Source organism: Eubalaena glacialis, chromosome 19, assembly GCF_028564815.1.
Source record: "Eubalaena glacialis isolate mEubGla1 chromosome 19, mEubGla1.1.hap2.+ XY, whole genome shotgun sequence".
In the NCBI taxonomy this organism is placed as follows: Eukaryota; Metazoa; Chordata; class Mammalia; order Artiodactyla; family Balaenidae; genus Eubalaena; species Eubalaena glacialis.
Genome location: NC_083734.1, coordinates 32,482,811 through 32,554,899, shown reverse-complemented (window position 1 = coordinate 32,554,899; position 72,089 = coordinate 32,482,811).

The following is a 72,089-nucleotide window of genomic DNA, read 5'->3' as shown; positions in this document are numbered from 1 at the left end:
ATAAAGATACACTTGTCTAAGTAAAATAAAAATTAAAAGTTGGAAAATGAACTATATAGAATTTATATGCAACAACTTTTGTTGTATAACAAATCCAAGAGCTTAGTAACTTAAAACAACAACCATTTATGTAGCACAAGATTTTACTGGTCAACAATTAGGGTTGGGCTTAGTTTGGCATTTCTTTTGGTCTGGCTTGGCCTGGCTGATCTCGGTCGGGCTTGTTTGTGCATCTGTTGTCAACTGGTGATCAGGGTGCCTGGTTTATGATGATCTTAATCATTGCAGCTTGAATGGCTGGGATCTTTCTTTGTGCAGTCTGTCAACCTCCAGCAGGTTGTCAACCCTGATTCGATTCATTTGATGGCTCCTGAACTCCAAGATCAGCAAGAGTAGAAACTGCAAAGGTTCTTTGTATAATGAAATATGCCTTTTATAATTGTCAGCTACTCTATCATGTTTATCTGAAATTGCAAAATAAGTAGAAATGTGAAACTTTACCTTCACCAACTGACCAAAAAGAATATATTAATATAGAGTATTTGAAATATAGAGCAATACATCAGGTTAAGTCAACGACAGGAGACATTTAAGGTATAGCTGTGTGTTTATTTTAAATTCCTTATGATATTCTTTTTAAGAATGTATAGTCTGAAAGAATATGAAAAACAGTATTTATTACTTAGCTTGCAAGATCAACTAATACTGTCTCATGGTTCAAATAGTATTAATTACCTGAGCAATACTTATATATATTTTATCTGCATTTATACATAAAATTATGTATATAGAAAACAAAGTTTGTATATTAATATAGTGTGTATTTCCATATTAGAAAGACAAAATCAACCAGAAAACTTTTCTCATCAGTAAAATAAAAAGTAATTAAATGTGTACATTTTCTTTGAATTCCAGATTATTGGTAATGAAGACTGAATTGTGTAGAGTATTTTAGTTGCTTTTGACCAAATATTCAATGTGTATCAAATAGTATAAGTAATAAATGATGCATACAGATATTAAAATATATAAGCAAAAATATAAAAAGATCATGAGTAATGTTAATTTCTATAAATTGTTAGAATATAAAGCAGAGAGCATCACTGCACACAGATTAAAACAAATATAAGCCAAAGTGTTTCAAGTTGAACCATAAGAGAATTCTCCTAGTGGAAACTGGAAAGTTTTTTGATTGTGTAATGATGGAAGGATGCCTCATTTTTCATCTCTCCCATCTCCAAAGAAAAAAAGACTTAAAATTCATTAATTGACACTTGCAGCTGTGTAAACCTCTTTTGCTCTGAATTGAAGTCTCTGGGCTATCTTTTAAAAATAATTTTTAGGTTTGGTATATAATTTGCATTTTTGAAGTGTACTTTGTGGAAAGGGGGAAAGTGAATGTCTACATGCTGCAGAGGAGAAAAAAAGCCCCACACCCACTGCTGTAGCTCAAACAATGGGACATAAGTTGAGTTAAAATCTGAGATTTGGTTGAAACCAGGTAATTATTTAATTTCATCTTTTAACCCCCAAAGGTAGAAATTAACTGCTCTTATTTTGCTGGGTCTTATAATTTCTGAATTCAGCCCCATCTTAGAGCACAACTAAAAGATACAATAGATTAAACAGTTTCATAAAATTCTTTAGGATAAAATATCTAAGTATATTAGTTAGAAGAAGAACAAGAGAAGGAAGAGAATAACTAGCTATTTCAGCCATCTTTCTTTGTGCTGCCCTCTACCAGCTTTCATTCAGAGCAGATTTTCTTGAAAACTCTTCTCTTTGCTCTGTGACACTTTCTTTAATCACCTATTCCAAGCCCTCCCCTACTCCAATATCACTTTGTACAAATCTTTAGTTTTTTCACAATGACATAGAATCTTGTTTTGTTCTTGTTGCTTATTCTTTCCCCCAATATGACGAGATTTTGGAGGCAGTAATTGTGCTTTGATCATGACTATATGAATAGCATGTAGTACAGTGTCTGTCATATACCAGGTGCTGGGTAACTGTGTAAAATGAATTGAACATCAGAGTGCATGCCACAAGCCATCAGGCTCAGAAGCATTCCCTATTGCAAAGGAGCTCCCTTTCATTCCTGTGGGATCTTCTATCTCCTCTTACATTTGGATATTGGGGATTGCTGTAACATTTTGGGAAACACAGGTTCCCAAAATGAAAGGAGTCACAAAACACAATCTAAACTCTAGATTCCCTTCTTTCTCTCTAGGAAGTCAAAGTATCATTGGGAGGCTTCCATCCACTTCTCATGCTTTCATTCTTGGGTGTCCATTGCCAACTATGACCCCAAAGAGCCACAGAATATATTTACACTTTGTTGATAAGAAGTTCTAAGTGTAAGGAAGTACATTGGACTGAGAATCAGGAAGCATCTGGATTGTGCTGTAGCTTTTGTATATATCATTTCATGAGATCTTCACAACAACTTTCCACACACATGTGGAATTGTAATCCCACATATTCACCTTTCTCTTATTTTCTCATTTGTGAAATTTTATTCTGTGACTGGTCAGGTTGTTTGCTTTCAGTATGCTATCTAAAATTCTTCTCACTTCAGAATTAGTAAGTTGATCCTGGTGAGATCACAGTACATGAATTATAAGGCATATATGTGGCAGATGATTTGAGTTGGTCCTGTTTGTTTACAAAGCCAATGCTTATGTTACTAACTCAGAGTTCTAGTCTGCATTCTGCTGTCAATCACTCAATTATCTAAGTCTGAACATGTGAAAGAACTTCTCGTCCTGTTTTTCTATAAAAAGAAGGAAGATGATTAGATAATTTTGAAGGCACTGCTTCTCAAATTTTACAGAAATAGAGATCACCTTGGGATCTTGTTAAAATGTAATTCTTATTCACTAGGTCTGGGGTAGGACCTGAGGTTCTGTGTTTCTTGAAGGTTCCTAGGTGATACCAAAACACCTGGTCTATAGACCAGACCATAGTTCCAGTATGAAGGTGGCTTTTTCTAAGAATTCTTCATTCTACAGACAAAACTATTTTCTACCAGTGATCCTCCAGGTCATATTAGATATACTCTAATCCTAAAAAAAAAAACAAAACAAAAACAAATAACAAAAAGAAAAATACTGAAGAAGAGAGAAGTCAATCAGAAACACCCCAGTGTGATTGTTGTATTGAAGAACAGTTTTGCATCCGTAAGAGCAACTGCTAACCATGCAATGCGCTTTCACGTTTCACAGCTCCCTGAATAAAATTCCAAAGACCATCTGTTTGAGCCACCACTGGGGATGGCTTTCCATCTGTACTTAGTATTTCCCTGCTTTGCAATAATCACCTGGCTACCAAGAAGCTCCAGAATCTTTAAAGAAAGAAACACAAAACTTCTCTTCCAAGGATTGATGATAACAGGCAATTGAGCTAATGCTACACAACACAACACAGTATGAATATATCTTTCTAATTCAGATCTGGATTCATTTGGTTTTGGAGTAATTGCTGACACCTTTAGCACATAATGACAGCCACTTTTGCACATTTGCTGGAAAAAGTAAGTTTCATACACTTTTCACCATTAAAATAATCATATCAGCAATACTTATAAATAACATTGCAAGGGAGAAAGGGAAAAGTGGTGTATAAAAGGGGGTTGAAAAGGAAGAAAATGTTGGTATCACAAACTGCTGTGCTAAGTTCTCTGTTACAACTAAATCAGAGTGGCCATTGAGGTCAAGTTTGTAATTAAACACAAACCACTTTGAAAACTATGATTTGAAGTTAAATTAGCTTATGTTATTAAGATGTTTGCTTTAATTTAATATTTTAAATTTTGCATTAGACATTAATATATCAATGTTTCACGGAAATAACAACATATGAGAAAATGTTGATGCTGAAGCTACAAGATGTCTTATCAGAATTTTTTCTTTCCTGCATATATTCTTGGTATACATTTGATAAATCATGGAATTGCTTCTTCCTTCATTATTACCAGTGACCTCACTGGTCTTGAAAGTCATCATGTTTGTAAAGGTGGTATTTTTCAAAGGATCAGCAATTTTAAAATGTTGCTATCCAAATTCATCTTTCTATTTTGATCATGTTTTTCTTACACAAGATAAAATACTAATGGATGTGTTTTTGTTTCTTTCTCATATGAAAGACCAAGTAAGTTATTATAGTTTGCATGGAAATTGTGGGCTAAAGGAACTTTTCTTAGCTGCTGGTTTTTCAGTGTTGGAACATAAGAGAGAAGGAAAGGACTCAGTGGACATTCTTTCCTCTCCTACATCTTTAGTCATCCAAGGTAGTACCTAAATCAGATGGAAGTCAGTGTCAGTATGTTATGTGCAAAGTGGAAGGCTGGCAGTTGAGTAATAATGTGTGCCAATTGCTAACATATCACTGACATGCATTAAAAAAATTCCAACAGAGTTGAAAACCCACTAATATTAAACTTTTGATGAGCTCTTTCTACTATTCTTTCATGAGTTGCCTCCCTGGCTTTGACTTGTTTGTTTAGAGCTCTTTCTTTTCCTCTGCTGTAAGAAAGTATTATAACCAAGAGAAAGTTGTGTGGGATACACAACTTTTCTTTTCAAATGTACTATATGAAAGACATATCCCCCTTGACTGACCCTTCAAGTGGATCTTTTGAAATGTAATAAGGAGATAAAGACCTCCTTGAGTACTGTATTTTTCCCCTGTTTTATTGAGAGAGCCATCACTTTTCTTAGGGAACAACAAAGGATATAATGGATACAGAGAATCATTTGATAAAATGTCTCAAGTTAGAAGACAAATGTGCCAGAAGCTGAGAATTTCAGGATGTTTTAAGAAATAGCCTTTTCTTTTCCAACTTGGATGAATAAAACAATAAATGGATAGGTTAAAAAAAAAAAAAAAACTAAAAACAATGAGGAGCAAAATTTTCTTTTTCTCCTGGATTTATAAATCTTAAATTTAACAAAATGCAGACTCACAGCAATGCCTTTCAATATTTCACTTAAAAGAAATTGTAATATAAGTACAAAGATAGTTGAAGAACTCACATTCAAAGCTCTATTCTAAAGTGTTTTGGCATCATGCTTAATATTTTACTATTCTTGTATGTGTTAAAAAATGTCAACCATATGAGTATACATGCTAGATTTTACTACAATAGTTAATCACAGTGTATAAAATATTAAACACATACCAGTTAAATGAAATCTGTACCAAAAGTTCAAGAAACTCCTGAAGCATGGTACTAGAATTTAAGAGATCCATGGAAACAGCCACCTATAGAAGGCTTAGCTGTAGTTTTTACATTATTCCAAAGGTTTCTGTCCCTTGCTCCAACAAATGGGAGCAACAAAGAATTTGTGTTGTACAGATTGGGCATAAAGACATATAGATCAGGGTTCATGACTTCAGGAACATCAGGTTCTGCTTCCACCTTCCATTTTGCTAACCGTATCCATTAACCATTTGTTAAGGCTTCACTTTCCTATTACAAGAGAAAGATCCTTTGAAACCACACTGAGAGAAAGAAATGTTTGGCATGCTATTATCACTGGAAGAGGAATGTACTGAATTAAATTCATTCTAAAATGTGAATTATTGGAATAAATCTACCTAAGGAGGCAAAAGACCTGTTCTCCAAAAATTATAAGATGTTGATGAAAGCTATACCTTGTTCTTGAATTGGAAGAAGCAATATTGTGAAAATGACTATACTACCCAAGGCAATCTACAGATTCAATGAGATCCCTATCAAATCATCAATGACGTTTTTCACAGAACTAGAACAAAAAATTTTTTAATTTGTATGGAAACACAAAAAACCCCAAATATCAGGGCAATTTTGAGAAAGAAAACCAGACTGGGAGGAATCAGACTCCCTGACTTCAGACTATACTACAGAGCTACAGTAATCAAAACAGTATGATATTGGCACAAAAAATAGACAGATAAATCAATGGAATAGGATAGAAAATCCAGAAATAAACCCACACACCTATGGTCAATTAATCCATGACAAAAGAGGCAAGAATATATAATGGAGAAAAGACAGTCTCTTCAATAAGTGGTGCTTGGAAAACTGGATACTACATGTAAAAGAATGAAACTAGAAAATTCTCTAACCTACTATACAAAAATAAACTCAAACTGGATCAAAGATATAAATGTAAGACTGGCTATTATAAAATTCTTAGAGGAAAACATAGGCAGAACACTCTTTGACATAAATCACAGCAATATCTTTTTGGATTCGTCTCTTAAAGTAATGGAAATAAAAATAAAAATAAACAAATGGGCTCTAATTAAACTTAAAAGCTTTTGCACAGCTAAGGAAGCCATAAACAAAATGAAAAGACAACCTACAGAATGGAAGAAAACATTTGTAAATGATGCAACCAACAAGGGAATAATCTCCAAAATATACAAACAGACCATACAAATCAATATCAAAAAACCGACTCAACCCAATCAAAAAATCGGCAGAAGATCTAAATAGACATTTCTCCAAAGAAGACATATAGATGGCCAAGAGGCACATGAAAAGATGCTCAACATCGTTAATTATTACAGAAATGCAAATCAAACTACAGTGCAGTATCACCTCACTCCAATCAGAATGGCCATCATCAAAAAGTCTACAAACAATAAATGCTGCAGAGGGTGTGGAGAAAAGGGAACCCTCCTATACTGTAGGTGGGAATGTGAATTGGTGCAGCCACTATGGAAAAAAGTCTGGAGGTTCCTTAAAGAACTAAAAAGAGTTCCCTTGTGATCCAGCAATCCCAGTTCTGGGCATATATCCAGAGAAAACTATATTTTGAAAATATATATGCAACCCAATATTCATTGCAACACTATTTACAATTGCCAAGATATGGAAGCAACCTAAAGGTCCATGTATGAATAGATAAAGAAGAAGTTTTATATTTATATATATATATATATATATGCCATGTAATATATAATATTACCAATAATATATAATATTACTCAGCCATAAAATAGAATGAAACAATGCCATTTGCAACAACATGGATAGACCTAGAGATTATCATACTAAGTGAGGTAAGTCAGACAGAGAAAGATAAATATCATATGATGTATATTGGAATCTAAAAAACAAATACAAATCAACTTATTTACAAAACAAAAACAGACTCACAGACAGAAAACAAACTTGTGGTTCCTAAAGGGGGGAGAGGGACGAGGAATAAATTAATAAATTGGGATTGACATATACACAGTACTATATATAAAATAGATAACCAACAAGGACCTACTGTATAGCACAGGGAAATATACTCGATATTCTGTAATAACCTATATGGGAAAATAATCTGAAAAAGAATGGATATATGTATATGTGTAACTGAATCACTTTGCTGTACGCCTAAAACTAACATAACATTGTAAATCAACTATATTTCAATAAAATAAAAATATAACATGTGAATTATCTATATAGAGCCTTTGTAAATAATCAGGTTTGACTAAGTTAAAAAAAGGTGAGATGACAATAATTATATAATAAACATGTTGAAGCTTAATACATTTCTAATTGGATTATTTATTTTAGGAACAGGTAAACAGGAAACACTAAAGAGAAATTTAGTTAATTCAAGGAAGTAATTCATAAATGAGTCTCAAACTCCATGAATATTTTTCAACATTATTTTGTGTGATGCATTTGAATTCTTCAAAGGTGCTTTAGGAGCAACCACAGGCCTGCTTGGGCTATATTCTGTGTCTGGCCTTTAGTTCAGTGAAAGCAGTTTTGCTTCCAGCTGTTCAAAACATTGGGTTTCAAAATTATATTTAATTAAAAAAATATTTGGGGCCATTCTAGTCTAGTTGATGTTGTGTTCACATTTTTAAAGGATATCTTTTATGTAAAACAAAAAAAAGCACACAACAATTAATAGCTTTTCTATCTGTTTAATCTCTATGTATGGATTTAACATATTTAGATTGAACTGTGCCTAGCAAACCCATTTTTTTATTCTACCAGTGCTTTCCATTGGATGGTATTTCCCAGCCTCCATTGCAATTACATGTGGTCATGTGGCTGAGTTCTGCCAAATGTACTCCACTTCCAGGTCCAGTCCATAAAATCCTTGCACTCTTGATTCACTCTCTTTCTTCACCTCTCACCTCGATATCACTGCCCAGAGTGACCTTGGAAACTAATGATTAAAACTGACACATCCTCCATTGACTTAGGTCACCATATAACTCCATGAGACAGACAGAGCCTTATTCCTGTTCACTTTCTGTGAACTATAAATAAACCTTATACTGTGCTATCAATGATATTTTAGAGCTTATCTGTTACAGCAACAAGCATCACCTTAAATAATACATATGACTTGGAACAATATTTCTGCAAAAACTCTATAGTAAACATTTACCTAATTGTAAAACTTTACAAGAATTCTGATTAAAGTCAGGAAGAAGACAAGAATGCTTGCTACCCCTGATATTTAATACTGTATTGAAAGTCCTAACCAATGAAATAAAACAAGTAAAAAATAAAAATTATAAAGATTGCAAGAGAAAAAATGCTGTGTGCATATAACATTATTCTCAATATAAAAATTGTACAAATTAACAGAGCTAATGATAGAGCTTAGTACATTTTATGGATAGAATATCCACAACATAAAAATTGGTAGGTCTAAATTCCAACACTGTGAAAGAATACATTTCTGTTATTTTTAAGCCACCCATTTGTAGAATTTTGTTAAGAAAACTTTAGGAAAAGAATACACCTACCTTGTCATTTTACCAACTTCCTGAGAACCTAGGAAAGTTTCTCTGTTAACTTACAAAAAGATTTTGGTTAACACAAAATTACATTGAGAGAATTCTTCTGCCATGCTAATCGTTTAGACCCTCAATGCTATAAGATAGTCAGAAACCCACAAATACTTCAATGGAAGAGATGCAAACTCATGTCTTTGATTAAATTCTGCTATTTTGAAAAGAAAAAGTGAAGGCAAGGTGTGAAAGTAGAGGAAGGAAAGAGGAATTGAAGTGAATCTTTCATTCTCTTCAACTACTAAATATGTCTACTTGAGACATATTTCATTGCAAGACTTGGAAAACCTTAGTACTGTTTTACTCTGGTTTTCATTGCTTTATCGCACAACAGCAAAGGAGCTACATAAATGGAAATTGTCAATCCACTAGAAAGAAACAGCAGTTATGGTCTCCATAATAACCTTCACTGCCCCAAAAAGTGAGGAATTAGTGGAAGGAGTAATAAGAATCTGTGTGTCTCAAGGAATTTTGGTTTCCCAACAATGACAGATAGGTGGGAGGAGAGTTAACCACTGAATTGGGCTCCAAGACATCAAGGAACAAGATGAGTTAATATGAGTTTTATGATGATTCACACTGATTCTCAAAGCCTAGCATGTGCATAATAGGTTCAAAATATTCCTTGGGTCATTTCTAAATCCAACAGTGATGCTAATTTAATTTATTCTCTAAAGTTTGATCAGTATGAGCTATATTAATACAGCAAACACATCAGTGTGAAAAGATTGCTACTTTTATCATTGAAGACCATGGTTCTCAAGCTGGTTTCCTATAAGAATTGCTTTGAGCACCTGTTAGAAACTCATATTACTGGGCTCTACCCAAGATTTAAAGTGTCAGAACCCCCAACTGGAACATATCTGTGTTTTAAATAAAATCCCCATGTTTATCTGGTGCAACCAGCATTGCATGGATTTCCACATGGTAGTCATGTATCTAAAGAGTCACCCGAGTAAAGCTGGAAAAAGACTCTACAGATACTCACCCTTTATTATGTACATAGTCAATGCTATGTGTTTTGCTAGGTTATCTCGTTAATCCTCATAGAAATTCTATGAAAGAGGAAGTAGTGTTAATCTCCTTATAGAACCAATGGAAATGAGACACAGATTACATAAATAAATTGCAGCAGTAAAGTGCAAAACAAGAGTTGGAGCTGACATACAAATCCAAGTTTGTCAAACTGCAAGCTCATAATCTTTTTATAATGGCCTCCAATTTCATGGCCAAAATAGTTCTTACGAATGAAATGGATCAAGGAAAAAAACAAAACAAAACAGTTCACTTCTATTCAAGATGATCTGTGGAAGATGGTAGAGAGCACCGTTCCCCCTCCCACCAGGGGGTATTAACATATAATAATGTCTAATTTTAATAATAACAGCAGTATTACATAAGGTTGTATGCTTTTCAGAGAGTTTTCACATAAAACATCTTATTAGATCCTATCAACAATCTTCTGTGGTAAGTAGGACAGAGATTATTAACTACATTTATAGATGAGGACAGGGTGGCTCAGGAAAGAAGAAAAGGAGACATTTCAAGATTGCACTGACAATGAAAAGTTATTAATTCTTTCTGCTTCCACTCTCCCATAATATATCTTTATCTTTTTTGAGGAAGTCATACTTGTCTTCACTGTTTACTCCAACCTCATCAAGTGTGAAATCTGATTTTTAGAAGCCAAAATGATAGTGGAAATGACTGAAAATGACAGTGTAATAAGAAAGTAAACGTGGGTTTCAGATTGAGATTTAAGTCTACAATTTACTAAATATATGAAAAGGAAAACTAAACTCTAAGGCTCAGCTTTACTCCCCTGTAAAATGTACATGAAACTAATATTCCATATATTAGAGAACTTGGAAGAATATAAGTTACCTATCCCAGTGCCCTGAAATCACGCACAATAAATGCTGGCACTATCACCACTATTGCAAAGGCATCCACAGATATGCAGATAGTACAGATAGCAGAAGGAAGATATCAGGAATCCAGGGGGTGCTATTACACAGAACCTTTGGCAGAGAGTGAGGCATATATAGTTATCTTTTCTTTGGGGAGATAGAGGTAGTCTCCATCCCAAGAATAAAATGGAGGCCCTTTGTGGGGAACACTGAGAATTTTTATAATAGCTTGAAGAGAAATCCTTTGAATACCTTACATTTGGGGAGATTTGAGTAATTGTTTTCTGGGTCTGGCAATGCCTTTTGTGTAGCTTTTCACTTTTGAGCTGAAGGGACCAGGGGAAAGCTTGTGTGAGCTGGCTGCTTAGGGATACTCCCAGCTTCTCATCTTAAGAAAAAATTGATAAATGAGACCTTCAGCTTGCCTTCAAAATTGTCATAGTTTGATTTACCACATTGGATAGAAGACAGGACTTCAGCTCCAACTAGGAAAACAAATTATGCATTTGTCTCAAACAACTTGATCTCCTTAGGACTAGGGCCTAGCAGGCAGAGGATAGAGAGAAAACAAAACAAAACCAACCAACCAAACAATCAAACAAAAAGTAACCATGGTTCAGTACTTACTATGGGCCAGAGATATGCTTTGGGTAGTTTACTTTTTAAAACCCATAATAAGCCTTTAAGAGAGGTGTTTTGGTTCTGCTTTACAGAAGACTAAACTGACATTAAAAGAGTTTAAGTGACTCTCTCAGGGATTTCCAAAACATAATTATTGAGCTGGTATTAAAATTCATGTCTGCTTGTCTGAAGAAACTATTTTCACTCTGCCATGCTCCCTACTATTTTGTACATTATGTACCTGTGGTTTTAAATTTTCATTCAGTTTAAAATTGAAATACAGTATACAGAGATAGAAAGATTTCTATATTTTCTTTAACATCTTTATTGGAGTATAATTGCTTTGCATTGCTGTGTTAGTTTCTGCTGTATAACAAAGTGAATCAGCTATATGTATACATATATCCCCATATCCCCTCCGTCTTGTGTCTCCCTCCCACCCTCCCTATCCCACCCCTCTAGGTGGTCACAAAACACCAAGCTGGTCTCCCTGTGCTATGCGGCTGCTTCCTACTAGCTATTTTACATTTGGTAGTGTATACGTGTCCATGCCACTCTCTCACTTAGTCCCAGCTTACCCTTCCCCCTCCCCGTGTCCTCAAGTCCATTCTCAACGTCTGCGTCTTTATTCCTGTCCTGTCCCTAGGTTCTTCAGAACCATTTTTTTCTTTTTTTAGATTCTGTATATGTGTTAGCATATGGTATTTGTTATTCTTTTTTTGACTTACGATATTTTAAGCATTGTGTCTAACCCCCAAATGAAGGATTGGTTATAGTTATTCTTCAAAGATTAAAGTATTTTTCTTCCTTCCCATTTTGAATTCAAGAACTGAGGTGTTACATCAATTACCCTCTGAAGACTTGCACAGGGGCTGTGAATAAGACTCCTCCTACCTTCACACTCTCACTTTTCCTTGGGATTCAAAAACAATGTGCAACAACACAACAAGAACAGTGATGGGCAAACAAAGGTCCCTGTCTTGATTGATCTGTTCTTCATTCCCACTGCCAACTCCTTCTCCATACAATGCTTTACAATGCACTGCATCTATAATACCCTGCCATATAAAAATTGGTATGAACATAGTAAACTTCAAGCACAAAAGCCTCTAATCCTCACATCATTCCAGAGCCATTATGGTGACAATGACATAATTTATAAAAAGGAAAATTAGCAAAGCTCTGTGCCAGTTATCAGAAACAAAGCACATGTCCGAGGCACACATCAGAGACCTCATTTTCAAATTTTAAATTGCTTGTAGCTCTTCACCTTATGATTTCAAAGTGGTGTCATCTGGAGCTTTGAATTTAAGCATAACTCCAACAAATCAGATTTATTGGGGAATAACTGAAAATTCTGTGCATGAGAATAAACAATTTTTCCTTTTATGAGTTTATATACTTCCTAATTGTGCTCTGGCTTTCTCTTCAAGTCACAGGGTCGTCCATGTCAGCTTTGCTTACCACTTTTCCTTCTCTCGATTCTGAATGTGCTTGATACCCAAAGGAAAAAAAGTCTGGTTTTATTTAAAATTGGCTTTAGTGTTTGCATGCGTTGTATTTAAGACATTAAAATCAGGAAATTAGATAGATTCCTGACAGCCATGGGAATTAATTACTTCTACCCATTACACATCAAGACCAAATTATTTTACTTCTTCAAACAGTTTTTCTTAATTGTTTCATGCTTTGCAGAGTCATATTAAACCCAAATAGTCACTTCTTTGGTTTTATTGACAATGTATGGTTTGAATTATGTTGTTGATGGTCTTTTTGGAAACTGTACTTTTTACTATTTCTTTTCTTTCCTGCTTCCATTTGTAATTTGATGGTGGCAGGGTCTTACCTAAATTAAAGTTTGTTTTATTCTTTAGAGTTACTTCAATTGATATATATTTTCAATATTTACAAACTACATCTAATGGAATCAAGAATAAGAAGTTTTTGCTCTTAATTTTTCCTTTGGCTGTATTTTTTTCAATATGGTAGCCACTGCCCACATGTAGTTATTTAAATAATTTAATGTAATTAAAATTAAGCAAAATTAAAATGTAGGTTTGTCGGTAATATTGACCATGTATCAAGTTCTCTATGGTAACCTGTGGCTAGTGGCTACTATTCTGAACAGCAGAGGTAAAGAACATTTCTATCATCATTGCAGAAAGGTCTATTAGACAGAACTGCTTCAAGGGCTCCTTCCAAATGATGAAGCAACTGTTTCTTCACAGAGTTGTAATGAAGAGTTACCAAAAGAAACATCCAAACCCTCCCCCCAAAACCCTAAGTGTCTTTATGATGACACAGGTTCATTAAATACTCATTTATTGGACTACTGGTTATGGTCTATAACAGGGTTCTGGTTTGAGTGTAAGAATGTTCATCACTGGAAATCCAACGGCTTTCCATGTGGTTATTTGCATGAGGGATCAAGGATTCCAATACAAAAGGGCCAGTAAGAAAGGCTTATTATTGAGAGTGTGTTTAGCATGTATAGAAGAGGGTAGAGGGGAGGAGAAAAATTGGTATACCCTGTTATAAGTGAAATTTAAATTCATTGGTTGAGATCTCCAGATGCAAGCTCCTAGGGGAGATAATTATTCATTATAAATGGAAGACATGTTTAGCTAGAGTTTATAAAACACTGAGGCACAAGGTACATACCTCTGGGATACTTAGAAGAAAATAAAACTAAAGGAAGCAGATATTCCTTCCCAATGTCCTTTTGGCACCTGGGCAGATGGAGACTATATCTACAAGAGACCATTGGAAACAATGACATCTAGTGAGGTAATACAGTGTCTCTTGGAACAATAGGTGACCTGAGAGGACTGACAGCCTTGGGACATCAATAACATCCCCTGGAAGGACCTGGTGCAGTAGCATCAGAGCCTCTCAGGGAACACAAAGAGCAGGAGATGCATCTAGGATGGAGAGAGGTAACCTAATGGAAAAGAGTAGAAGTTAAGAGATGCCTTACAAAGAATTGTTGTCCACTTCTCAGTGCTTATCAGTATAAAAAATAAGATGATACATTTTAGTTTATCAGAGAAGTAACATGGTTTAATACATGCATTAATATTTGAATACATGGTTCTTGGTGGGGTTGAAATGGCTACAATAATCTAGTATATTAATTTAGGGTAACATTACATTAAATTGCAGGGAGTACAATGTACATATTTATATGTATTGTTGTACAACAAAACACTGATGAGGATGAGTAACTGTTAAATAAACAATTTCCCCCTTCTCTTTCTTTTTTTTCATCATTTGTTTTTAAGCTATCTGGGCACTATTTACTATCAGTAAATAATAAAGTATTCTTCAACATTGGTAGGTTTAGGTAAGCTTTATCAATTAAATCCAAACACCTAAGGGAATCAAGGAAAAAGTTGGAATTTGGGGATTTACAAGTACACCTATGAACTAAAACTGTGACTCATTCAACAGCTAATAACACATGTCTGAATATTAACTCTCACTTCCTGCTGTCCTGCTATACTATTCATTACAAGAAATGAGACCCAACTGAATAAACATTGCAGACAAAGATTGAAATTAAAGAATTCAATGTGAATCTGAATCATTCCTTCCCTATTGACCCTGAATGAGAAAAACACATAAATGTATGTTTATTTGTTTGTTTGTTTGTCTTTCTCCCTCTTCTTGCCATAAAAATGTCTTATGCACTTCTCAGAAGCTGGAGCTCTTGCATAACTCTGTCATCAATTAACCATGTAACCTAGATCAAAAGCTACATTTATTTCCATTTTGTCATAGTTAACATTCAGATAGCAATCCCCATTTTATATGTGAAAATGTGAATGGGAAACCAAGAAAAAGAACCATGCAAATGCTGTTTATTGAACATGTGCCAGGTATCAGGTACACTTACTAAAATTTTTAATACTACTTTCTTTTAAATAATCTATGATGTAGTATAATGGAAATCTGTAATATGTAGTAATCCTCCCAGAATCTGGATACTCTTCTTAGTTTGGGGCCTGCAAAAATTGAAGGGAAGCAGAGTTCACCTCTTACTATCAAAGTCTAGGTGTTGGGTGTCAGGCCTTACCTTTGCTCCTTAAAACTAAAGCACAGCCACAGTACCTAAGAAAGTCCACTTGCCTAGAAAGTTGAATCTTGAGTTACTCAAAGGTGCAGGGACTGTTTGCAATGACTGTGGCAGAGAATCTATAATAAAATCCCATCCACCACTCCATAAAAAACGTAATGTGGTAGGATCATGGCTGCATCTGGCATTCTTTGGTCCCTACTCACTTTTTCTCTACCTTCTTATGGCTTCTGGGAGTTTCCTGATATCTCCTCAATACATTATCCTCCTGTTAAATTTAGCTAAAGTAGTTTCTGTTTGTTTTCTTTTTATTTCACAGAAGAAAGAGGTAGAGGTCAGACCTCCCAGATGGTTTATGTATGTACAGAGAACACAATGCTCAGGTAAATACTTTTTAGAGTCAGTCTCTAAATAAGGTTCTCATGAGAATGTCAAATGCCACTCTTTTCTGAAGAAAATAGAAGAGATTCAATACATATTCCACCAGTTATCACTCAGGTTTTTCTCTTTATCAAAATCAATAGAGCAAGAGTTACAAAACTTCAGGTGCCTAAAATTTACCTGTGGAGCTTGTTAAAATGCAGATTTCTAGGCCAGGATGGGGACCCCATTTTAGCAGACACCACACAGATTTTATTGTCATTGATGAATCCTGCAGAAAGGCTGAAGCTAAAGGGACCAACTTTTCTATGTTTTCCTCCCTCTTTTATTTCTTTTCAGTGGCCTCCAAGGGAGTTGCTGTCCATATCCCACCCATTCTGGCCTCTGTCCACCATGTACTCCCAATTACCTGGAAGAACTGCTGGAGCACTAGCTTAGGCATGTGCAAATCTTTCACTGAGTATCTCTGATTCTTAAGATTATTTTTGGAATAATAATATGCAAGACAGACCCTCAGGATCCAATTCCTGGTGCTAGTGCACTGGCTGATTTGACAAACAAGCCTGCTCAGTGACCTTGTGTTGAGAACACAGACGTTGTTCTGGACTATGGGTGTCAGGTTTCTTAGGCCACTTACTATCCTCTTTCTGATCTAGACTCAACTCACAGCAATTTATAGTTACATCTGGTAATGATTTTTCTGCTGTGACCAAGATGTTGCCAAAGTTTTTCCATTTTCCTCTTTCCATTTCTGAGACTGCTAAAGTGCTATTATTTCCCAATGTAAAGCATCCTTACATATAAGAAAATACTTTATTTCTTTGGTGGCTTATACTTTCCAGTTCAGCAATCAGAAAAGAAAGTGAAGCTTTTATCTAGCTCCATTTCAAAAATCTTGGGGGAAAGTCTAGAATTAGGCAAACGTGAATAATGTGCTCACTTATGGGAAGAGGGAGAACTGTTTTTAAACAGGCAAAGAGTGCTAGTAGAGATATTATGAGGGAATAATCTTAGATGCCATCATGATGATTTCTGATAAGACTCACAGAAGATTCTTTGGTTAGACTGAATCCTCCTCCTGTTCTTTATGCTTCAATTTTCTTGTCTCACTTACATTGGCTAAACTTGGGTTCTACAGTTGAACAGGTACTTTCAGGGGAAAGCTAGATATTTCTCAATATTTTTTCTTTCTAGATTAAAATTTAAAGAACATTAACTGAATACCTACTATGTGGCAGGCATATATGTAGATTACCTCATCAAATTCTCACTCTCAGTGAGAGAGATGATATTTTTCACAATTTATGAAAAATAAACCAGCTGAGAGATTAAACAACTTGCCAAAGATTACACAGCCAATAAATAGTGAATGTAAGATGTGAATTCAATCCTTGATTTCAAGACCAATGCTCTTCCCACTATTATACAGGTGTAATATATTCACCACTCAAGCATGATCAACCAAGAATTGGATGCTAAACCCAAACCATTCAGCTTTAATTTATCACTGACAGTTTTTAATCTCAGTTGTACTATGTTTTCTTTGCACCTGTCCCCATATAAGGAAGATTCTTATATCTAACACTCCATCCATAGTACTTCACCTATTCCTATTCTTCAATAACATATTTCCTGTGCCCAACTAGATTTCTTACTTTTTTGAGCACTTAACAAACTTCTTTAGCCACCTGTATCATTTCTGGCTTGAAACCATGACCTTGTTTTTGATCCTTTCCTCATTCATTTCACAAATAATTTTTGAGCACCTGTTATGACTTCTCCATCTCTTATATGCAATTAGCCACTGGATTTTCTTTCTCTTTGATTGAATCTATGTGCTTTAATCTTTGAAGTGAATATTTGATTTGATTTTTCCACTCAATTCCTAGTTCACTGCTTCCTACAGTCCACTCCTAGATTACTGCAGTAACCCTTGGCAAGTATCCCTGTCATTAATATACCTCAGGTTGCCACCATCTTCCACTAAATCAATTTAGGTGCTCAATTCACACACTACCTCTTTGGGGATGCCTTATTTTGTTTTCCAGGACTAAACTAGTTACTAGAAGTACTCTATTCAATATTTTAAAACAGACTTTAAAAAGATTGCTTTAAAAGAAATTTAGCAAAGGGCTATATTGTGGTGATCATAAACATAAACTTACTAGAAAAATGAAAACCACAAAACTCCTAATAAAATTTAAATGTGTTTTTATGGATTTGGATGAATTTTCCAGTGATAGCCCTATACATGGATTAAAACAATGCCATATCTCAAACTACATAAAGTTGAATATGAGCTCCAGAGATCTGTTCAATGACTCCAAGAGTAGCAGTAGTGAGGTCAATGACATTGACACTGAAGATGAATGTGAGAATGAAAAATAAGCAACATTTAAAAATTAGAGAGTGGTCAAGATCATGGAATAGGATGACCTGGGGTTCACGTCTCCCCACAAGTACATCAAGAATGCATCTACAAGTGGAAAAATTCACACAGAGCACCAGCTGAATACTAGCAGAGGACCTCAGACACATAAAAGGACAAGAAAAGATTCCTGAATAACTGGGTAGGATGAAGAAGAGAAAGGGAAGACAAAGAAAAGAGGAAACTGGATGGGAGCCACACCCCTGGAGTGGGGATGAAGGAGAGGAGAGGTTACTGCATCCCCTCACCAGTGGAAAATACCCTGAAATAGAGGGGAAGCTTTGGGGGCTATTGGAAGAAAGTGCAGTGGCTGCTCTGTGGCAGGCAGGATAGAGCAAGACTTGCACAGATGGTCTGTATCATAGCCCTGCGTGCCCCAGTCTGAGACTGGTGTCCACCATTATAGGTGGGGGCTGGGTGCTAAAGTGTGGGGTTACGAGAGTGGGCCTGGGAAGAGGACTGTTGTTGGCTGCATGGACATGGCCTGAAGGGGTGGGAGTGAGGAGCTCAGCTGTGTGGAGACAGCCTGTGGGGATAGGAGTGAAGAGCTCCAGAGCTGGGAATGATCCTGGAGGAAGCACAGACTGCCTTGGAAGCGAGGTGTCATTGTTAAGTGGTGCTCAAGGGGTGGGGCCACCATCATGGACTTTCTCCCCACACACCAGCCCCTGATGCTGTGGGCATTGGGAGGGATTCCCAACAGAGTGATTGCACATGCCCCAGTCTTTTTTTTTTTTTAACATCTTTATTGGAGTATAATTGTTTTACAATAGTGTGTTAGTTTCTGCTGTATAACAAAGTGAATCAGCTATACATAAACATATATCCTGATATCTCCTCTCTCTTGCATCTCCCTCCCACCCTCCCTATCCCACCCCTCTAGGTGGACACAAAGCACCAAACTGATCTCCCTGCGCTATGTGGCTGCTTCCCACTAGCTATCTACTTTACATTTGGTAGTGTATATATGTCCATGCCACTCTCTCACTTCGTCCAAGCTTACACTTCCCCCTCCCTGTGTCATCAAGTCCATTCTCTACATCTGTGTCTTTATTCCTGTACTGTCCCTAGGTTCATCAGAACCCAGTCTTAACTGCCTATCCCCCTCCTGCCTGAGCAAGCATGTGTGTCCCAATCAGTTGCCACCTCTAGACCCTCCCACTTAAGCAAGCAAGTGTCCCCCAGTCAGCTGCTGCCTTCGTCCCCTCTCGTCTGGGCAGGGAGCAGACTCTTGAGAGTGGCCCACATGCAGAGGTGGGGCCAAAACTAAAGCTGAGCCACAGGGGCTGTGTGATTAAGGAAGAGGGACAGAAATCTCTCTGTGCAGCTGCAAAAGTCACAGATTAAACCACTGCAATCGGCCTGATATATCCAACAGCTGCAGAACATCTGAGTGAACAATGAGTGCTCTCACAAGTGAGACCAGTGTAGCTTTAGCAGCTGTGGCATTTGAGGACATGTACACGTGGGACTTGGGCCAGGTCAGAGTCTGAGCTGCCACCATGGTGCCCACAGTGTGTCCAGAGACCTACCTAGAGGTATTGGAGTGTCTCCTGGAGAGGAGGGGGATGACTGTGGCTCACCTTGGGTTAAAGATACTGATGGTGGAGGCCCCAGAGAATTGTTTGGTTGCTATTGTTTTAATTTTAATTATATATTTATTTTTAAATTTTTAAATATATTTTTTGTCTATTTTTATTTTTTTGGTTTATTTTTGTTTGGGTTTATTGTCTTTTTTGCTTTTTAAAAAAATTTTCTTTTCTGGTTTCGTTTTTTTGTTTTTTAGGTTTTTTTGTTTTGTTTTATTTTGTTGTTGTCATTTATTTGTGTTTATTTTTTGTTTTCTTTGCTTTTTTTGTTCTTTTTGTTTTCTTTTTTGTTTATGTTAGCTTTGTTTTTATTGCTTTTTTGGTATTTTGGTATTTTTGTTTGGTTGTTTTCTTTGTGTTTTTTTGTTTCTGTTTTTTATTTTTGTTTGGTTTTGTTTTTATTGTATGTCTTGTTTTTTGTCTGTTTCCCTTTTCTTGCTTTGTTGTCATTTTGTGTGTCTATTTTTTGTTTTCTCTGCTTTTCTTGTTTTTTGTATTTGTTAGTTTTGTTTTTTTATATTTAGTTTTTTTTTTAAACGTTTCTTTAATTTATTTATTTATTTTATATTTATTTTTGGCTGTGTTGGGTCTTCGTTTCTGTGCGAGGGCTTTCTCCAGTTGCGGCGAGTGGGGGCCACTCTTCATCGTGGTGCGCGGACCTCTCACTGTCACGGCCTCTCCCATTGTGGAGCACAAGCTCCAGACGTGCAGGCTCAGTAGTTGTGGCTCATGGGCTTAGTTGCTCCATGGCATGTGGGATCTTCCCAGACCAGGGCTCGAACCCATGTCCCCTGCATTGGCAGGCAGATTCTTAACCACTGCGCCACCAGGGAAGCCTTGTTAGTTTTGTTTTTATTGTTTGTTTTAGCTTTGGGGTTTTTTCTTTCGTTGGTTGTTTTCTTTTTTGTCTTCTTTATGTTTTGTTAGTTTTTGTTTTTGTTTCATTGGTTTTGTTTTTATTGTTTGTCTTGGTTTTCATTGTCTGTTTGTTTTCTTTTCCTTTTTTTCTTTTCTTGGGTGCATCACGTGGCTTCTGAAGTCTTGGTTCACCAGATGGCGGTCAAACCTGAGCCCTCATGGTGGGAGTGCTGAGTCCTGGCCACTAGACCACCACAGAATTCCTGGTCCAAGGAATATCAATTGGCATGAGGTCTCCCAGAAGTCCCCATCTTGGGACCAAGACCTGGCTCAATCCAACAGCCTGCAAGCTCCAGTGCTGGAAGCCTCAGTCCAAACAACCAGCAATACAGGAACACAGCCTCACCCATCAGCAGACAGGCTGCCTAAAGTCATACTAAGCTCACAGACACCCCAAAACACACACTTTGAAATGGCCCTGTTCACCAGAGGAAAAAAGATCCAGCTTCACCTACCAGAGCACAGGCACGAGTCCCTCCCACCAGGAAGTTGACAGAAACCCCTGGACCAACCTCACCCACTAGGAGGCAGACACCAGAAGTAAGAGGAACTATGACTCTGCAGCCTGCAGGAAGGAGACCACAAACACAGTAAGTTAGACAAAATGAGACGACAGAGGAATATGCTGCAGATGAAGGAGCAAAGTAAAAACCTACAAGACCAACTAAATGAAGAAGAGATAGGCAATCTACCTGAAAAAGAATTCAGAATAGTGATAGTAAAGATGATGCAAGATCTTGGAAATAGAATGGAGGCACAGATCCAGAAGATACAAGAAGGGCTTAACAAGGCCCTAGAAGAACTAAAGAACAAACAGATGAACAATAAAATAAATGAAATGAAAAATACACTAGAAGGAATCAATAGCAGAATAACAGAGGCAGAAGAACAGATAAGTGAGCTGGAAGACAGAATGGTGGAAATCACTGTCACAGAACAGAATAAAGATAAAAGAATGAAAAGAAATGAGGACAGTTTCAGGGACTTCTGAGACAACATTTAATGCACCTATATTTGAATTATAAGGGTCCCAGAAGAAGAAGAGAAAGAGAAAGTGTCAGAGAAAATATTTGAAGATATTATAGTTGAAAAATTCCCTAACATGGGAAAGGAAATAGTCACCCAAATCCAGGAAGTGCAGAGAATCCCATACAAGATAAACCCAAGGAGAAACATGATGAGACATGTATTAATCAAACTAAAGAAAATTAAATACAAAGAAAAAATATTAAAAGCAGAAAGAGAAAGTAACAAATAACATACAAGGGAATCCCCATAAAGTTATCAGCTGATTTTTGAGCAGAATCTCTGCAGGCCAGAAGGGAATGGCATGCCATATTTAATGTGATGAAAGGGAAAAACCTACAACCAAGAATACTCTACCCAGCAAGGCTCTCATTCAGATTTGACAGACAAATCAAAAGCTTTACGGACAAGCAAAACCTAAAAGAATTCAGCACCAGCAAACAAGCTTTACAACAAATACTAAAGGAAAATCTCTAGGCAGGAAACACAAGAAAAGAACAAGAAAAAGACCTACAAAACAAACCCAAAACAATTAAGAAAATGGCAATAGGAACATACACGTTGATAATTACCTTAAATGTAAATGGATTAAATGCTCCAACCAAAAGACATAGACTGGCTGAATGGATACAAAAACAAAAACTGTATGTATGCAGTCTACAAGAGACCCACTTCAGACCTAGGGACACATACAGACTGAAAAAAAGGGGATGGAAAAAGATCTTCCATGCAAATGGAAATCAAAAGAAAGCTGGAGTAGCAACACTCATATTAAATGAAATAGACTTAAAAATAAAGACCGTTACAAGTGAAAAGGAAGGACACTACATAATGATCAAGGGACCAATCTAAGAGGAAGACATAACTATTGTAAATATATATGTACCCAACATAGGAGAAGCTCAACACATAATGCAAATGCTATCAGCCATAAAAAGGGAAATCAAGAGTAATACAATAATAGTGGGTGACTTCAACACCCAACTTACACCAAAGGATAGATCATCCAGACAGAAAATAAATAAGGAACATAAGCCTTAAATAACACATTAGAACAGGAGACTTAATTGATATTTATAGGACATTCCATCCAAAAGCACCAGAATACACTGTCTTTTCAAGTGTACATGGAATATTCTTCAGGATCACATCTTGGATCACAAATCAAGTCTTGGTAAACTTAAGAAAATTGAAATCATATTAAGCATCTTTTCTGATGACAACACTATGAGATTAGAAATCAATTACAGGAAAAAAACACTGTAAAAAACACAAACACATGGAGGCTAAAAAAAAATGTTACTAAATAATCAATGGATCACTGAAGATAATCAAAGAGGAAATCAAAAAATATCTAGAGAAAAAAGACAATGAAAACACAACAATCCAAAACCTATGGACACAGCAAAAGCAGTTCTAAGAGGACAGTTTATAGCAATACAATCTTACCTCAAGGAACAAGAAATATCTCAAATAAACTACCCATTCTTACACATAAAGCAACTAGGGAAAGAAGAACAAACAAAGCCAAAAGTTAGTAGAAGGAAAGAAATAATAAATATCAGAGCAGAAATACAGACAAAGAAAACAATACCAAAGATTAATGAAACTAAAAACTGGTTCTTTTAGAAGATAAACAAAATTGATAAACCTTTAGTTAGACTCATCAAGAAAAAAAGGGAGAGGATTCAAATCAATAAAATTAAAAATGAAAAAGGAGAAGTTACAACTGACACTGTAAAAATACAGTGGATCATAAGAGACTACTACAAGCAACTATATGCCAATAAAATGGACAACCTAGAAGAAATGGACAAATTCTAAGAAAGATACAACCTTCCAAGACTGAACCAAGGAGAAAGAGAAAATATGAACAGACCAATCAAAAGTACTGAAATTGAAACTGATGAAAAATCCTCCAACAAACAAAAGTCCAGGACCAGATAGCTTCAAATTCTATTAAGCATTTAGAGAAAAGTTAACACCTAACCTCTTGAAACACTTCCAAAAAGTTGCAGAGGAAGGAACACTCCAAAACTCACTCTACGAGGCCACCATCACCCTGATACCAAAACCAGACAAGGATATCACAAGAAAAGAAAATTACAGGCCAATATCAATGATGAACGTAGACACAAAAATCCTCAACATAATACTAGAAAAAAAAATCCAACAACACATTAAAAGGGTCATACACCCTGATCAGTGAGATTTATCACAGGGATGCAAGGTTCTTCAATGTATGCAAATCAATCAATGTAATACACCACATTAACAAATTGAAGAATAAGAAACATATGATCATCTCAATAGATGCAGAAAGATCAGATGAGGACGTCCTCTCATCACTTTTGTTCAAACTTGTTTTGGAAGTTGGCCATCAGAAAAGAAAAAGAAATAAAATGAATCCAGATTAGAAAAGCAGTAAAACTGTCACTGTTTGCAGATGACCATGATGTCATGATAGTATTCAAAGAAAATCCTAAATATGCTACCAGAAAACTACCAGAGCTCATCAATGAATTTGGTAAAGTTGCAGGATACAAAATTAATACACAGAAATCGTTTGCATTCCTATACACTAACAATGAAAGATCAGAAAGAGAAATAAAGGAAGCAATCCCATTCACCATTGCTTCAAAAAGAGTAAAATACCTAGGACTGCACCTACCTAAGGAGGCAAAAGAACTGTACTCAGAAAACTATAAGATACTGATGAAAGAAATAAAAGATGATACAAACAGATGGAGAGATATACAATGTTCTTGGATTGGAAGAATCAATATTGTGAAAATGACTATACCACCCAAAGAAATTTACAAATTCTATGCAATCCCTATCAAACTGTGGCATTTTAAAAAATAGCATCAAAGAATGCCATCTTTCACAGAATTAGAACAAAATATTTTACAATTTTTATGGAAACATAAAAGACCCCAAAGAGCAAAAGCAATCCTGAGAAAGAAAAACAGAACTGGAGGAATCAGGCTCCCTATCTTCAGACTATACTACAAAGCTACAGTTATCAAAACAGTATGGTACTGGCACAAAAACAGAAATATAGATCAATGGAACATGAAAGAAAGCCATAGATAAACCCACACGCTTATGGTCACCTAATCTATGACAAAGGAGGCAAGAATATACAATGGAGAAAAGACAGTCTCTTCAATAAGTGGTGCTGGGAAAACTGGACAGCTACATGTAAAAGAATGAAATTAGAACACACTCTAACACCATTCACAAAAATAAACTCAAAATAGATTAAAGACCTAAATGTAAGGCCAGATACTATAAAACTTTAAGAAGAAAACACAAGGAGAACACTCTCTGACATAAATCGTGGTAAGATAATTTTTCACAGCAAATTAATCCATGAACAAAATGAAAAGAAAACCCTCACAATGGGAGAAAATATTTGCAAACAGAACAACCAACAAGAGATTAATCTCCAAAATATACAAAGAGCTCATGCAGCTCAATATTAAACAAACAAACAAAACAAACAACCCAATCAAAATATGGGCAGAAGATCTAAATAGACATTTCTCCAAAGAAGACATACAGATGGAAAAAGAAAACATATGAAAAGATGCTCAACTTCAGTAATTATTAGATAAATGCAAATCAATACTACAGTGAGGTATCACCTCACACCAGTCAAAATGGCCATAAATACAAATTATTCTACAAATAATAAATTCTGGAGAGCGTGTGGAGAAAATGGAACCCTCCTATGCTGTTGGTGGGAAAGTAAATTCGTACAGCCACTATGGAGAACAGTCCATATGACTCTAAAAAATTAAACTTGTTGAGGCATCAAGAAGATTCTCATTTTCCCCCTTTCCCAGCTTTCTATTTATGAAAGCCCTTTTTACATATTTTAAAAAACCCACAACTGTCACTAATCCTAAATCTTACTATGTTTTATTATTTGGAGGACTCTAAAAAAATGAGACAATTTCAAATATAAATATCTGAGATTTTTTTTTTTTTTAAATCACAGAACCAGAAACCTGTAGAAGGTTTCTCTGTATACGTTTTGGCTAAAATCCAAGAGTAACATCATAAATGTGATCTTTTTGCATGGATTAGTATTACCTGAATTCACATATAGTGAGGAGTGGTAAGAAGAATGATAGTTTTACTTAGCAACCTCAAGTCTTCCTTCCCCAGTCCAAAGTCAAAAAATTGAATCTTCTTTTCCAGGGGTGTATACTGTGAAATCAAAACAAAGAAAGCATTAGTAAGAAATATTAAAGATAGCTTATTTCACCTGGATGACAATCTTACTGTCAAACAATCCCCGAAGTCCCTTCTTTTACTTCTTCCCTTCCCTTGCCTTCTGCTTTCTTCCTTTTCTCTGTCTTCTCTTCTTCCCCTTCTCCCCTTCTACCATCTTCCCTTTCTTCTCCTTCTCCTCCCCCTTCTTCTCTCTCTCCTCCTCCTGCCCTCAGATTTAGAATCCTGAAGTGACATGGTATTACCTAATAACATATTAGTTTGAAAGTGACTGATAGTGTGCACTAGTTTGGTAATTAGGTCAAATGAGAGTAAGTATTTAGGACTGTATAGGCACCAATTAGTCAGAAAAATTACTCAACTAAATAGAACGATGCCAGCCTGTAGCCAGAACATGTGAGAAGCAATCAAATTTCTGCTTCATGTGGTCTTTTCCCCATATATTGAATAAACTAAGAATGTATTTCTAAAGTTTTGAAGAAAATATATTTAATACACTTGATGATATAAAAAATTATCAAAAATATTTTTAAAAGACTGTTTTGAAATGAACAACTTTTGCAATTTTCTTAACTTTTTCTGTCTATATCAGGTTGAACTATGGTGCACCTAGGTGAATGAAACAAAGCTGTAATCAGTAGTCATTTTAACTATTTTTAATTCTTTATATTTCTCTCCAAAATTCAGAAAATGAGTTATTATAATGACTGTTTTTTTTAATATTCTTTTGTAAACAATGAGGTTTCTAATTATTTGCTGTTAACAACATTGAAGGAGGGCATAATTGATTTGCCTGCTGATGTATAATTAAGAAGAATTTTTGATAACATTTGGTCTTTTTGGTTTTGGAAACTGATATTTCAGAAGTGTTTTAAAAAACTCATTGACATTACAAAGAATAAATTCCTTTTATTCCACCTTGTCCATATGAATAATCTTTCTCTGCACAAAAATCTCAAAAAATAAACAAAAAGAGGCACAAAAGTAATGTTGAGCCTTGTCTCAATTTTGCAGTAAGTGTTTTTCTTCCACAGACACCTAAACTTATTAGAAAAAAATGGCATCTTTATGTCATTAAGGGATTACTTTTTAATAAAATTATATATGTTTGGTAGTTTATCGAAGTCCCTAATATGTTTGTGTCATTTTGGTCAGTTGTGTGTTAATTATAATCATCATGATGAGACATGTGTTGTCTACATTTGCTAAGGAGGCAACTAATTATACTTGTTATGATGACTTGATATAGAAGGGATCGTCTAATGCTTAGAGTCTTATAATCACAGTTTTTTAAATATACTAAAATATTTTGTAGCAGAAAACCATAATAGTACTCAATAAACTTATTTATGCATAAAAGATATATTAGGATTCAATTCTGTAAGGGAAGCAGAATACAAATACAAGTTCAAGAAGAATAAAGAGAAATGCAACATTTGTGACTGCTAATGGAAACCTTTCCCATGTATTTTTATAAATCTTTGATGGTGGGTATCAAGTTATTATGGTATTTTGATTCCGTGGGCTACATTTAAAAAGAAGCATATAGCATTTTTATTTTTGAAATGTCAATATTTACAAGTCACTAAGAATAGTACCAATTGCAACTCTTTAAATCATGATGAAACTACTCAAATTTGTTAGGGTACATGATTAAATATAGATATATGTATGTGTGTGTGTGTATATATATATATATATATATATACACATACATATATATGTACATATATATAATCTCCACTGATTTTGCTGTCCCCAAATTCCAGAGTTCCATGTAGGTATGTAGGTACTCCATCATTTTCTTAGTTAAAGGTGGTGCAGGGTACAATATTTCCTGGGGGATATATCCTAACATGTTTAAGAACACTAGATTTGTCAGAAAATTCACAGGGTGGCAGGTTTTCCAAGGATGAATATTCTAATTATATAGTGTCTATATCTTACATCTAGAGTATCTGCTAATCCAAGTCTCTAGTTCATAACATAATACTTTTGATATAGCAGAGAGAAGGCCTTCCTAAAGATGATGAGATAGTCAGAATACCTGTTGTCTAGATTGTGATAGAAAAAGAAAATAATTGATAAATCCTTGAGTCATGATTTAAATAGTATCCTGTTGTTCTACCAGGGTGAAAATTAGCTCTAAAATGTGGAGAAAAATTTATTTGCCACATCAAAAATTTCATAATAAGTTGTAGGGGTTTTATTAATTTGCTCCATGATGGTGTTCATAATCCCATTGTTCTGAAGAACTGTCTATCATGTGTACTGGAAAAACTCAGGAAATAAGTGGGGATTTATTTTGAATTGTCACCTGTGTCATTCAAGTCTACCAGGATATCTTTGCATTTCTAACAAGGTTGAAATATTTTTTGGATTTACTGTTTCTGTCCATAAAGAAGAACATTCAATGACTTCAATTTGCTATTAGCCCCTATGCTAACTTCATGGAACTAGGTTTCTGCTGGTTGTTGATGTTCTTGATTGTTAGCATAACACAGGAACTGGGGACGAGACCTGAAGCGATGGCTTGGGTCCCTCTGGGCCTATCATAAGGTGAATCCAAGTAAGAACTTTATTTATCACCCAGTCCCTCTAAACCTTCATTCTGACTGATAAATTGAGACTCTGATTCGTATTTTACCATTTCTAGGATTCAAAAGGTGGGGCATTTTCCTTTCTCAGTGAAGAGTTACCCAGATCAGTGGCCATGGAGAAATTTGAAAGGCTCTGAGATACAGAGAACTAAAATTAACTCACAACTAGAAATTAAGAGGAAAGATCTGAGTCTGCAGCTGTTATTGAACAGGGGTCCCACTGCTTGACACTTACAAAATCAGTACTCACAAATGGTAGAAAGGAAAGATGCCTTTAATTTAGAATGCTGGCAATCTGGGGAGATAGTGGACTCAGCATCTTCCCAAAACCACTTCTGAAAATTCTACCCAGTAATGAAACTTTTAAAGAGAAACAGGAAAGTAATCTTAGTTAATCATTGAGATAGGAGGTCAGAGTTGTCACCATTTCTCACTGTGTGCAGGTTTGTGTGCAGGCTTGTTGACTCTTTGTGATCTTCCTCTAGATGTTAGCTTCTTTACACAGTTTGGTCACACACTTTGTTCAGATTACTGAAGGGGAAGTTAAAGAAGAACCTTGCCATCTGTTAATTACTTATTCTTCATTTCCACTTCTTTGATCTGTGGAACGAACCAACAAGTTAAGCAAGGTATTATGTGATTAAAAGATTTAAAAGGTGTGCTTGGGCTGGAGATGAGTAGAGCATGAGGGTGCCTGGTTTAAAAGTTAGTTACAATGTAGCTTTGCTAAAGTGACAAAAAAAAGGAGTTTCATGCTGGGGGCAGTTTCCAGCAAAGAGCTCCTTACACAGCCTGGTAACTCAAGTGAGCCCTTTGTTTTTGGGACTTGTGAATTGTTGATTTTGTTCCTGGTAAATCCTTGATTGGTTATCAAGAGAGATCTCTTGATGTCAGACTATTCACTGAACCCTGATTTTTATGCCACAGTGCTGTCTTTACAATGACTGTACTCACTTTGTTAATGGCATTTAACAGTTAGCACTTGGGAACAAAACCTTAAGATTCACTCCACTCAACCTGAGATCAGAAATTACAAATGTCTCATAGATGTTCCAGGCCTACAGAAGACAAACAGGAGAACTCTATTTAAAAGATTTTGGTCAATTGTTTCACTTGATAAAGAGGAAAGGGTCTGAAACTGACCATGAGACATGGTGAGATGTTAAGTATTCTTAAAGATCTCATCCAGCTTTTTTATTGCCTACAGTTATTGGATCCTTCACCCTCAGTCACTCAAAGGCTTTCTGGTCACTGTTCAGTTCTGATTGTGTTGCAAATTCGGAATGTGTTTTAATGACTAAGGAGGTTCCAACAAGCACGCGAAATGCAGAACCTCTGGTGATTGCACATACATCAATTCAGCCCAACCCCAAATTATTTCATTCTGTCTTAGATTTGTGCCCATAAAATCTAAGCCCGCATATTTAACCCAAATTATTATAGAATATATTGATAAATTTCTCTCATTTATTCTAAATACAACTTTTTTCTTCTTCACTCATGTCTTCATTCAATCCTTCAGATCATGTTGTGTTTAATTACAATCATCTTTTGAGAAACAATGAGTGATAGCGAATGGGGACAATTGTTAACTTTATTAAGTCTGAGTGATATTTCAGTGTCATTGGGCTATTCAGTGGCTTGCTAAATTCTGTGGATCCTTCCAGACAGTCTTCTTCCAATAGTTGGGGTATTACTCTTTCCTGATAAAGATCTTAAAATATTCAAATGAATTTAGGCAACATAGCAGACTTAGTTGTGATGTAAAATAAAATGAAAGTTCAGCATTTCATAGAATCCATTGTTATTTGTTCCCCACACTTCATCCTCAGTGTGCACATGGATCCATCTAATTACATGATCAGTTAAATCATTTATTGTCTCTGCTGATAATTTCCCATCTGGGAATCTGGGTGGGCAGGAGAAATTGTCTCACCACTTCCGCATCATGTCAACCCAGTAGAAAATTCCATATACATATATATATCCCTGAGCATCTGTTCTTAAGATCCAAGCGACAGAAAACTACTCTGAAACACACACTAAAAATATTTCTCATGGCATCCATGAAAGAGCTAAATTCAAACCTCAGAAGTGAGATCAACAAGTAGTTGGTCAGTTGAATGTATACAAACGTGGGTAGATTGTCTTCTCTATGTGTGGGCTTTCATAATTTTTGGTATCCTTAGGAATCTCAGGCTACTTTTTCAGTTTGTTTTTCATTTGGTTTGGCTATATTTGTGATTTATCCTGAGGGCGAATAGTGGTGACAGAAGTTACATCTGATAATAAAAGATTCATACAACTGTTTCCATCTCTCTAATTAGTTTCTTTGCTGACTACACTATGGTTGATTCTCTTCTGCCCCATTACCTCTCATTTTTAAATTATTCTGGAATTCTTATGCAAAACAATTCACTCCTTTTTGACTGTCTCTTCTTTAACTCAAATAGGATTTCAAGGAGCTCAGGTATGCATTTGGCCTTATTTTCATTCCATGTTCAAGAAGTTCTCTACCATTTAGTTTGTTGATGGGACTCATTCTGAATTTACAGCAGAGTTGTGGATTTATTTCATTTGTGTATTTCTTCTTTTCATTTGTTACATTTCAAAGCAATATTATTAATGAGTGTTAAATGTATTATTTAACTATCTGCTATATTAAATTAGATATTAAGACAAAAAAATTTTTAAAATCCTACCTAGTTGTTATGGAATGAGATCACACTCTATATATGTGCCCTTGTGGTTGGTTGAACTCTCCTCCTATTTTGAAGTTTTTTAAAAGCAAAAATCCCAAATGCTTTTTACCTAAACAAGAATAGTTATTAGATTTATCATAAAATAATTTAATTAGGGCAGTAAGACTATTTGTCAGCCCCAGGGAATCTTTGCTGAAGAAAAGTCCTCATAATTACTTATAACTAAAAATCTGGCCCTTTTCCAGGAAAAAGGTAGTGCGAGTGTGTGGGTGTTTGAGAGCTCTGAAAAAGGCTATGTGATGTGCAAGACAGCATAAAATGTAAGGGAGAAACAATGCTGAAATCATAAGGCATACTTATTTTTTTAAATTCTTTATATTACAAGGAAGGTGGTTTTTAAGAGGGTTTATTAAAGTAAACATTACAAAGTAATGAGGCTTCAAAAGAGGACATTTTAAAGGAGAGAAAAAAATGTAAAATCTGCTTATTTCAGAGAGATCACTTCCATAACTGGCTATGTTGAGGATGTTATGTGTGAGCACAAGGCATGAGAGAAAATGAAAAACTGGAGACTGAGAATGAACCACTTGTTCAAGAAATTTTAGAAAAATGACTGGTGGAAGACGTGCCAAGGGAGGGTTTTAAATACTTTGAACTAATTTTAATTGACATGTGAAAGAGGGGAAATTGGCAGACAACGTAAAGACTTCTTGGTTTGTTTTGATGACTAGGGCTGAATAAATTTTAGAAATAATTATAAAATATATGGGTGAAAATTCATAGTAAGGGAAGCAGCAATCTCCACCAACTGGCAAAAGTTCACCAAAAACAGGTCTGACTATCTTCAGGTTTTTTTGAAAGTTCTATGAGATCATTGTAGTAATAATCCAATGTTACTAGCACAGCAAGGAGATATTAGGCAAGTAACTATTGAACACAAAGTAGGTGCCAAGTACCATGATAGGCACTGCCATTTTACTGAGGGTAGCCTTTTGTATTGCCAAGGATATGCCCTTTAAATTTCCTTCTGCATTTAAGATTTTATGAGTTTCTACTTACCAGTAAACCTGTATGTTCTACACAAAATTATATTTTAAAACTGTCCTAAAATAGCCACAGCTATTAACTCATTAATTATTACTGTCAGAATACTGGTTAACTTGAGAACACTGCACAGCGTACACATTTATATACAATACACATTTCTTTTTAAGGTTAATTAATGGTTCAAAACCTCAAGTTAAAGGGAAACAAAAGTGTGATTAGATTGCTACATTGTTTTCTAGTTCTTCACTGTTTCCTCATGATTTTTCTATTTTATTTTTTAATAAAACACATTTATAGTGACTTATTTTAAAGCTCTAAAACTTAACTCATATGTTTGAAATTCTTATTAAAGGTCACAATTTTAAAGACACTTTCTGCTAGTTTACAACCCTACAATGATATAGAGGAGCCAAAGAGGAAGTTATAGGGCTAGGAGGAAGGCAACTGATATTGCCTTGATAAGCTACTAATACATCATCACTCCTTTTTTCATTCCAGCTTTATGAGATATGTGGCATATAATAAGGTGTGTGTGATTTGACACATGTATATAATACAAAATGTATATACCACAGTAAGATTATTTAAAACATCCTTCACCTCACATAATTGTCATTTTATTGTTATTGTTGTTATGGTAAGAACATTAAAGCTCCACTCCCATAGCAACTGTCAAGTATTGTCAACTATAGTTACCATGGTGTACATCCCCAGAACTTATTCATCCTACAACTGAAAGTTTGTACCCTTTGAACAGTATCTTTCTATTTCCCTCACCTCTCAAGCCTCTGATAGTCACCATTCTACTCTCTGTTTCTATGAGTTTGGCTTTTTTTAGATTCCACATGTAAGTGATATTATACAGTATACGTCTTTCTTTGTCTGACTTATTTCACTTAGCATAATGCTCTCAAGATCCATTCATGGTATCACCAATGGCAGGATTTCTTTTTTTTTTTTTTTTATTGCTGAATAATATTACATTTTCACATCTCCCTTTAATTCATCCATAGACCAACATTTAGGTTGTTTCCATGTCTTGGCTATTGTGAATAATGCTGAATAAACATGGAAGTGTAGATATCTCTTCATGATAGTGATTTTGTTTCCTTTGGATATATATCCAGAAGTGGGATTCCTAGATCATATGCTAGTTTTACTCTTAATTTTTTGAGGAACTCCATACTGTTTTCCATAATGGTTGAATTAATTTACATTCCTACCAAAAGTGCACAAAGGTACCCTTATCTTCACATCTTTGTCAAAGTTTGTTATTTCTAATCTTTTTGATAAACCGCATTCTACCAGGTGTGAGGTATTATCTAATTGTTGTTTTGATTTACATTTCCCTGATGATTAGTGATGTTAAACGCTGCTTCATATACTTCTTGGCCATTTGTATGTTTTCTTCGGAAAAGAGTCTATTCAGTTCATTTGCCCATTTTTAATCAAATTGTTATTTTGCCATTGAAATGTATGAGTTCCATATATATTTTGGATATTAACACTTTACCTGATAGATGGTTTGCAAATATTATCTCCCATTCCATAGTTTGCCTTTTCATTTTGCTGATTGTTTCATTTGCTGTGTAGAAGCTTTTTAGTTAGATGTAGCCCCACTTATTTATTTTTGCTTTTGTTGCTTGAAATTTTGGTGTCACAAATGATAAATCATTTCTAAGACCAATATCAAGATTTCCTCCTGTTTTCTTCTAGGAGTTTTACAAATTCAGGCCTTATGTTTAAGTTATAATCTATTTAAAGTTAATTTTGTGTTGCTTAAGTTTTTAAAGTGGACTCCTGAGATCTCCAAAAGCAGAGTGTTTTTGGGGATCAAATATTGGTGATCTTTGTGGGGAGATGGAGGGATGATGGGGTCTCCTACTTTGTCATCTTGGTGATGTACTGATCATTCTGCTTAACCAGCTTTATTACTTTTTTCCCTGAGAATTGCATTAGGAGGCTATATACCCATATTCTCAATTAATGGTCTTATTGATATGTTGGAGAAACAATGAAACTTTAACTGTAAATTGATGCCAATCACTGGCATGGATCTTCTTATTTATCATTTACTGGCCTCTGGTGAAGAAGTGCAGATGAAAAGCATATAAGGGGTTGTTAAGAGAAAACAACAGCCAGAACTGGTTTTCTTTGCTGCCATACATGGTAAAGGAAAAATACATTTAGGTGGATTCCATGTTATCTCTGAAACACTGAGAGGTTTACATGGGTGGTGGTTACATCGGTAAATTTTCATTAAAAAAAAAAAATCCTAACTACTGCATGTGTGCATGTATTTGTATTGAATGACTGAATGAGAAAAGGAAATCATAGTAAATAATAAATGTTTGATGGAGTTACTAGACAGTGTCAGGGGAGTGTGTAGCTAAACTGATTTACAAGGATATATCGATATATCTTAGGTTGACCGGGATTGATAAATGATTCTTACAGAAATGACTGAGTTGTGATAATTGGAAATGTTAAATAATAGGGCACTGAATATTGTGAAGGCTGATCATACTTTAACACAAGGAACTAACGTTACCTACATCAGTGCCAGGCTCCTGTCTTGTGATTTTATATTTTTACAACTATAAACCTTACAACAACCCTGGGAAATCAGTCATGGCATTCTTTTTTATAAGATGATTTTTTTGAAGCAAAGATGATTTAAATATTTTTTTCAATATTATTTTCCTGGTAAAGAAAGATATGCCCTGAGTTGAACCCTGAAATGATCAGTTCCAAAGTTCACACTTTTTTTCATTTTTCAAGGCTATTGATACTTGCATTTGCCAGGGCTGGGAGGGCTAATACACATAGTAATTGGACAAGTGAAATCCACAGCAATGCTAATTCTAAATCATTGCTGATGCCAGTACTCTGTACCTATTCCTTTCAGTTATTTGCAAGATAATAAAGGCATGGCTCTGTTTATAAAAATTCTGTGCCTGAGATATGTATACTAAATGATATGTAAGTTGGAATATTTTTACCTGAGTGGTGCCCTAACCTCAGTTCTTAGCTGCATTACGTTATTGTTGACTTGTTAGTGATTTTAAGAGCTTGTTAGTTCTACAATCTCTCTCGTGTTATGACAGCAAGAATAACCAGCATTTATTGAGTGTTTACTTTACCAGGCACTGTTTTAAGTTATTTGTAGGTATTCATTCATTTAATCATCATACTAACTCTGAGTTCACAACTTGAGATGAATGAAGTACACTCCCAACAGAACCTTAACCAATGCAATTTTGCTGTCTGCCCTGACCTCTCTCACCCTGGTGTGTGGAGAAGTATTTCAGAACTAATAGTACTATTGTGAATCATTGGGGTGGGATGCTATTTATTCTTTTACTTTAGATATGCCAGATCTGCATTAACGTGGGTGAGGGATGCATATTTACTGTAATTTCAGGGTTCTGATTGTGCCAGGTTTTTTGTTAATTATCAAACAATTCATGAACATATAAAATAATATAACATACAAATTTACCCACTACCGATAATAGTTATCATTTTATGTTATTAATCTATAGTCTAACTTTTTATTTAAAGGAACACTCTTTTATAGAAAACGCCAAAGCCCTTTTTCTCCAATCCATTTTCTAGCCTTTATCCTTTAGAGGTAACCACTACTCTTATTGGTATACAACATCCCATTTATATATTTATACTTTTATTGCATATGTATGTGTGCATCAATAGTACACAGTGTATTTTAAAACTTTACATATACGATATCATACCATTGCTGTCATTTTGTAATTTGCTTTATTGCTAGAATTACATTTCTAATTTTGCCACATTTTTTACATAGGGTTAGCATTTTTTTAATTGCAGGAGTGTTCTTTTATAAAAACATAATAATATACTTATTCACTCCATTGCTGAAAAAGTTATATTAACAATGACTTGCCTTTAAATAGTACTGCAATAAATATCCCTGGACACATGCTCAAAAATGTTTTTAGGGAAAGCAGAAAGAAAAAGAATTGTTTGATCATAGAATGCACATGTATTCCTTTAGTAGAGATGTTCTCCAAAGTGGTAGCAGCACTTTGTATTACCATCAGCAATATATAACAGTCTCAATTTCCACTTGTTATTGCTAATGCTTATAATAAGATATATTAATTTTTAACAACATCATGGAGATAAAATTGTAGAAGATCATTTTAGTTTGCACTCTTTTGATTAAGAAAATCAGTGAATAACTTGCATTTCTTTCTCAGAAATTCAAAATTCTTTCTAGGTGGGTTACCCATTATTTATGTGACTAGTTTCTTTCTACTGCATCATTTATGTTTTGCTTTCCTTTATATATTCTGTTTACAAATCATTCATAATTGCATGTTTTGTTAGTATTGTCTGCCTTCATTATATTTATTGTGTTTTTATCATATAAAAATATTAATTTTAAATGTAATCACTTATAAAAACTTTCATTTAAGTTTTTTATACTTTTCATCATATATCAAAACCTTATCAGTTATCCAGCACTCATTCCCATATCAGTGTAGTCTGTTATCAATCTTATTAGTTACTCTCTTTTATTTCTTATTAGGTTCTTTTTTATGTACTGAGAACATATATATTTATTAACTTATCCTTTTCAAACTGTTAATGCCCACTAATCTAAGCCTCTCCATATTCTTCTTCAAGAGAGTCCTAGTGACATTTTGGCTGTATACAATTCTATATATATTTTAGGATTAACTTTTCAAGTTTAAACACAACTCCTTATGATTGTTATCTCAATTGCTTTATATTCATAGATTAATTTGAGGTGAAAAAACATCTTTATGATATTGAATTTTCCAATCCACAAAAGGATACACCTCTGATTTTATTTAGTTTCTGTATGAAGTAATTTTATCTCAGCATTCAAAATATAATATAAATATATAATTAAATAAATTGACAACATAGATACAAAGCAGGAATTGTTAGCTAAAATGTATGTAAGATACAAAAGCAAATAATTTTAAATGGGTATGCATTATTTTCAAAACAAGAAAATGGTTGTAAAGGTGAGTGGCCAAGACAGAAGAGTAGGAAGACACTGAGCTCATCTCCTCCTATGGACACACCAAAATTACAGGTATTAACAGAACAACTATTTATGAGAATGACCTGAAGACTAGCAGGAAAGTTTTTTGTATAACTGAAAATACAAGGAAGGGACAACATTGAGATGGGTAGGAGGGGTGAAGATAGGTTATAGTCAAGATCCACACCCTTGGGTAAGTGACCTACAAAGACAATGCTAATCATTATTGCAGGTTGCACACCTGTCCTCTGATTCTAATACATGCACACACAGGGATGCCAAAAAGTTCTCATGACATCAGGAAATCATGACAATCTCCAGTGTGCACTGAGCGAAGAAGGTGGTCTTGGACATGAGATGAGAGGGTGACACCTTGGCCTCAGCCATCCTCTGTCTTCTGCTGGCATTGGATGAATCTCATTAAGTTTATTCTTTGGAATATTCCTGCATTGAACTTGCTTGGAGACAAGATGGCGGAGTAGAAAAACTTGAGCACATCTCCTCTCATGAAAACACCTACATAACAACTAACTGCTAAACAACCATTGACAAAAAGAATGGAACATACCAAAAAAGATATTCTACATCCAAAGACAAAAAGGAAGCCACAATGAGATTGTAGGAGGGGCACGTTCATGATATAATCAAATCCCATACCTGCAGGAGGGCGACCCACAAACTGGAAAATAATTATATTGCAGAGGTTCTCCCACAAGAGTGAGAGCTCTGAGTAGGAAACCCAAGAGCATTTGGATTTGAAGACCAGCAGCACTTGAGTGCAGAAGATCCACAGGACTGAAGGAAAATGAGACTCCACTCTTGGAGAGTGTGCAAAAGGTTTCACATTCACTGAGACCCAGGACAAAGCAGTGACTCCATAGGAGTTTGGGTCAGAACTACTTGCAGACCTTGAAGACTATTGGGAGACAAGTGTTGCCTGTAGCTATATGTGGAAGTAAGGGCACTGGTGACAGAGGCCCCAGGGAAAATTTATTCACATGAGCCAACCCAAAGTTTGCCATTTTGGCATTCATACCTAGCCCCACTCAAGAGCCTGCAGCTCCCAGTGCTGGGATGTTTCACACCAAACAACCAACAGGGTGAGAACATAGCCCCACCCATCAGCAGACAAGCTGCCTAAAGTCTTCCTGAACACACAGACACCTCTAAACACACCTCTTGACACAGGTCTGCCCACCAGAGGGGCAAAACCCAGCCCACCCACCAGTGGGCAGGCACCAGTGCCTCTCACCAGGAAGTCTGCACAAGCCCCTGGACCAAAATCACCTGACAGGGAGCAGACAGCAGAAGCAAGAAGAGCTACAATTCTGCAGCCTGCAGATTGAAGACCACACACACAGAAAGTTAGACAAAATAAGATGGGAGAGAAATATGTTTCAGACAAAAGAACATGATAAAACCTCAGAAGAACATATAAGTGAAGTGGAGATAGGCAATCTACATGATAAAGAATTCAGAGTAATGATAGTAAAGGTGATCCAAGATCTCAGAAATAGAATGGAGGCATAGACTGAGAGATACAAGAAATGTTTAACAAAGAGCAAGAAGATGTAAAGAACAAACAAAAGAGATGAAAAACACAATAACTTCAATGAAAAATACACTAGAAAGAATCAAGAGCAAAATAACTGAGGGAGAAGAATGAATAGGTGAGCTGGCAGACAGACTGGTGGAAATCACTGCCATGGAACAAAACAAAGAAAAAAGAATGAAAAGAAATGAGGACAGTCTCAGGAATATCTTGGGAAAACATTAAACACAACATTCACATTATAGGGGTCTCAGAAGGAGAAGAGAAAGAGAAAGGACCTGAAAAAATATTTGAATACATAATAGCTGAAAACTTCCCCAACATGGGAAAGTAAACACTCACTCAAGTCCAGGAAGTGCAGAGAGTCCCATACAAGATAAACCCAAGGAGGAACACACCAAGACATATAGTATTCAAACTGACAAAAATTAAAGATAAAGAGAAATTATTAAAAGCAACAAGGGAAAAGGAACAAATAGTATACATGGGAATCCCCATAAGGTTATTGGCTTATTTTTCAGAAGAAACTCTGCAGGCCAGAAGGGAGTGGCATGATATACTTAAAGGGAGAAACTTACAACCAAGAATACTCTACGCTTCAAGGCTGTCATTCAGATTCAACAGAGAAATCAAAAGACTTACAGACAAGCAAAAACTAAGAGAATTCAGCACCACCAGACTAGCTTTACAACAAATGCTAAAGGAACTTTTCTAGGTGAAAAAGAAAAGGACACAACTAGAAACAAGAAAAATGTGAATGAGAAAGCTCACAGGTAAAGGAAAACATAAAATAAAGGTAGGAAATCATACACAAACATATATGATATCAAAGCCAGCAATCACGAGAAAGGGAGAATAAAAATGCAGGATATTGGGAATGCATTGGAGATTAAGAGATTAGCAGCTTAAAAAAATCTTGTAGAGATATAGACTGCTATATCAAAACCTCATAAAAACCACAAACCAAAAACCTACAATAGACAAAACACAAAAAGAAAAAACAATCCAAACACTAAATATAGTAATCAAATCACAATAGAATGGAAGAAAAGAGGAAGGGAAGGAAAAAGACCTACAAAAACAAATTAAAAACAATTAACAAAATGACAATAAGAACATACAAATCTATAATTACATTAGATGTAAATGGGTTAATGCTCCAAAGCACATAGATTGACCGATGGGATAAAAAAAGACCCATATATATACTATCTACAAGAGACCCACTACAAATCTAAGGGCACATATAGACTGAAAGTGAGGGGATGGAAAAAGATATTCCATGAAAATGGAAATCAAAAAGAAGCTGGAGTAGCAATGCTCATATTAGACAAAAGAGATTTCAAAATAAAGCCTGTTACAAGAGACAAAGAAGGGCACAACATAATGATCAAGGGAACAATCCAAGAAGAAAATATAACAATTATGAATATATATGCACCTCACATAGAGACACTTCAATATATAAGGCAAATGCTAACAGCCATAAAAGGGGAAATTAACAGTAACACAATAATAGTGTGGGACTTTAACACCCCACTTATACCAATGGACAGATCATCCAGACAGAAAATTAATAACGAAACACAGGCCTTAAATGCCACATTAGACCAGAGGGACTTAATGATATTTATAGAACATTTCATCCAAAAGCAGCAGAATAAACATTCTTCTCAAGTGCACATGGAACATTCTCCAGTATAGATCACATGCTGGACCACAAAGGAAGCCTTGATAAATTTAAGAAAATTGAAATTATATCAAGCATCTTTTCTGACCACAACACTATGAGATTAGAAATCAACTACAAGAAAAAAAATGCAAAAACCACAAGCACGTGGAGGCTAAACAATATGCTGTGAAACAACAAATGGATCACTGAAGAAATCAAAGAGGAAAAAAAAATACCTAGAGATAAATGACAAGGAAAACACGACAACCCAAAACTTATGGGACAGAGCAAAACCACTTCTAAGAAAGAAGAATATAGTGATACAATCTTACCTCAGGAAACAAGAAAAATCTAAAATAAACAACCTAAACTTACACCTATAGCAACTAAAGAAAGCAGAACAAACAAAACTCAAATTTAGTAGAAGAAAGTAAATCATAAAGATAAGAGCAGAAATAAATGAAATAGAGATGAAGAAAACAATAGCAAAGATCAATGAAACAAATTGTTTGAAAAGATAAACATAATTGATAAAGCTTTACCCAGACACATCAAAAAAAAAAGGGAGAGAACCCAAATCAATAAAATTAGAAATGAAAAAGGAGAAGTTACACTGACACCACAGAAATACAAAGGATCATAAGAGACTACTGCAAGCAACTATATGCCAATATAATGGGCAACCTAGAAGAAATAAAGAAATTCTTAGAAAAATACAACCTTCGAAGACTGAACCAGGAAGCAAGAGAAAATACAAACAGATCAATAACAAGTATTGAAATTGAAACTGTGATTTAAAGGCTTCCAATAAACGATGTCCATGACCAGCTGGCTTCACAGGAGAATTCTACCAAACATTTAGAGAAGAGTTAACACATATCCATCTGAAACTATTCCAAAAAATTACAGAGGAAGAAACACTTCCAAGCTCATTGTATGACACCACCATCATCATGTTTAAGAAAAACAGACAAAGATACCACACACACACACACAAATTACAGGCCCATATCCCTGACGAACATAGACAGAAAAATCCTCAACAAAATGCTAGCAAACCAAATCCAATGATACATTAAAAGGATCCTACACCATGATCGATTGGGATTTATCTCAAGGATGCAAGGATTTTTCAGTATTGGCAAATCAATCAGTGTGATACACCACATTAAATATTGAAGAATAAACACCATATAATCATCTCAATAAATGCAGAAAAAGCTTTTGGCAAAATTCAGCACTCATGTTTGATTAAAAACTCCCCAGGAAGTGGGCATAGAGAGAACATACCTCAACATAATAAAGGCCATATATGACAACCCACCACTATCATCAACAATGAAAAGCTGAAAGCATTTCCTCTAAGATCAGGAATAAGACAAGGATGTCTACTCTTGCCACTATTATTCAATATAGTTTTAGAAGTCCTAGCCATGGCAATCAAAGAAGAAAAATAAATAAAAGGATTACAAATTGGAAAAGAAGAAGTAAAACTGTCACTCTTTGCAGATGACATTTTACTATACATAGAAAATCCTAAAGATGCTACCAGAAAACTACTAGAGCTCATCAATGAATTTGATAACATTGCAAGATACAAAATTAATATACAGAAATCTTTTTCATTTCTATACACTAACGATGAAAATTAGAAAGAGAAGTTAGGAAACAATCTCATTTACCATCGTATAAAATAAGTAATAAAATACCTAGGAATAAACCTACCTAAGGATGTAAAAAACCTGTACTTCTAAACTAAGACATTGAAGAAAGAAATCAAAGATGACACAAACAGATGGAAATATATAACATGTTATTGGAATGGAAGAATCAATATTGTCAAAATGACTATACTACCCAATCAATCTACTGATTCCATGCAATTCCTACCAAATTGCCAATGACATTTTCCATGGAATATGAAGAAAAAAATTGTTTTTAATTTGTATGGAAACATAAAATACCCCAAATAGCCAAAACAATCCTGAGAAAGTAAGAGCATGCTGGAGGAATCAGTGTCCCTGACTTCAGACTATACTACAAAGCTACAGTCATCAAAACAGTATGGTACTGGCACTAAAACAGAAATATAGCTCAAATTATAGAGCATTATTATTTATTTATTATAAATTATAGAGCATTATTATTTCTGGGATAAAAAGCCCAGAAATAAACAAACATGCCTATGGTCAATTAATCTATGACAAAGGAGGCAAGAATATGCAATGCAGAAAAGACATTCACTTCAAAAAGTGGTGCTGGGAAAACTGGACAGCTACATGTACAATAATGAATGTAGAATATTCTCTAACACCATACTCAAAAATGAACTCAAAATGGAGTAAAGACCTACATGGAAGGCCAGATACTTTCAAACTCTTAGAGAAAAACCTAGGCAGAATACTAGTTGGCATAAATTTCCACAATATCTTTTGGATCCACCTCCCAGAGTAATGAAAATAAAAACAAAAATAAACAAATTTGACCTAATTAAACCCAAAAGCTTTTGCACAGCAAAGGAAACCATAAACAAAATGAAAAGACAACCAACAGAATGGGAGAAAATATTTTCAAATGAAGCAACTGACAAGAGATTAATCTCCAGAATATACAAACAGCTCATGCTGCGCAATGTCAAAAAAAAAAAACCAAACAACACAATCCAAAAATGGGCGGAAGACATAAAGAGACATTTCTCCAAGGAAGACATACAGATGGCCAAAAAGCACATGAAAGATGCTCAACATTGTTAATTATTAGAGAAATGCAAACCAAAACTACAATGAAGTATCACCTCAGCCTAGTCAGAGTGGCCATAATTAAAAGTCTACAAACAATAAATGCTGGAGAAGGTGTGGAGAAAAGGGCATCCTCCTACACTGTTGGTGGGAATGTAAATTGGTACAACCACTGTGGAGAACAGTATGGAGGTTCTTTAAAAAACTAAAAATAGAGCTACCATATGATCCAGCAACCCTACTCCTGGGCATATATCCAGAGAAAACCATAATTTGAAAAGATAAATGCACCCCAATGTTCTTTGCAGCATTTTAAAATAATCGCCAAGACATGAAAACAACCTAAACGTCCATTGACAGAGAAATGGATAAGAAGTGTGGTATATACCTATACAACAAAATATTACTCACACATGAAAAAGTATGAAATAATGCCTTTTGCAGCAATATGCATGGACCTGAAGATTATCATACTAAATGAAGTAAGACAGAGGAAGACAAATATCTTATGATGTCACTTATGTATTTAATCTAAAAAAATGATACAAGTGAACATATTTACAAAACAGATACAGACTCACAGACTTCATAAATAAACTTAAAGTTACCAAAGGAGAAAGGTGGGGTTAAGGGATAAATTAGGATTTTGGAATTAACATATACACACTACTATATACAAAATAGAAAAAAAAAGACCTACTGTAAAACACAGTGAACTCTACTCAACGTTCTGTAATAATCTATATGCGAAAAGAATTGATACATGTATATGTGTAACTGAATCTCTTCACTGTGCACCTGAAATTAACAAAATATTGTAAATCAACTGTACTCCAATATAAAATAAAAACTAAATTTCAAAAACACAACTGTAAATTTTCTCCCCAAGAAGCAAGGAGTTTGGGCCCCATATTGGGGCCCCCAGCTTGAGGATTCTACACCAGAAAGAAGAGCACATTTAACATCTGCTTTGAAGGCCTGTAGGACTTGCCTATAGGAGAATCAGAGGGCTGTAGTAAACAGAGATTTTGCTCTTAAAGGGCACATGCAAAATAAAGCAGTGTCCAAAACCCAGCTCAGAGACAATAATTTTTTTGTAGTATAGTTGTTTTACAATGTGTGTTATTTTCTGCTGTACAGAAAAGTGAATCAGCCACACATATACATATATCCCCTCTTCCTTGGATTTCCTTCCCATTTAGGTCACCACAGAGCATTGAGTAGAGTTCCCTGTGCTATACAGTCTGTTCTCATTAATTATCTATTTTATACATAGTAGTTTGTATATGTCAATCACAATCTCCCAATCCATCCCACTCCCCCTTTCCCCCCTTGGTGTCCATTTGTTTGTTCTCTATGTCTGTGTCTCTATTTCAGAGACAAGAATTAGAAAAGAACCTGGGTCAGACCACTTGCTGATCTTGGAAAGACTTCAGAGAGACTGGAGGAACTGGGACTTCCTTTAGGGACATAGATGCTTGTGACAGCATTTTGGGCAGCTTGTTCTACCACAAGGTCATTTGTGCTGGTAACGGCCATTTTGGAGTCCCCACTCTAGCTTATTAGCACACAACAGGGTATTACCCATGCAACAGCTGATCAGTACCGGTCTTGGGAAAAACAACCCTCACAGCAAGAAATGCCATTACTTGGCCCAAACCACAAGTGGGCCAGCATCAGCCCTGGAGCTCCCTCAGTCATGATCCAGCCCCACTCACCAGCAACTGGTAGTCTCTGCACAGGATAGGGCCTGGCAACCAACTTGCCTGAGGGCCAGCCCCATTTATCAGTGTGCCACAATAATTGGTTTCACCATAGAAGAGCCCACTTAGCCCCCACAGGGGACACTCCTAGATCATATAGCTCTGGTAACCAGAGAGGAGTGTGCTGTTGGGCCTCACAAAAGACCACTTCTCCATGATTGGGAAACATAACTGACCTACCTAATACATACAAATAAACACAGAGAATTGTGTAAAATAAGGTGAAATTGGGATACGTTTAAATGAAGGAACAAGATAAAACCCCAGAAGAACAAATAGGAAAAGTGAAGATAAGCCATCTGCCTGAAAAAGAGTTCAAGGTATTGATCATAAAAATGCTCAGTGAACTCAGGAGAAGTATGGATGAACACAGTGCTAAGTTTAACAAAGAGTTAGAAAATATTTTAAAAATCAAGCAGAGCTGAAGAATACAATAACTGAAATAAAAAAATACAAAGGAAGAAATCAATAGTGGATTAGAAAATACCAAGGAATGGATCAGTGAACTGGAAGACAGAGTAATGGAAATCACTCAAGCTGAAACAAACACACAAAAAAGAATTTAAAAATGAGGACAGTTTAAGAGACTTCTGGGACAACATCAAGCATACTAAAATTCAGAGTATAGGGGTCCCAGAAGGAGAAGAGAGAGAGATAAATTGGCAGAGAACTTATTTGAAATGATAATAGCTGAAAATTTCCCTAACATAGGAAAGGAAATAGACATCCAGGTACAGGAGTAACATGGAGTCTCAAACAAGATCAACCCAAAGAAGTTTACACCAAGACACATTGTAATTAGAATGGCAAAATGTAAAGATAAGAAAAATTTAAAAGCCAGAAGTGAAAAGCAACTATTTATATAAAATGGAAATCCCATAAGACTGTTATTTGACTTTGCAACAGAAACTTTGAAGGCCAGAAGAGAGTGGAATAATGCATTTAAAATGATGACAGAAAATAAAAAGTATAACCAAGAATACTCTACCCAGCAAAGCTATCATTCAGATTTGAAGGAGAGATGAAAAGTTTTACAGAAAAGCAAAAGCTAATGAAGTTCGGCAGCATCACACCAGCCTTATAAGATACGTTAAGTGAGTTTTCTAAGGAGAAAAGACAAGAACACAGATAGAAATATAAAAATTCAAAGAGAAATCACTTTAGTAAAGGCAAATATACAGTAACCATTGTAGATCAACAATGTATAAAGCTAATATGAAGATTAAAAGAACAAAGTAGTAAAATCATCTATATCCACAATAAGTAGTTAAGGGATGCACAAAACAAAATATGTAAACTATGATGTCAAAAGATTAAATGTTGGGGGCTTCCCTGGTGGCGCAGTGGTTGAGAATCTGCCTACCAATGCAGGGGACACGGGTTTGAGCCCTGGTCTGGGAAGATCCCACATACTGTGGAGCAACCGGGCCCATGAGCCACAACTACTGAGCCTGCGCGTCTGGAGCTTGTGCTCCACAACAAGAGAGGACACGACAGTGAGAGGCCCGTGCACTGCGATGAAGAGTGGCCCCCACTCGCTGCAACTAGAGAAAGCCCTCGCACAGAAACAAAGACCCAACACAGCCAAAAATAAATATAAATAAATAAAAATTTAAAAAAAAAATTAAATGTTGGGTGGGTTGTAACATGCAGGTTTATTATAATTTGTTTGAACTTAAGAGATCATCAACTTAAAATAATCACATATCTATCTATATCTATGTATGTATCTATCTAGATATTGCTATATATAACCCTCATGGCAACCAAACCCAAAAAATCTATAATAAATACACATGCAAAAAAGAGAGACTAAGCCAAACAAAACACTAAAGAAGATATCACAAGAGGAGAGAAGAAAACAAGATGAAAGGAAGAAAAAAGAACCACAAAAATAACCCCAAAACAAATAACAAAATGGCAGTAAGTACATACCTATCAATAAATAATGTAAATCAACTAAATTCTCCCATCAGTAGACATAAATTGGCTGAATGGTTAAAAAATTATATATGTATATATATATATATATATACTAAAATTCTAAGTTATATGTAATTATATATAATATAATAATTAAACTATTATATAATATAAAATATTATAAAATGTATTTCATAATATATAAAATTTTATGAAATATATTATATATATTATATATATACTGCCTAAAGAGAACCACTTCATATCTAAAGACACACACAGACTGAAATTGAGAGAATGGAAAAAAGTATTCTATTCAAATAGAAATGAAAAGAAAGCCAGGGAAGTAATACTTAGACAAAATTGACTTTAAAACAAAGACTATAACAAGAGAAAGAAAGCACATTACACAATGATGAAGAATCAATCCAGTAACAAGATATAACAAGTGTAAATATATATGCACACAACATAGGAGCAGCTAAATTTATAAACCACATATGAACAAACATAAAGGGAGAAATTGATAGTAACACAATGATAGTAAGGAATTTTCACACCCACTTCAATCAATGGGTATATTATACAAACAGAATACCAATAAGAAAACAGCATCTTTAAATGATGCTGCTTTAGATCAAATTAACTTAATAGATAGACACAGCACATTCCATCCAAAAGCAGCAGCATACACATTTTTTTCAAGTGTACATGGATAATTCTCTGTGTTAGATCACATGCTAGGTTGTATGACAAGTCTCAGTAAATTTTTTAAGATTGAAATCATATCAAGCAACTTTTTCAACCACAACACTATGAAACTAGACATCAACTACAAGGGAAAAAAATCGTGCCAAAACATGAGGAAGGTAAATAATGGGTTACTAAGCAACCAATGAGTCACTAACAAAATCAAAGAGTCTGGAGACAAAAAAAAAGAGAAAAAAAATGTCTGGAGACAAATGAAAATGGAAACACAGCTATCCAAAATTTATGGGATCTAGCAAGCACTTCTAAGAGCAAAGTTTGTAGCATAGAAGCCTACCACAGGAAACAAGAAAAATCTCAAATAAACAACCTAACCTTACACTTAAAGGAACTAGAAAAAAGCAGAACAAGGAGAATACAAGGCAGTTGAAGGAAAAAAAAATCATAAACTCAGAGCAAGTGAAAGCACTTAACTATCTGGACACAGCAATAGGAAACTTGGAGGATCCTGACTTTACTTCTAGACCTATAGGTGAATGGATTGTAAGGAAAAAATTCCAACTTAACTCCATAGAAGGAAAATGGTGTCTTCAGGATATTCTGGGTATAAGTTATGTTAAAAAGATAGAGGGAACCTTTGAAGAAGAGGATGAGGATACAAAGGAGTTAATGATTATTGGTTACAAAGATCTCAGTGGAGGGAGGCAAGTGAAGGTTTGGTTAATAAAGTGAATATAAGGAGTAGTATGAGGATTAGAACTGTGAGAATTTAAGATAGAACAGATGACAAGAGAGGCTTTCACTTTTGGCAATAATTCTAGTTGATAGGGATATAAGACTTGGTGGACAGTTTAGAATATGTTATAACAATCAAAGTCACATAAATTTCAAAACATTCTAAATTTCTTCCAGCTGATACTTAATTTAAGCTCTTTTTTAACATGAAGTTTTCTGTGATTTATTTTATTTTTTGTTTGTTTTTAAATTATAATTTATTTTTCTGTTTTTTATGTCTTTATTGGAGTATAATTGCTTTACAATGTTGTGTTGGTTTCTGCTGTATAACAAAGTGAATCAACTATATGTATACATATATCCCCATATCCCCTCCCTCTTAAGCCTCCCTCCCACACTCCTTATCCCACCCCTTTAAGTGGTCACAAAACACCTAGATGACCTCCTTGTGCTATGCAGCTGTTTCCCACTAGCTATCTATTTTACATTTGGTAATGAATATATGATTTATTTTATAAAGAATCATTTCATTTTGCATGTGCTTGAGGTAACCCCTGAGGCAATAAGCCACAATAGGCAATAGTAGTTCCAAACTCAGTTAGCCAGTATATTCATTCAAATATAAAAAGTTGAGTGATTTTTTCCAGTTAAAAATTCTCCAAATTCAATATGACACAATATTCAATTTACTAACCAGCTTATCTTTGATAAGTCGATATTTCCATACACCTATTAAAATAATTATACTAAAGCCAAAGTATTAAATACTTGATTAATTATACAGAAAATGCATAAATTTGAAATCTGTATATGATGCAATCTGACTTACAGAATGATCAAAGAATCGAGCACTAAACATAACAAATATGAAAAAGCACAGAGGCTTGAAATGATGCATTTTCAGTAAAGCCAATCAATCAAACAAATTTGTTCTCTGAAATATTATAATTCACTTGTCCTTTTATGCTTCTCAATAGGGTTCTTTTCTTTCTTTTAATCCCTCATTTTGCCCTCAATTTTCCCAATTCACTCCCTTCTTGACTGTGTATTTCAACTTCAGTGGAAGACTATTTTAGAAAAATTTCAATTGTGTCTTCTAGCCAAATGTATCATTTGCAGTTAGAGTTAGCAAAGAGTGAATTCTGACTAGAGTTAGCCCCTTGGTACAGTATGGTAGATTGCAATGGTGGGTTAATTTTGAATCAGAGGGACCTGGGTTTAGCCATCCCTGTGGTTTACTAGCTGTGTGATATTGGCAAATTATTTGAACTCTCAGAACCTCAAATATTGAGCTTCCTTGTTGGTAAATAGGATGATGATACTAATTACAAAGTGCTATTGGAAGGATTCAAAGGAGACATTGCATGTAAAATGTCTTACACAATGCCAAACTACGTTCAAAGAATAGCTATTACCTGACCACTTACAGCATCCTTTCTGTTGTTAAAAACACCTTTCATAAACAGCAGTTACATTGTTCAGCTCTCTTCTATTCAAAATCTAGTGAACAGTTAAGAAGGAATTCCTTTAAAATGTAGGCTTATTTTCATTTTCACTTTGAAAATACTCAAGTACACAATGTCTCTAGAATGGTAAAACTTAGTAGAAAGCCAAATTATAAAATTGAGTTTGACCATCAAATCCATTTGAAGAAAAAGAAGAATTTATTAGAAATGAAGTTGTGAAAGAAAGAAGCAGTAAGAAGTCAATGCTTGCAGAAGCATAGTTAAGATGGCTTTTGATTATCATTGGAGAAATACATGTGTGAAGATATCAGGATCTCTTTGGCTCCTTCATAGTGCAAATGAGTAGGAGTGGGGGAAACAATTGGGGAGAGTATACTTGCAGGCTGTTGAATGGATGGGTAATTGACTAACTGATGGACTAAATGACAATTAAGTGCCTAAGTGCCTAAAATATTCAAGGCACTGACTAGATACATTGCCCCATCCTCATATCTTGCCTCAGGTTCTGCCCACTGAAACCCAATGAGTCAGGCTCTGATTAATTCTTAAAAAACCTGAAGCTTAGAAAGGGCTTACATGTTGCCTATATCACAAAATTAGAAATAAATAGAACTGAGATGCAACTATGTATTCTGACTTCCACTCTAAATTACTTCTCTCTTCACCAAGATAGCAAAGCAAGAGTGATGAGTTCAGACATAAGCTACCATAATTCGAAAAGCTACCCCAATGTTCATTGCAGCACTATTTACAATAGCCAGGACATGGAGGCAACCTAAATGTCCATCAACAGAGGAATGGATAAAGAAGATGTGGTGCATATATACAATGAACTATTACTCAGCCATAAAAAAGGATGAAATACTGCCATTTGCAGCAACTTAGATGGATTTAGAGATTGTCATACTGAGTGAAGTAAGTCAGACAGAGAAAGACAAATATCATATGCTATTGCTTATATGTGGAATCTAAAAAGAGGCTACAAATGAACTTATCTACAAAACAGAAATAGAGTTGTAGATGTAGAAAATAAACTTATGGTTACTAGGGGGTAAGGGGAGGGAGGGATAAATTGGAAGATTGGGATTGACACATACACAGCATTATATATAAAATAGATAATTAATAAGGATGTACTGTATAGCACAGGGAACTCTAGTCAATACTCTATAATGGCCTATATGGGAAAATAATCTAAAAAAAGTGGATATGTGTATATGTGTATATGTATAACAGATTCACTTTGCCATACACCTGAAACTAACACATTGTAAACCAACTATATCCCAATAAATTTTTTTTAAATAGGTTTTCTTTGCAGAAATTAAAAACAACAAAAAATCAATAAGTAATCATAAAAAGTAGGTAATTTAAGCTAGACTGGATTAATTAAAAAGCAAAAATTGACATAAAGTACCACTTTGAGATTTCCATTGTAAAATATTTATTTTCTCTTGCTCAATGGCATTTTCTCTTCTGAGTGTATGTAAGCATAATTTATTATAATTTAATCAGTACATATACTTGCTTTAATCAAGCTATATTTTGTTAGAAAAGAGCATGTATGGTTGAACTGGGTTCTTTAATTTCTCTCCTATTCATTGTGAGCACTCTCCTACAATGTTCTAAAATATGTCCACAGAAGCTATTGTTGCCAGATTCCCTCTGGGAGAAAAGCAAACAAAAAAGTTCATGGTCAAATAGATTCAGACATCAGTGTTTATCATCTTTCTTACTCTCTTGTAGATTCATGATGCACAGCAGCATAGCAATAACCGACAAATCCTGCATTAATGTAACATGTTTAACTCAACAGCATTCAAATAATTTTGATCATAGACTCCCTCACTTTTTCCCTTTTCTAAATGTAATAATTATAACATCATAGATAATGTTCCACAGAAACAATTTCAGAAATGCAAGCTTAACAAGACAATCATATGATATTCATTATTCTGATCTATTTATAATTATTATTAAGCAAAGGGACACATGGCAACTCTTAAGTGTTTTAGGATCTATCATACCATTTAAAAAGAAAAGGAAGTTTGAGAGTTAGTTAGATTGCAAATTGATGTGTGATTCAAGAGCCTTGATCTGACAGTCACCAAAAATGTGAGGATACCTATTTCATCCTGCTTAAGTCAGAACTAGTTTTCAAATGGTGCATGTTGAGTGGCAAATGACAGTTCACATACACCAAACAGATGAAAGAAAAATAGAAGTTTCCAGGCATATAAAAATACATGAAAAATAGAATAGAGACATGAAAAACCACAGTATTTTAGCAAAAAGCTTGGTATGACTGACCAGGACACAGAATGTCCTGTGTCATGTGTTTGTATGCATGTGGGTTGTATGGCTGGTGGGTTGGGAGGGACTGAGCAATGTGGCTACATAGTTGGGCATGATCAGATTATTTAACATAAGATGCTGGAACTTCTCACTAAAGACTTCAGGAAAATAAAAAATGTTTTAAGCAGTGAGATCACATAGCAACGATGTAGAGGAAAGACATGTAAAATAAAAGACTGGAGATACTTAGAGAGATCTTAATAAGAAGATAAGAAGAAATGAAGAACCCAACCAAGGTAGTGATATATATATATATAGTGATATATGTATATATATATTATATATATATAATATATACATATATATATACGAGAGAGAGAGAGGGAAAACATGATAGTAAATTACATTGCTTAAGATTTCATCTTACTTTAATAGGGTCAACTGTTGAGAATGCATGATGAATTCCACCTAGTGTACTTGGATTTTAAAAGGGACACTGGGATATAATTTTTTAATAAAAATAATGGTGGAAAATTTAAGCTTACCCTTAGCCAAATCATATATACAGACACAAAAATGTATTTTATTGTTGGATCAAGCACATCCAACAGACAATTATTTATTCTACTTATTAGTGGGCTGACCCAAATTTGTGTGTGTCTGTGTATGTGTGTGTCTATAGATATTACAGATAATCAATTAGAAATTGGGTAAATTTTGTTATATGCTTAGATGATATGGTCTTGTTATATGCTAGATTTAAAGGTGTATAATTGATGTTAATTCCATTTCAAAACTGCCCTGGCTTTTTTTTATTTTTGGAAGGTAGAGTCTTTGATAACAATAGGAATAGTGTTAGGAAACTAATGTTTATTGGGCTTTTATTATGTACCAGTCACAATTATAAATGATGCTTGCATGTTTTAGTAGCTGCTACCAAAGAAGAAGTGATAAATTTGGTGGAGGAGGGATAATCTAGCCCTGCTTATTAAAGAAATATTCAGATCAAGATTTGGGATTCAGAAAAGATACCCCTGATTCCCTACATTTTTCTTCTGCATAGATAACAGAAAAGTCTGTTGTAACTACTTTAATTCTGTCTTGGAACATTTGCATATTTTCTTTTGTTTTACCCTTCACCTCCTCCTATTTGATATCTATGATTAATGTGTTATTAGGGTACATCTCATTTATTAATACTGGATATTGGTGAATGACCCATGATAGTATAAGAACTTTGGTGTCAAGATGTTCATTGTACATAAATCTCTTAGGGGATTTTCAGAGACCTAATGCATTGATACTGTATACCAAAAAGGGATAGAATTCTTTTTGTTTTTGTTTTTGTTTTTTTGGAAGGGGATACAATTCTCTTTATTGATATAACATGCAGATAAAGTTGACATTATAAGAGTTTAGGCTAAAAATAATACCAAGTACAGAACAAGAGTAATATGTTATATCATTATCCACAGTTTTCTGGAAAACAAGAACAACCGCAGTTTCCGCCAATTTTGGTAATCAATTTTTCATGTTTTGGGTAAACCACAGTATTCAATTTGGATACAGTAGTTATAGCCTGCTGCCCTAGGACATGGTATAATAATTACTTTAAAATAGAGGTCTCTTCTCTGTGAGTCTTCCTATAGCCAGAATTAATTTTTTTTCATTTATTCCACAAATATTTATTGAGTACCTTACATGCAGAAGGTGCTGAAGACGGAACAGACAGCAACATAGTAAAAATTCCTACAAGTAAAGAACAGGCAAACGTGGAGACAGTTGGCAAAGGCACAGTAACTTATAAGATAATTACAGACCGTGTGCAATTCTGTGACAGTTACAGACCGTGTACAATTTTGTGACAATTACAGACCGTGTGTAATTCTGTAACAACGTCAGCTGGGTGATGGGATAAGCCGTGGGTGAGTGATGCAGGTGATGAGGAGGATCTCCTGAGGAGGAGATGACATTCAAGATGGATCTAAAGGCTGAGAAAGAATCGTCCATGTAAAACTGGAGAGCATAAGATTAAAATTATTTTCCTTCAGTGTACACATGTTCCTAAAAACATGTAGTGACCAGGAATTTTTAAATCCATAATTCTTATTCAGAAATCAGGAAACCTCAACATAGGATGTACAATAATCTGACATATTTTCAAATTCCATAGTGAAAAATATTGGGTCAGTTGTGAGATAAGCCACAACCTTTCTCAACCCTCTGTAAAACTATTCTTTCTCTTTCTTGTACATATGACCCTGTACCCACTAAAAGTTGGGGGATTCCATAATCTTGTTCTCCAGACTTGTATGCAACACCATTGTCGAAAACTTGCATCTCTCCTTTGAACTTGTATTCTAGCCTCAAATATTAGTGTGTCTGTGCCTTGGCTGGTGAGATTCTATCTGTCCATGGTAATCTTCTCTTATGACGAACTCCCACTAATTATTTACAGTCCATTTCAGGGAGCAAGTAGGTTTCTCCCTAAAGCCTCTTCCCTGCATGTCTCTTCCTTGTTCCCTCTTTCCTTTCCTGAGATGGAGAAATCCTCCCTGCTGCCTTGGGGTCTCTGTGCAGGGCTCATCCTGCTCAGATCGTCTGGAGGGGCTTCGGTCCTCCGAGGAGAAGCCCCGGAGAAGGTGTTGCTAATACAAAGGAGGGAGATGACGTAAACGGGCTGCCCCTGCCTGGTGCCCTGCAAATGGTATCACCTCAATAATCTCCTATTTTAACACTTCTGAAAAGAGGATCCTGCTTGTCATTGCAGATGGTCCTTTTAACTTGTGTCTTCAATACTTTGGGCTGGGGGTTCCCAATAATCTTATTTTTCTTAATATCTTCATTGGAGTATAATTGCTTTACAATGGTGTGTTAGTTTCTGCTTTACAACAAGGTGAAACAGCTATACATATACATATATCCCCATATCTCTTCCCTCTTGCATGTCCCTCCCTCCCACCCTCCCTACCCCACCACTCTAGGTGGTCACATAGCACCAAGCTGATCTCCCTCTTCTTTGCGGCTGCTTCCCACTAGCTATTGGTTGTACATTTGGTAGTGTATATATGTCAATGCCACTCTCTCACTTCGTCCCAGATTACCCTTTCCCCTCCCTGTGTCCTCAAGTCCATTCTCTAGTAGGTCTGTGTCTTTATTCCTGTCCTGCCCCTAGGTTCTCCATGACCATTTTTTTTTCTTTTAGATTCCATACATATGTGTTAGCCCACGGTTTTAGTTTTTCTCTTTCTGACTTACTTCACTCTATATGACAGACTCTACATCCATCCACCTCACTACAAATAACTCAATTTCGTTTCTTTTTATGGCTGAGTAATATTCCATTGTATGTATGTGCCACATCTTCTTTATCCAGTCATCTGTCAATGGACATTTAGGTTGCTACCATGTCCTGGCTATTGTAAATAGAGTTGCAAAGAAACAAACTTCTTTTTGTATTATGCAATAATTTTGAATTTATGCATTAAACATTTTTTTGAATTATGGTTATCTCAGAGTATCTGCCCAGTAGTGGGATGGCTAGGTCGTATGGTAGTTCTATTTTTGGTTTTTTAAGGAACTGCATACTGTTCTCCATAGTGACTATATCAATTTACATTCCCAACAACAGTGCAAGAGGGTTCCCTTTTCTCCACACCCTCTCCAGGATTTATTGTTTGTAGATTTTTTGATGATGGCCATTCTGACGGGTGTGAGATGATATCTCAGTGCAGTTTTGATTTGCATTTCTCTAATGATTAATGACGTTGAGCATTATTTCCTGTGTTGTTGGCAATCTGTATATCTTCTTTGGAGAAATGTCTATTTAGGTCTTCTGCCCATTTTTGCATTGGGTTGTTTGTTTTTTTAATATTGAGCTGTATGAGCTGTTTATATGTTTTGGAGATTAATCCTTTGTCTGTTGATTCTTTTGCAAATATTTTCTCCCATTCTAAGGTTTGTCTTTTCATCTTGTTTATAGTTTCCTTTGCTGTACAAAAGCTTTGCAGTTTCATTAGGTCCCATTTGTTTATTTTTGTTTTTATTTCCATTTCTCTAGGAGGTGGGTCAAAAAGGATCTTGCTGTGATTTATGTCATAGAGTGTTCTGCCTATGTTTTCCTCTAAGAGTTTGATAGTGTCTGGCCTTACATTTAGGTCTTTAATCCATTTTGAGTTTATTTTCGTGTATGGTGTTAGGGAGTGTTCTAATTTCATTCTTTTACGTGTATCTGTCCAGTTTTCCCAGCACCACTTACTGAAGAGGCTGTCTTTTCTGCCTTGTACATTCTTGCCTCCTTTATCAAAGATAAAGTGACCATATGTGCATGGGTATATCTCTGGGCTTTCTATCCTGTTCCATTAATCTATGTTTCTGTTTTTGTACCAGTACCATACTGTCTTGATTACTGTAGCTTTGTAGTATAGTCTGAAGTCCATGAGCCTGATTCCTCCAGCTCCGGTTTTCTTTATCAGGATTGCTTTGGCTATTCGGGGTCTTCTGTGTTTCCATACAAATCATGAAATTTTTTTTCTAGTTCTGTGAAAAATGCCATTGGTAGTTTGATAGGGATTGCATTGAATCTGTAGATTGCTTTGGGTAGTAGAGTCATTTTCACAATGTTGATTCTTCCAATCCAAGAACATGGTGTAACTCTCCATCTGTTTGTATCATCTTTAATTTCTTTCATCAGTGTCTTATAGTTTTCTGCATACAGGTGTTTTGTCCCCTTAGGGAGGTTTATTCCTAGGTATTTTATTCTTTTTGTTGCAATGGTAAATGGGAGTGATTCCTTAATTTCACTTTCAGAAATTTATTCATTAGTGTATAAGAATGTAAGAGATTTCTGTGCATTAATTTTGTATTCTGAATTTGTATTCCAAATTCATTGATCAGATCTAGTAGTTTTCTGGTAGCATCTTTAGGTTTCTCTATGTATAGTATCATGTCATCTGCAAACAGCGACAGCTTTACTTCTTCTTTTCTGATTTGTATTCCTTTTATTTCTTTTTCTTCTCTGATTGCTGTGACTAAAACTTCCAAAACAATGTGGAATAATAGTAGTGAGAGTGTGCAACCTTGTCTTGTTCCTGATATTAGTGGAAATGGTTTCAGTATTTCACCATTGAGGACGATGTTGGCTGTGAGTTTGTCATATATGGCCTTTTTTATGTTAAGTTCCCTCTATGCCTACTTTCTGGAGGGTTTTTGTCATAAATGGGTGTTGAATTTTGTCAAAAGCTTTTTCTGCATCTATTGAGATGATCATATGGGTTTTATTCTTCTATTTTTTAATATGGTGTATCACATTGATTGATTTGCGTATATTGAAGAATCCTTGCATTCCTGGGATAAAACCAACTAGTTCAGGGTGTATGATCCTTTTAATGTGCTGTTGGATTCTGTTTGCTAGTGTTTTGTTGAGGATTTTGGTATCTATGTTCATCAGTGATATTGGCCTGTAGTTTTATTTCTTTGTGACATCTTTGTCTGGTTTTGGTGTCAGGGTGATGGTGGTCTCATAGAATGAGTTTGGAGTGTTCCTCCCTCTGCTATATTTTGGAAGAGTTTGAGAAGGATAGGTGTTAGCTCTTCCCTAAATGTTTGATAGAATTTGCCTGTGAAGCCATCTGGCTCTGGGCTTTTGTTTGCTGGAAGATTTTTAATCTCAGTTTCCATTTCAGTGCTGGATTGGTGTCTTTTTTTTTTCTATTTCTTTCTGGTTCAGTCTTGGAAGGTTGTGCTTTTCTAAGAATTTGTGCATTACTTCCAAGTTGTCCATTTTTTTCACATATTTGCTTGTAGTAATCTCTCATGATCCTTTGTATTCCTGCAGTGTCAGTTGTTAGTTCTCCTTTTTCATTTTGAAATCTATTGATTTGAGTCCTCTCTCTTTTTTTCTTGATGAGTATGGCTAATGGTTTATCAATTTTGTTTATCTTCTCAAAGAACAAGCTTTTAGTTTTATTGATCTTTGCTATCGTTTCCTTTATTTCTTTTTTATTGATTTCTGATCTAATCATTATGATTTATTTTCTTCTGCTAACTTTTGGGTGTTTTGTTCTTCTTTCTCTATTTGCTTTATTTGTAAGATTAGGTTGTTTATTTGAGATGTTTCTTGTTTATGAAGGTAGGATTATATTGCTATAAACTTCCTTCTTAGAACTGCTTTTGCTGTATCCCATAGGTTTTGGGTCATGGCATTTTCATTGTTATTTGTTCCTAGGTATTTTTTGATTTCCTTTCTGATTTCTTCAGTTATCTGTTGGTTATTAAGTAGTGTATTTTTTAGCCTCCATGTGTTTGTATATTTTACAGATTTTTTTCCTGTCATTGATATCTAGTCTCATAGTGTTGTGGTTGGAAAAGATACTTGATACAATTTCAATTTTCTTAAATTTACCAAGGCTTGGTTTGTGACCAAAGATATGATCTATCCTGGAGAATGTTCCATGAGCACCTGAGAAGAAAGTGTATTCTGCTGCTTTTGGATGGAATGTCCTATAAATATCAATTAAGTCCATCTTGTTTAATGTATTATTTAAAGCTTGTGTTTCCTTGTTTATTTTCATTTTGGATGATCTGTCCATTGGTAAAAGTGGGGTGTTAAATTCCCTTACAATGATTGTGTTACTGTCAATTTCCCCTTTTATGGCTGTTGGTATTTGCTTTATACATTGTGGTGCTCCTATGTTGGGTGCATAATATTTACAATTGTTATATTTTTTTGGATTGATCCCTTGATCATTATGTATTGTCCTTCTTTGTCTCTTGTAATAATCTTTGTTTTAAAGTCTGTTTTGTGTGATATGAGAAATGCTGCTCCAGCTCTCTTTTGATTTCCATTTGCATGGAATATCTTTTTCCATCCCCTCACTTTCAGTCTGTATGTGTCCTTAGGTCTGAAGTGGGTCTCTTGCAGACAGCATATATACAGGTCTTGTTTTTGTATCCGTTCAGCCATTCTATGTCTTTTCATTGGAGCATTTAATCCATTTACATTTAAGGTAATTATCACTATGTATGTTCCTATTACCATTTTTTAAATTGTTTTGTGTTTATTATTGTAGGTCTTTTTCCTTCTCTTGTGTTTCCTGCCTGAGAAGCTCCTTTAGCATTTGTTGTAAAGCTGGTATGGTGGTGCTGAATTCTCTTAGATTTTGCTTGTCTGTAAAGGTTTTAATTTCTCCATCAAATCTGAATGAGATCCTTGCTGGGTAGAGTAATCTTGGTTGTAGGTTTTTCCCTTTCATAAGTTTAAATATGTCCTGCCACTCACTTCTGGCTTGCAGAGTTTCTGCTGAAAGATCAGCTGTTAACTTACTGGGGATTCCCTTGTATGTTATTTGTTGTTTTTCCCTTGCTGCTTTTAATAGTTTTTCTTTGTATTTAATTTTTGATAGTTGATTAATATGTGTCTTGGCGTGTTTCTCCTTGTATATATCCTGTATGGGACTCTCTGTGCTTCCTGGACATGATTAACTATTTTCTTTACCATATTAGGGAGGTTTCAACTATAATCTCTTCAAATATTTTCTCAGTCTCTTTCTTTTTCTCTTCTTCTTCTGGGACCCCTATAATTTGAATGTTGGTGTGTTTAATGTTGTCCCAGAGGTCTCTGCAACTGTCCTCAATTCTTTTCATTCTTTTTTTTTATTATGCTCTGCAGTAGTTATTTCCAGTATTTTATCTTCTAGGTCACTTAACTGTTCTTCTGCCTCAGGTATTCCGCTTTTGATTCCTTCTAGAGAATTTTTAATTTCATTTATTTTGTTGTTCATCATTGTTTGCTTGTTCTTTAGTTCTTCTAAGTCCTTGATAAACGTTTTTTGTATTTTCTCCCTTCTATTTCCAAGATTTTGAACCATCTTTACTATCATTATTCTGAATTCTTTTTCAGGTAGACTGCTTATTTCCTCTTCATTTGTTTGGTCTGGTTGGTTTTTCCCTTGCTCCTTCATCTGCTGTGTGTTTCTCTGTCTTCTCATTTTGCTTATCTTACTGTGTTTGGGGTCTCCTCTTCGCAAGCTGCAGGTTTGTAGTTCCCATTGTTTTTGGTGTCTGCCCCCAGTAGCTAAGGTTTGCTCAGTGGGTTTTGTAGGCTTCCTGGTGGAGGGGACTAGTGCCTGTGTTCTGGTGGATGAGGCTGGATCTTGTCTTTCTGGTGGGCACATCCACGTCTGGTGGTGTGTTTTGGGGTGTCTGTGACCTTATTATGATTTTAGGCAACCTCTCTGCTACTGGGTAGGGTTGTGCTCCTGCCTTGCTAGTTGTTAGGCATAGAGTGACCAGCACTGTAGCTTTCTGGTCATTGAGTGGAGCTTGGCCTTGACATTGAGATGGAGATCTCTGGGAGATTTTTGCTATTTTATATTACATGGAGTTGGGAGGTCTTTGGTGGACCAATGTCCTGAACTTGGCTCTCCCACCTCAGAGGCACAGGCCTGATACCCGGCCACAGCACCAAGACTCTGTCATCCACATGGCTCAGAATAAAAGGGAGAAAAAAAGAAAGAAAGAAAAAATAATAAAATAAAATAGAATAAAGTTATTGAAATAAAAAATAATTATTAAAAATTTTAAAAATTTAAAAAGTAATCAAAAGCAAAAAAGAAAGAAGAGAGCAACCAAAACAAAAGACACATCCACCAATGATAACAAATGCTAAAACCTTTATTAAAAAAAAAAATAGACAGAGCCCTAAGACAAATGGTAAAAGCAAAGCTATACAGACAAAATCAAACACAGAAGCATACACATACACAGTCAAAAAAGTGAAAAAGGAAAAAAATATATATATATATCTTTGTTCCCAAAGTCCACCTCCTCAATTTGGGATGATTCGTTGCCTATTCAGGTATTCCACAGATGCAGGGTACATCAAGTTGATCGTGGAGATCTAATCCACTGTTCCTCAGGCTGCTGGGAGAGATTTCCCATTCTCTTCTCTGTTCGCACAGCTCCTGTGGTTCAGCTTTGGATTTGGCCCCGCCTTTTCATGTAGGTCACCTGAGGGCATCTGTTCCCCACTCAGACAGGATGGGGTTAAAGTAGTAGTTGATTAGGGGGTTCTGTCTCACTCAGGGCAGGGAGAGGGAGGGGTATGGAATGTGGGGCAGGACAAGACTGCGGGAGGCAGAGGCTAGCATGAAGTTGCAACAGCCTGAGGTGCGCCATGTATTCTCCCGGGGAGATTGTCCCTGGATCACATAACCCTGGCAATGGCTGGCTGCACAGGCTCCCAGGAGAGGAGGTGTGGATACTGACCTGTGGTTGCACACAGGCTTCTTGGCGGCTGCAGCAGCAGCCTTAGGATCTCATGCCTGTCTCTGGTGTCTGCCCTGATAGCTGTGGCTCACGCCCATCTCTGGAGTTCATTTAGGCAGCTCTCTTAATCACCTCTCCTCACGCACCACAAAACAAAGAGGCAAGAAAAAGTCTCTTGCCTCTTCGGCAGCTCCAGACTTTTTCCCAGTCACATTCCCGGCTAGCTGTGGCACACTAGCCCCCTTCAGGCTGTGTTCACACAGCCAACCCCGGTCCTCTCCTTGGGATCTGACCTCCAAAGCCCTAGCCTCATCTCCCAGCCCCCACCGTCCCCAGCAGGTGAGCAGACAAGCCTCTCGGGCTGGTGAGTGCTGGCTGGCACTGATCCTCTGTGTGGAAATCTCCCCACTTTGCCCTCCTCACCCCTGTTGTTGTGCTCTCCTCCGTGGCTCCGAAGCTTCCCCTCTCCACCACCAGCAGTCTCCTCTCATGAAGGGGCTTCCTAGTGTGTGGAAACCTTTCCTCCTTCACAGCTCCCTCCCATTGGTGCAGGTCTCATCCTTATTGTTTTGTCTCTGTTTTTTCTTTTGCCCTACCCAGGTACGTGGGGAGTTTCTTGCCTTTTGGGAGGTCTGAGTTCTGCCAGCGTTCAGTATGTGTTGAGTAAGGGTTGTTCCACATGTAGATGTATTTCTGATGTATTTGTGGGGAGGAAGGTGATCTCCATGTCTTACTCTTCTGCCATCTTGAAGCTCCTCCCCAGTACAGAATTCTTAAGAAGATAAAATTTAAATGAGATGGCCGGGAGAAGGTTCAAGATGGCAGAAGAGTAAGACATGGAGATCACCTTCCTCCCCACAAATACATCACAAATACATTTACATGTGGAACAACTCCTACAGAACACCTACTGGACGCTGGCAGAAGACCTCAGACTTCTCAAAAGGCAAGAAACTCCCCACTTACCTGGGTAGAGCAAAAGAAAAAAGAAAAAACAGAGACAAAGAGTAGGGATGGGACCTGCACCAGTGGGATGGAGCTGTGAAGGAGGAAAGATTTCCACACACTAGGAAGCCCCTTCGTGGGCAGAGACTGTGGGTGGCCGAGGGGGGAAGCTTTGGAGCCATGGAGGAGAGCACAGCAACAGGGGCGTGGAGGGCAAGGTGGAGAGATTTCCACACAGAGGATCAGTGCTGACCAGCACTCTCCACCCCGAGAGGCTTGTCTGCTCACCCGCCAGGGTGAATGGGGGCTGGGAGCTGAGGCTTGGGCTTTGGAGGTCAGATCCCAGGGAGAGGACTGGGGTTGGCTGCGTGAACACAGCCTGAAGGGGGTTAGTACACCACAGCTAGTGGGGAGGGAGTCCGGGAAAAAGTCTGGAGCTGCCCAAGAGTCAAGAGACATTTTCTTACCTATTTGTTTCCTGGTGCGTGAGGAGAGGGGATTAAGAGTGCCGCTTAAATGAGATCCAGAGATGGGCGCGAGCCACGGCTATCAGCACAGACCCCAGAGACAGGCATGAGATGCTAAATTTGCTGCTGCAGCCACCAAGAAAGCTGGGTGCAAGCATAGGTCACTATCCACACATCCCCTCCCGGGAGCCTGTGCAGTGTGCCACTGCCCAGGTCCCATGATCCAGGGACAACTTCCCCGGGAGAACACTGGTGCACCTCAGGCTGGTGCAACGTCGCACTGGCCGCCACCACTGCAGGCTCGCCCTGAACTCTGTACCCCTCTCTCCACCTGGCCTCAGTGAGGCAGAACCCCCGAATCAGCTGCTCCTTTAACCCCGTCCTGTCTGAGCGAAGAACAGATGCCCTCAGGTGACGTACATGCAGGGGCGGGGCCAAATCTAAAGCTGAACCCCAGGAGCTGTGCGAACAAAGAAGGGAAAGGGAAATCTCTCCCAGCAGCCTCAGGAGCAGCGGATTAAATCTCCACAATCAACCTGATGTACCCTATATCTGTGGAATACCTGAATAGGCAACGAATCATCCCAAATTGAGGAGGTGGACATTGGGAGCAACAATATATCTATTTTTTTCTCTTTTTCTTTATTTCTGAGTGTGTATGTGTATGCTTCTGTGTGTGATTTTGTGTGTATAGCTTTGCTTTTACCCTTTGTCCTAGGGTTCTGTCTGTCCATTTTTTCTTTTTTTTTTTAGTATAGTTTTTAGCGTCTGTTATCATTGGTGTATTTGTTTTCTGGTTTGGTTGCTCTCTTCTTTCTTTCTTTCTTTTTTGTTTTATTACTTTTACATATTTTGTTAAATAATTTTTTATTCTAATAACTTTATTTTATTTTATTTTCGTCTTTCTTTCTTTCTTTCCTTCCTCTATTTTATTCTGAGCAGTGTGGATGAGAGGCTCTTGGTGCTCCAGCCAGGCGTCAGTCAGGGCTGTACCTCTGAGGTGGGAGAGCCAAGTTCAGGACACTTCTCCACAAGAGACTTCCCAGCTCCACGTAATATCAAATGACAAATATCTCCCAGAGATCTCCATCTCAACACCAAGACCCATTTCCATTCAATGACCAGCAAGCTCCAGTGCTGGACACCCTATGCCAAACTACTAGCAAGACAGGAACACAACCCCACCCATTAGCAGGGAGGCTGCCTAAAATCATAATAAGGCCACAGACACCTCACTACACACCACTAGAAGCGAAGCTGCCCACCAGATAGACAAGATCCAACCTCATGCACCGGAACACAGGCACTAGACCCCTCCACCAGAAAGCCTACACAACCCACTGAACCAAGTGTAGCCAATTGGGGCAGACACCAAAAACAATGGGAACTACGAACCTACAGCCTGCAAAAAGGAGACCTCAAACACAGTAAGTTAAGCAAAATGAGAAGACAGAGAAACACACAGCAGATGAAGGAGCAAGGTAAAAACCCACCAGACCAAACAAATGAAGAGGAAATAGGCAGTCTACCTGAAAAGGAATTCAGAATAATGATAATAAAGATGATCCATAAACTTGGAAATAGAAGGGAGAAAATAAAAGAGACGTTTAACAAGGACACAGAAGTACTAAAGAGCAAACAAACAGTGATGAACAACACAATAAATGAAATTAAAATTCTCTAGAAGGGATCAATAGTAGAATAACTGAGGCAGAAGAACAGATAAGTGACCTGGAAGATAAAATAGTGGAAATAACTACTGCAGAACAGAATAAAGAAAAAAAAAAAATGAAAAGAATTGAGGACAGCCTCAGAAACATCTGGGACAACATTAAACACAACAACTTTCGAATTATAGGGGTCCCAGAAGAAGAAGAGAAAAAGAAAAGGACTGAGAAAATATTTGAAGAGATTATAATTGAAAACTTCCCTAAAATGGGAAAGGAAATAGTTAATCATGTCCAGGAAGCACAGAGAGTCCCATACAGGATATACCCAAGGAGAAACACGCCAAGACACATATTAATAAAACTATCAAAAATTAAATAGAAAGAAAATATATTAAAAGCAGCAAGGGAAAAACAACAAATAACATACAAGTGAATCCCAATAAGGTTAACAGCTGATCTTTCAGCAGAAACACTTCAAGCCAGAAGGGAGTGGAAGGACATCTTAAAGTGATGAAAGGGAAAAACCTACAACCAAGATTACTCTACCCAGCAAGGATCTCATTCAGATTTGATGGAGAAATTAAAATCTTTACAGACAAGCAAAATCTAAGAGAATTCAGCACCACCAAACCAGCTTTATCACAAATGCTAAAGGAACTTCTCTAAGCAGGAACCACAACAGAAGGAAAAGACCTACAACTTGGACAACTTGGAAGTAATGCACAAATTCTTAGAAAAGCACAACCTTCCAAGACTGAACCAGAAAGAAATAGAAAAAAAAAAGACACCAATCCAGCACTGAAATTGAAACTGTGATTAAAAATCTTCCAACAAACAAAAGCCCAGAGCCAGATGGCTTCACAGGCAAATTCTATCAAACATTTAGAGAAGAGCTAACACCTATCCTTCTCACTCTTCCAAAATATAGCAGAAGGAGGAACACTCCCAAACTTATTGTATGAGGCCACCATCACCCTGATACCAAAACCAGACAAAGATGTCACAAAGAAATAAAACTACAGACCAATATCACTGATGAACATAGATGCAAAATCCTCAGCAAACTATTGGCAAACAGAATCCAACAGCAAATTAAATGATCATACAGCATGATCAAGTGGGGTTTATCCCAGGAATCCAAGCATTCTTCACTATATGCAAATCAATCAATGTGATACACCGTATTAACAGATTGAAGGAGAAAACTCATGTGAGCATCTCAATAGATGCAGATAAAGCTTTTGACAAAATTCAACACCCATTTATGATAAAAACCCTCCAGAAAGTAGGCATAGAGGGAACTTACCTCAATATAATAAAGGCCATGTATGACAAACCAACAGCCAACATCATCCTCAATGGTGAAAAACTGAAACCATTTCCACAAGGATCAGGAAAAAGACAAGGTTGCCCACTCTCACCACTATTATTCAACCTAGTTTTGGAAGTTCTAGCCATAACAATCAGAGAAGAAAAAGAAATAAAAGGAATCCAAATCCAAAAAGAAGAAGTAAAGCTGTCACTGTTTGCAGATGACATGATACTAAACATAGAGAATCCTAAAGATGCTACCAGAAAACCACTAGAGCTAATCAATGAATTTGGTAAAGTAGCAGGATACAAAATTAATGCACAGAAATCTCTTGAATTCCTATACACTAATGATGAAAAATCTGAAATTGAATCTAAGAAAACACTCCCATTTACCATTGCAACAAAAAGAATAAAATACCTAGGAATAAACCTACCGAAGGAGACAAAAGACCTGTGTGTAGAAAATTATGGCACTGATGAAAGAAATTAAAGGTGATTCAAATAGATGGAGAGATATACCATGTTTTTAGATTGGAAGAATCAACATTGTGAAAATGACTCTACTACCCAAAGCAATCTACAGATTCAATGCAATCCCTATCAAACTACCAATGGCATTTTTCACAGAACTAGAACAAACAATTTCACAATTTGTATGGAAACACAAAAGACCCCGACTAGCCAAAGCAATCTTGAGAAAGAAAAACGGAGCTGGAGGAATCAGGCTCCCTGACTTCAGGCTATACTACAAACCTACAGTAATCAAGACAGTATGGTACTTGCACAAAAACAGAAATATAGATCAATGCAACAGGATAGAAAACCCAGAGATAAATCCATGCACATATGGTCACCTTATCTTTGATAAAGGAGGCAAGAATATACAGTGGAGAAAAGACAGTCTCTTCAATAAGTAGTGCCGGCAAAACTGGACAGCTACATGTAAAAGAATGAAATTAGAACACTCCCTAACACCTTACACACAAATAAACTGAAAATGGATTAAAGACCTAAATATAAGGTCAGACACTATTAAACTCTTAGAGGAAAACATAGGCAGAACACTCCATGACATAAATCACAGCAAGATCCTTTTTGATCCACCTCCTAAAGAAATGGAAATAAAAACACAAATAAACAAATGGGACCTAATGAAACTTCAAAGCTTTTGCACAGCAAAGGAAACCATAAACAAGAACAAAACACAACCCTCAGAATGGGCAAAAATATTTGCAAATGAAGCAACTGACAAAGGATTAATCTCCAAAATTTACATGCAGCTCATGTAGCTCAATATCAAAAAATCAAACAACCCAATCCAAAAATGGGCAGAAGACCTAAATAGCCATTTCTCAAAAGAAGATATACAGATTGCCAACAAACACATGAAAGAATGCTCAACATCATTAATCATTAGAGAAATGCAAATCAAAACTACAATGAGATATCATCTCATACCGGTCAGAATGGACATCATCAAAAAAATCTACAAACAATAAATGCTGGAGAGGGTGTGGAGAAAAAGGAACCCTCTTGCACTGTTGGTGGGAATGTAAATTGATACAGCGACTCTGGAGAACAGTATGGAGGTTCCTTAAACTACTAAAATTAGAACTACCATACGACCCAGCGATCCCACTACTGGGCATATACCCTGAGAAAACCATAATTCAAAAAGAGTCATGTACCAAAATGTTCATTGCAGCTCTATTTACAATAGCCAGGACATGGAAGCAACCTAAGTGTCCATCATTGGAGGAATGGATAAAGAAGACGTGGCACATATATACAATGACGTATTTCTCAACCATAAAAAGAAACGAAATTGAGTTATTTGTAGTGAGGTTGATGGTCCTAGAGTCTGTCATACAGAGTGAAATAAGTCAGAAAGAGAAAAACAAATACCGTATGCTAACACATTTATATGGAATCTGAGAAAAAAAAATGGTCATGAAGAACCTAGTGGCAAGACGGGAATAAAGACACAGACCTACTAGAGAACGAACTTGAGTATATGGCGAGGGGGAAGGGTAAGCTGGGACAAAGTGAGAGAGTGGCATGAACATATATACACTACCAAATGTAAAATAGAAAGCTAGTGGGAAGCAGCCGCATAGCCCAGGGAGATCAGCTCAGTGCTGTGTGACCACCTAGAGGTGTGGGATAGGGAGGGTGGGAGGGAGGGAGATGCAAGAGGGAGAGATATGGGGATACATGTATATGTATAATGGATTCACTTTGTTATAAAGCATAAACTAACACACCATCGTAAAACAATTATACACCAATAAAGATGTTTAAAAAAATAAAATAAAATAAAAAAAGAAAAAAATATGAGATGGCCAAGGACATATGTCTTCAATATGTGAGGAGTTTCATTTAGAGTCTTGTTTTTGTACTTCTAACAATGTTGCCCCTTCTCCTTATGGGCTGTGATTGTTATGCTGACATAAAGGAAAGTTGACTGTGGAAAATGTTGTCATATAGGGAAAGGTTATAAAGTTATACCTTTGAATAAATTTACTTTATTAATCTGAACTTGAAACTATTGATTATCCTTACTCTAAAGCATTCATCTTGATAACTATATCAAAACCAGGCACCTTAACTATTAAAAGAGAAGTGAGACTCAGTCACATCTTAAAATACAAAGTTTGACATTAGAGCTCTCTTTTTCCTTGTCAATTATCCTAGTGTATAAATAGATTATAGATGATCATTTCAAGAGGAAATTCTGTTAACAATGGTCTGGAGTAGAACTGTTTAGAATAGTTTATCATCACTAATGTTTAAAGAGTATTCAGGACATTTCATCACAGTAGGACATTTTAGAAATGGAAGGAAGCACTGCCTTTGCTCTCCAAGAGCCTATAATCTATTATTTAGAAATGCTTTCAAAATATTTTTGAAGATAAAGCCACAGAGAAGGGAATACATACTAAAAACTCCATGCATACAATCAGAGACACATTTTTGCTATCCTTTTCTCTAAGTATATTAATCTGGTATTTTTCTACTGATAATATTTCTAAACCTAGTAAAATAATTGAGCAGGTCAAATCATGACCTACACTTTGACTTATCGTTAAAGACATATGTATGTAATTTTTGTAAAGCGAATATGAAAATGATTTTATATGCTTGATGACAAATATTTCATATAATTCATTTTGCTCATTTTAATTATTTCTATAAATGAATTTTAGATATATAGTAGAATCCTATTATAAGATAGATTCTTAAAGGAATCTGGTTACAGTGATGTGGTATGTGTATAAATCAGCTGGAGAGTTTCTTAATAGTATGGATTTCCAATGATTCATACCCAGAGATTCTGATTCACCAGGTCTGAGGTGAATCTTAGGAACATACATTTTTAACAATCTCATCACATGGTTATGACACTTTAAATATATGACCTAATGAGATAAATTTTTTAATCTTTCTGAATCCTCTCTTCTAATCTCAAGGAGACCAATAAGATACTTGGAAGTTGGGTGCAAATAGGAAATTTGTCCATCTGAAGCTTTATGTGGTTATAACAATCAAAGAGGGACAAAAGAAGCCAAGATCAGAAAGACTATATCAGAATTCTGCTGAAGGGGTGACATACAGATAAAATTATAAATAAGATGGAAGCCAGTGTCTAAGTATGTTTAATGCTCTAAAAGTTGTAAAGCAGGTGAATCTGAGAAAATTAGGAAACCAAGTCACAAATACAGTGCAAATGGAAGAACATTCATTTTTATAGAGTCAGAATGAAAACAATTCCTTAAATGTCTTCTAAAAGAAATCCAACAGCCAAAAGAGAAAAAAAAAGTGTGTTGTAACTCAATTATTTTGTGTCAGTCGTGCTGACCTTGCAACCTTACCCCAGTGGTAAATGATAGTTAGGGGTGATGTTATCTGAATAGAACATTAATGAGTTTTCATGAAAGGAAATGCTGAACAAACACTACTATAGACTAAACAATTTGGTATTAGTATTTTCATGATACTTTAAATGGGTGGATATTTTAACTAGTATTGAGTACTTTTTTAAGGGAAATATTCTAGTAAAGTTCTAATAATAAGCAAGGAAAGACATGTTTTCATCTATAGTTAATATTTAACAGTTGTAACAGGACTTTGATGAACAGACAGCAAGTATATTGCTATCTCATTTTGTCTAGGTTAAACTTTAAAAATATACTTTCAAACATTTTTCAACATTTGTTGATTTATTTTCCTGAACTTGGTAAGCAGCTCGAAGTTATACTGGAAACATGCCTTTCTGGACATTTTTATTTGTGGAGTTGTCATATTAAGAGTCTATAAATTCCTCTGAATACACATCACTTTTTGTACTGTTTTCACCCTCTTTATAAAAAAATGTATACACTTATTCTCTCTGTATACTATTTATTTTTATTTAAACACATTTAGAAGTGTTTATTATGTTTTAGAAACTTTTCTAAGGGCTTTAAAAATGCTAACACATTTCACTCTTGTAGCTCCCTGTGAGTTAGATACTTTTATTATCTCTTATTTTACAGATGAGGAAACTCAGGAACAGTGAGTATTAGACACATTGTGTCTACACTGACAGCTATAAATCTGGAGTTCAGTGCCAAGTATTTTTGTTCCAGAATACACAATCTCATACTATCCTGCCTCTCCACCATTGACAGTACTATAGTTCTTTATGGTAGCATAGTTCATTGAAGAAGGTGGAGTTTAACAGATAATACTTGTGCTAGACGACAGTATGTTCATTAATCTTCTTGGAGGGAGATCTTACTTCTCACCCACTTAAAGGTAGGTATGGCCATGTGAATTGCTCTGATCAATGAAATGTGAATGGAAGTGAAAAATGTCACTTCTGGTCATAAATATTTAAGAGCTTGTGTTCAATTTTACACTCTCCCTTTATTTTCCATGATGATCTAGGAAGCATGTGTTGATTGGAAGTACCATAAAATCAAAGTAGCTCAGAATACTGAGCCACAGCATAGAGTACAAATGCCCTGGAAAGTTGCCCAGTAGAAATTATGTGAGCAAGATATAAACATTTGGGGTATTAAGCCATTGAGATTGTGGAGTTATTTTTTCTTGAGGCATAATACAGCCCAGTAATTCTCAACCAGGAGTGATTTTGACGCCCAGGGAATATCTGACAGTGTCTAGAGATAGTTTTAATTGCCACAACTGGGGAGAGGATTAAAACTGGCACGTAACACGTAAAGGCCAGGGATGTTGCCAAGCATTCTACATTGCACAGTACAGACTCCACAACTAAGAATTATCTGGTCCAAATAGTGCTGAGCTTGAGAAACCTTGATATAGCCTATTATAATACATGCTATTACTTCAAAGTAAGCATGAGAGTGTGTGAAACAGTTATAGTAAAACTCACCTGTGATGATCAGTCACACTAGAATGAAACTGTACTTTAAGCTACACATGCCATTTTCCTTCTATAAGTGGCAACCAAGTGCAGCTTACCTATATAATTCCATATAATTATAAACTTTACGTTATAAACAAAGCATTCTTCATCTCTACTCAGAAAAATTTCTGCTTATGTGTGTTCCACTCAAAATTTTCTGAGTCTGTTTTTAAAAATAGTCTGGCTCCTATAAGACTTTGAACAAATGCAAATTACCAGTCACTAGCACAAACATACTAGGTTAAGTAAATTTGGCAGCCATGGGAGATACATTTTTCTCCTGTGACTGACTCTTGTCGATTGTAATTAGGCATGTAAATTGTCTGTGCTTGGAAAATTATTGTTTTAAAGGAAACCTATCCAATGCTCTCTGGCACCTGGGATGTGTTCTTTTTTCCACTGTTTCTGAAACGTTTGCATAACACTTGTGCTGCGGAAGCCAACGGCTCATTGAAAAATGGAAAGAATCTAACCACTCTCTTTGAGACCAACCCAAAGGAAATGTTCCTGACTTAGAATATATTGAATTATATCCAGAGGACTGCTATGAAACTCTGCTTCTACAGCTTAGAAGAGTTAAAAGTCCAGGATTTTCATAGATCAAGAAAAGGACTTGGCAAATGTTTCTCTGTTAAAAACCAGGTAATAAATATTTTAGATTTTGTGGGCTGCACAGATTCTGCTGGAAGTACTCGACTCTGCTGTTTTAGTGCAAAAGCAGCTATAGAAAATTGGTAAACTAATGG